The following is a 67462-nucleotide window of genomic DNA, read 5'->3' as shown; positions in this document are numbered from 1 at the left end:
CAGGGGTGGGGTTTAGGATGGGTGGGACCTGGGGGGGTGGGGGGGTGGTGTTTGAGTGTGGGGCGGGGCCTAGGCTCAGGACCCACTTAGCCAGAAAAGGCTCTGGGGGCGGGGCCTAGGCAGGTGATTTTCAAGCGTCGGGTGGGCGGGGCCTCTGCTTAGGACCTGCGGGGGAAGGGGAGAGGCAGCACATGGAAAGGAGGGCCTCTGGATTGTGGAGTTCCGGAGTTTGGAGGTAAGGGCCTGGTTGAGGGCATGTGGATGGGGTTTAGGCCCAGTGTGGTTGGAGGGGGTCTCAGAGGGAGTCTCCGAGTGTAGAGGTAGGGCCCTGGTGGGGCTGTAGGGGCGGGGCTTGGGCTCTGCATGGCAGCAGGGAGCCTCCGAGGGCAGAGGATTAGGCCTGGGAGCCCAACGGGCTCCCCAGGTCCCTAAGTGGACAGGGAAAGCACTTGTCCCATTCCCTTCCATTCCTCTGTGCCCCCCTCCCCGGGTCTCCCCCAGGGTCTCCCCTGTCCCCACTGGACCCCTAACCGTGGGTGGATCCCGCTGGGTTTAGGAACACTCTTCCCCTCCCCCAGCCACCCCTCAGGGGTGCCAGTCCTGTAGGTGTGGGCTTTACTTTTGCTCCCCCTTCCCTCCCTCTCCCTCAGGACCCATGAGGCTGGAGGGGGCCTTGGTGGACAGAGCATCAGGCCTGCGGTCTCAGCAGACTCCCAGGGGCCCAAGTGGGCAGGGGAAACCTGGTCACACTCCCTTTTGATCCTCTGCCCTCCCAATGGTCCCCCAATTTCCCCCTTTGGACGTGGGATCGCTTCCCCTCCCCCCCCCCCCCCCCTCGGGCACCTCAGTCCCATCCCCCCTCCACTTTTCCTCCCCCCTCACTCCCCCCCTTGCCCCACGTCCTACCCGGTCACTGGGAGTTCCTCCCATCCCCTTAGGTGTCCATGGTCCCCCACCGGTGCCTGGTAGGTGTCCTAGTTGTGCAGAGACCCAAATTCTGCATCCTCCTAGTCCGCCATCTTGACTCTGCCCCCGTGTCATATTTTTGATTCCACATGTAAGTGATATCATGTGACATTTGTCTTTCTCTTTCTAACTTACTTCACTTGGTATGAAAATCTCTAGTTTCACCCATGTTGCTGCAAATGGCATTATTTCATTCTTTTTTTATGACTGAGTAGTATTCCATTGTATATACATACCACATCTTCTTTATCCATTCATCTGTCCATGGACATTTAGGTTGCTTCCATGTCTTGGCTAGTAACAAATCATTCTTGAAGCACACCTGACTACTCTGCTGGCTTGTCTGGGGCCTCTCAGAGAGTTACATTTTTTAGCAAACAAGAAATTCTTTAATTTCTTTCTTCTCTGCTTTCTGGAATATTTTGCCAATCACCTGGTTTCTGTCCAGGGGACTAAGACCTCCTGTAGATTTACAGTTGTTTGTTGTTTTATTTTGTCTTATAATGGACATATGCTATGTGTAGTCTTTTGTATGTCTGAAAACGATATGGAATGCAGTAGTAAGGGAGGGAAAGAAAACAAACAAAAAGAAGCATCCTTTTGGAGTTCTTTAATCAGTCTCACCCCTTCGAGTGGCATCCTCAAAGGCAGCATGACTATTATTGTTCAATGACATAAATTTACAGTCCTGCAAGATGAAAAAGACCTACAGACCTGCTATACAACACAGTGACTGCGGTTAATGATGTGGTATCGTGCACGCAAATGTTTGTTAAGCAGGTAATGTCACTCTAAGTGTTCTTACCACAGAAACCAAAAACAAAACTAAAGGTACTCAAAGAAAATTTTGGAGGTGACGGATGTGCTTATGACATCGATTGTGGTGACGGTATCATAGGTGTTTGAATATGTCCAAACTCATTAAGTTTTACGCATTAAATATGTGCAGTTTTTGTACATCAATTATGCCTCAATAAAGCTGTTAAAAAACCAGTTAATTTCACCTGAAAAAGTAAAAAGAAAGGAAACAGTGACCTTGGACAGTCTCTGCCACACCCAATTTCCTAACATAATCACAGCCTGGTCTCAACATCAGTTGTCTAATTCTTTATTTTTTAATTTTTTGAATTTTATTTTATTTACTTTTATATACAGCAGGTTCTTATTAGTTATCCATTTTACACATATTAGTGTATATATGTCAATCCCAATCTCCCAATTCATCACCCCCCCCCCCAGTTGTCTAATTCTGAAGGGCAAATTAGTCCATGATGCTGAGTAATCTGGATGAAACTTCAATTTGAATCGTGACATGATTTGTTCAGTTGCGAATAAACACACCATTACAAGCATCTTATTTTCCTGCCATTTGCTCATGCTCCTACCTGTCCAGTTTCTCCTCTTGTGGCCTCCCCATCCCTGAATTTCTCAAACACCCCAGGGGCTTTCTTAACCCATTGCTGGGATCTGTTCTGCCTCCACAAGCCAAAGGGGCAGGGAGCTGGGGTCTCACTCACTTGTCCCCCAAAAGCAGTAGCTTCTTGTGCTTGTAAGGTGTGGTCATTGAAGCCTGGGCTGTGCAGTTTTAGGGGCAAACTGCTAGCCACTGCTGCTGGGGTGGTGCAGGTCCTCATCCACGCCTCAGTGGTGCTCCACATGTGGCCTGGACCCTCCTCCTTTCTGTATATGTTGCTATGGTAACTGGGTCACCACAAAGCATGCAGGGGAGTCTGTGGTACTGAATGGAGGTCACCAGGCTAGACTTCAAAAGATTTTATTTCAGAGGTCTTGATAACCTCTTCCTACCATGGCACTTTGATCATGGTCATCATAGCCCAACTTGACAGCTTTTTCTAACTTCCAAATTTGGAGGCTGTGACGGGAAAGTGGGGGAAGGCATAGAGGGATTACTGTCTCACTTCCTGAAAACCCTGGGATACTTTTTGAAAGCTGGTCCAGTGACTAGCTTTGCACCCCAGAATAACTGAGGGAGAGGTTTTCCTCCCCCCTTAGACATAAAAGAGTTTTGACATTCTGCTTGCCAAAACTGAGGATAAAGCTGATGATTAATTTTGTTCAAACAAGAAGAAGCAACGCCTCTCCTTTCCTGGCCTTTTTAGCTCTGTCCCCGCCTTACCAGAGAGCCTTTCCCGTCTATGTCCTCCCAAGACTGTAAGCTCAGTGAGGTCAGTACCATGTCTGTCCTGTTCATGGTTGCTTTCCCCAGTGCCTGGCCAGCAGTGACTACCAGATATGAAGGGCCAGGTGTTTGCCAGGTGAAGTGTTTGCCAGGTGAAGAAACCCACACTCCTCTTCTCATCATTGCTCAGAAGTAAGAGTGGATCTGAGGCTCTCTTCACATCTCTGAGGATGGTATCCCTTTAGATCCAGCGCCTCCCATCCTTTAAAGCAATGTCACCCTCTTTTTCCCTCTCTTTGCTTACCTGGGAGTTTATTTCCCTCCTGGAGAAGGATTTTTCAGAGAAGGTGCCTCTATAAGGGTAGGGCACTCATATTTATTGTCTCTACCCAGAGCCAGGCTCTGGGCTAACTTGGAGGGTAAACCCAGCTCGGTGGGTTGCCATTCTGCCCCTTCTGGTCACCCTGCCCCATTTTATGCTCTACGTGTGCCCCTCCCCACTTCTTTTTTTTTTTTTTTTTTTTTTGCTGTACACGGGCCTCTCACTGTTGTGGCCTCTCCCATTGCGGAGCACAGGCTCTGGACGCACAGGCTCAGCGGCCATGGCTTACAGGCCCAGCCGCTCCACGGCATGTGGGATCTTCCCGGACCGGGGCACGAACCTGTGTCCCCTGCATTGGCAGGCGGACTCTCGACCACTGCACCACCAGGGAAGCCCATCCCCACTTCTTGATGTGACTAACAGAGTCATTTCGGTTGCCATGAGTACTTTTTGGGTAATTTAAAATTTTGGTATCATTTCAATTTGATGTAATTTAGTTTGATAAGTCCAAACTTACAGAAAAATTGCAAGTACAGTGCAGGCAATTCCCATATACTCTTTACTCAGATTTACCAGTTTAATTCATTGTTTTTTGCATTATGAAAATTTAGTTATCTTGATATACTTTTTCGGGGTGTTTACATGATCACATCCAGTGTATTCCTCCTGAAGCTCTGTCTATCTTCTACTTTAGAGCATGTGTTTATTTCTTGTTGAGGTTAGAAGAGTTAGAATGAATTCACATTTTTGCTAGTTAAAATTTTTTCTAATGTGCTAGGTTCCCCACCATTGTCAAGGTATTTTGACCAACTTTATAGAGGAAGTTGTGAAAGTAAATCTCTATCAATTTGGCCCAAAATTTACTTGAAAAGCTTGTTTCCTGTTGTGTAGTATGCTGTTACTTTTTGTGCATAATGACTTCAGAGGCAGTAGTATTTTTCTTAATTAATAAACTTTATTTTTCAGGGGCAGTTTTAGGTTTATAGAAAAATTGAGCAGAAAGTCCAGCGAGTTCTCAAATACTCCCTTAGCCCTCACTCCCCCAGCTCCCTTGTTACTGACATCTTGTATTGGTGTGGTATGTTTGCTACAATCGATGAGCGAACATTAATGCATTATTGTTAACCAAAATCCATAGTTCATGTTACTGTTCACTCTTTGCATTGTACATTCTATGGGTTTTGACAAATGTAAAATGACATGCATCTACCATTGCAGTATCATCTGTATCAAACTATCAACAAAAGAGTTTCCCATACTCTTCATCCTTCTTGGCTGCCATGAGCATCAGCTTCCTACACAGTCTTGGCCTCGAGGAGTTCCTATTGATGGGGAGGTAGGACCAGCCCAAGGAATAGCCAGGAGGCCACTAGTCTCTGGAATACCCTTGGGAGCACCAAGGCCAGCAGCAGGAGGGAACATCACTTGGGCTTGGCCTTTCCTGTTGGGCCCAATCCTACCTTTTCAGTGAGGTCAGGTGGGAGGAAGGAGGAAGGTAAGACAAGTGATATTATTCCCTGTGCCAGGAACTGTGTCAGGAGCCTTCTGTGTGAACTCCCTTGACTTCTGGAAGTCCTTTCTGGATGGGCACAGGTGTAGGGACTGGTGCTTAGAGGGAAAGCTGGAGTGTAGGCTCCTCCACCAGTGGACGCTCTTCAAGACACAGAAGAGGCAGATCTCTTTGTTCTGCTAGGAGACCCCCAGTATTCAGTGGCCAGGCCCCGGAGGGCTGGCTCTGGGCTCATGTTCATGCTGGCTGGGCTAAATGATCCACACATCCATGCTGGGTGGGTAAGGGCAAAAGTAAAACCAACTTAAAGATAGCACTTTACTGTTTTCAAGCCTTTTCTCATATAGTCTGTCAGCTGAGCCTCATAACAAATCTGGGAACTAAAGGAGTCCGGTGAGGTGACCACACAAATGAAGAAACAGGCTCATAGAGGTCAAAGCCTTGCCCAAGGGCACAGGCTGGTCCCTGGCACCCTTCCCACTGTGGCCTGCCAGGCAGCCCTGGTTCTCCCAAGTCCCCCTGCCAGTGTGGAATCCAGGTCGCTAGTCTTGGCCTGACTAGTGCCCCCCAACCCCCCACCCCCATTACGTGTGGTGAACTCTTCCTACGATTCAGGAAGGTGTCTGAACCCATTAGATTGCAAACTCCGGGAGAGCAGCCACGGAATTTGTGCTGCTCTGTCCCCGAGTCTCACACAGTGAGTTGGAGGGTGTGGGGGAGCGTGGAAGAAAGAATTTTTAAAAAGGCTAATCAAGAATTGATGGCATTAGGACACAAACTGGAAGAAAAAGGTCAGGGTCTGATATAAGATTGTGTCATTTACCAAAAATTAGGTTTTCTACAAAAAGTATGAGCATGTAGTATTACTATTATTTTAAAAATAAATTTATTTATTTATTTTATTTATGGCTGTATTGGGTCTTCTTTGCTGCGCGTGGGCTTTCTCTAGTTGCGGCCAGCGGGGGCTACTCTTCGTTGTGATGCGCGGGCTTCTTCTCATTGTGGTGGCTTCTCTTGTTGCGGAGCATGGGCCCTAGGCACACGGGCTTCAGTAGTTGTAGCACATGGACTCAACAGTTGTGGCTTGTGGGCTCTAGAGCGCAGGCTCAGTTGTTGTGGCGCACGGGCTTTGTTGCTCCACGGCATGTGAGATCTTCCCGGACCAGGGCTCGAACTCGTGTCCCCTGCATTGGCAGGTGGATTCTTAACCACTGCGCCACCAGGGAAGCCCCAAGCATGTATTATTTTTGATAACAAAAAACTATTCTCATTTTAGGGAAAAATTACAAAATGGCAAAGGTTTTGAAAGTAGACAATTTTGGATTTGGCACTTAGAAAAGTTCCTTAACCTTAACTCATTTTCTTCATCTGCAAAATGGGGAAACCGTTAGCGCTGTTGGAGTGAAGGCTGTTTGGAGAATTAGGTGAGGGTTTGTGTAAGGCAGTGTCTGGCATGATGTGAGTGCCCAATACATGGTCACTTTTAAAAACACTTAGGGAATTCCCTGGTGGTCCAGTGGTTAGGACTAGGTGCTTTCACTGTTGTGGACTGGGTTCAGTCCCTGGTCAGGAAACTAAGATCCCGGAAGCTGCACTGTGCGGCCAACAAACAAACACTTAGACTTTAGTTCAGAACATTTTTAGATTTATGGAAAAATTGAGAAAATAATATAGAGAGTTCCAGTATTCCTGCACACAGTCTCCCCTATTATTAACATCTTACATAGTGTGGTACATTTGTTACAATTAATCAGCTGCTCTTGACACGTTATTATCAACTAAGTTCCATACTTTATATTCAGATTTCTTTAGTTTTAAACCAATGTCCTTTTTCCTTTCCCAGATTACATGTCTACTTTGGTTGTTTTTATTATCACTATCACTTTTGTTGCATAGACACTCAGCAAATGCCTCTCCCCAGCCCTTCCCTTTCCGGGTAGGAGCCATGCCTGCAGTGAAACTTGTTCTCTTGCAATCTGAGCTGCCCATGTTGCAGTCAGTGCCGCATGTTTGAAGCTTCTCTTGAGCAACAGAGAAACATGCCCCATGGTGAATGAGAGAAGTTTCTTCACTCGAGGTCAAAGGTGACACCTGCCTTATAAAAACCTCCCTGGCTCAGGGCTCCTCACCAGTGCTGCTGCCTCCACACTTCTGTGCATTGAGGGGTAAGTGTCCTTTCCTTGGCTGGGCCTTCAGGGGGCCACTTGGCAGGCTGTTGGAAGCTACAACCCCCTGCCTGCTGGAGCCGCTCTGGGCTGACTGCATTTTGGGCCCAAGGATGCCAGCTTTTGCTGTGCTAGGAAGACCCAGTCTCAGGACTTGGGGATGGCCAAGGTGGGTGGGGTGGCTGGCATCTGTAAGGGCCCTTAAGTACCAACACTTGGGGGAAAGGGAACAGCCTGGCCAACCACAGCACCCTTCCCAGGTGAGCTTGAGTGATTAACACCCTCTGGACTATAGTCCCCAGGAGACGGGGGGACATGGAACACCGCAACAGTTAAGGCTGATTCTTTTAGACTTTAGGCGGTATTCTATGTCCTTCTCTCCCCATCCTATCTGCAAATGAGAACATTCACCGTGGATCAAACACAGAGCAGAGAGAACGCAGAGCAGACCCAGGGGTAGTCATCCCTTGTCTAAACCTTTGATACGGCAAGAGAGGAGAGAGTGGAAGTGCTGTGGGGTGGGGGAGGAACTGCCCCTTGACAAGACCTCCCTTGTCTCTTTGAAGGTGAATGCGAAGTTAGGGAGATGACGAAGCTGGAAGACCACCTGGAGGGAATCATCAACATCTTCCACCAGTACTCCATTCGGCTGGGGCATTATGACACCCTCAACAAGAGTGAGCTGAAGAAGCTGATCACAAAGGAACTTCCAAATGCCCTCAAGGTACGTGATGCTCCTCTCTTGGAAAAGTTGCCCGACCCCCTGCACTGAGGGCAGTGGCAAGGCCTGAAGGATGATGGTGGGACAAGGGGTGGGTTCTTCCCAGTTTGAGCTTCCAAGGATGTCTCCCCCCACCCCCCACCAGCTGTGGGACAAGGGCTTTGCCTCCCTCTCTGAATAACTCCCACCATCACCTTAGGCTCTGCTCCTTCCTGTCTCTGTAGAGTGGAGAGAGGCAGGGCAGGGTGGGATTGGATTGCTGAGCTACACAGCATCTTCCAGGTTAAGACTTGATTCTAGGATGGCCCAAGATAGCTGCTTCTCTCTGTCTTCTGTTTTCTCACATTGGATTCTCCCACATAGTTTTGGCTAATCAGTTGGTGTTCCCGGGCCTCCCTAAGCTGAGTTCTGAGGGATTTGAGGCCTGGATAAAGGGGAGCTCACTGTCCCTGCTTCCCCTTCTCCAAGAACACCAAAGACCAACCTTCCATTGACAAAGTATTCCAAGAGCTGGATGCTGATAAAGATGGACAGGTCACCTTTGAGGAATTCATAGTCCTGGTGTCCAGGGTGCTGAAGACTGCCCATGATGCTATCCACAAAGAGTAGAAGCTCTGATGGGCCCTTCCCAGCAATGTCCCCAAGAAGACTTTCCCTTCTCCTCACCGAAGTTTGCCTTGCCTGAAGGAAGCGAGAGTTAATAAAAGTACCTTTGAACAGTTCATAACAGTGTCTGTGTACTTTTTTTCTTTCACAAAACTTGATCCCTCCTCACCCCTGCTGTTCCAACAGTCCCCATTTAGACCTCTGAGAACCCCTGCTCTGTTCATTTGTTCACCAATAATTTATTAAATGTCCCCTATTTGTTCATTTATTTAACAAATATTTACTGAGCATCTATAATAGCCAGAGACCAAAGACGTGAAGTCCCTGTCCTCTTGGGGCTTGCGTTCTACTGGGGAGGGGATAGAAAATGAACCAACAGACAAACCACTAGGTATTAGCATAAAGATATATCATATGATACACTGGTAGGTAATGATATGTGATATGAAGAAAGCTAAAGCAAGGAAATAAGGGGCAGAGGGAAGGACAGGGATACTGTAAATATGATAATTGAGGGATGTGTTTGAGCAGAAATCTAAAAGAAAGGAAGGAGAGCAGCTTGCGGTTGTCTGTGGGTCAAGAGTTCCTGCAGAGAGAGGCTGAGGACCTGAGACGGGCATGTGTCTAACCTGCTCAAAGACCAGCACAGTGGCGGATGCAGATCTGAGGTGGGGCTGGTGGGAGACCAGAGCCTTCAGGAAACAGGGAGCAGGGAGCAGGGGCTTACAGCCTGTGGGGAGGGCCTTGGACTTTGTGCCAAGTGTGCTAAGGAGCCACAGGGGGTTTTGAGCAAGAGAGTGAGATGATTGATTTCACTTATGTTTCCTGTATGGGCCATGAAACTTGGGGCTGAACTTTGAAAGGGTGTGAGAAGAAGAGTGACAGGACGAGGGGGAGAGCATGAGCTCTGTCCAGCACAGGATAAGGGGAGGGAAGACTTCTTGGGCCAGACTCCCTCCCCATGCTGGTCTAGTCCAGGTTCTTTGTGAAATGTTCCCCTAGCACTAAGCTGCTCTCCTTCTGTGCTCTTCTCTCCTGCTGTGATTCTGTATCCACTAATGTGCTTATTTGTTCTATGTCCATCTCCTCAATGGATGGGTGTGTGTGTGCGAGTAGGCACTGGGTCTCTAGCAGCAGCACTGTGCCTGGCATGCAGTAGGTGTTTCAGAAATATCTCTTACAAGGATGAATGTATGGAAATCAATAGGCTATTGATTTGATTCCCTGTAAATGGTCCAGAGGGAAACAGGAGGGAGCATGGTCTCTGAAGACAGGAATAATCTCCCTAGGGGGCAAGTGTTGGGTCACTATTCCCTGGTGAAAAGTGCATTCAGTCTGAATGGGCAGAAGTCACTGGGGACCTCCCTGCCCACCAACCCCTGTCTGGTGCTGAATCGGGTCTGGGATAGATGGGGTGTCCCTTTAGTCCAGAGGTCAAGAGGTCAATTTTGTCAAGATGTCAGAATACCTGTATGTTATGGGCTGAATGTTTGTGTGCCCTCCCAAATTCACTTGTTGAAGCCCTAACCCCCAGTGTGATGGTAATTGGAGATGGGGCCTTTGGGAGGTAATTAGATTAGGTCATGAGGGTGGGACCCTCGTGATGGGATTAGTGCCTTCATAAGAAGAAGAATAGAGAGAGATTTCTCTCTCTCTCCATGAGCACACAGCAAGTCTACAAGCCAGGAAGAGAGCCCTCCCCAGGCCCCCAACCATCGTTGGCAGCCTGATCCCAGGTGTCCAGCCTCTAGAACTGGGAGAATAAATGTCTGTTGTTTAAGCTATCCAGCCTATGGCATTCGTTCTCGCAGCCTAAGCAGGCTAGGACACCACAGTCGCAGCAGCCAGGGCACAGCCTTGGCCTCTGGCAGACGCACCAGCGGCTGCTCCCCTGCCCCCTCCTCAGCAGGAGGGACAGGCCAGGAGGGCAGAGTGTATGACGACATTTTTAAAAGGTGAGGTAAATTGCTGGAGCCCAGGTATGACTGATATGAGGAAAAGTGAGAAGAGAAGCTTTATATTGGGGCAGAGGTGGGTTTGTATTTTGGTTTATTTGGTGCAAACCTGGGGAGAGATGGTGCACAGGAAGCTGGGATTCAGGACTGAGGCCAAAAAGTGACGAGTCCTGGCCCCAGGGCTGGAGGTCTGCTGGGCTGCCCAGCAGAGGAAACTACTATGTCATGAGATGTGGATCTGAGGCAAAGCTGAGGCAGGTGGGAAGTGTGGAAAGTATGCGAGGAAGCAGGAGCCTGTGGAGACCCTCTCCTGGGGATGGGGCAGGGGGAGAGGCTGAAGATGAGGGTGGAGTGGGATTGGTCAAAGATGAAGGAATTCAGGACCCAGAGAAGGCGGTCTTGGAATGGCCCAAGCCTGGAAGTCTTCCATCACTGAATGAGAAAGGGGGACCATTCAGGGAAAGCCCTCACTCGCTGAGTGACCTTGGGAAAAACAGTTTGCCTCTCTGGATCTCTGTCCTCATTTTTGAAGAATTCAAAGGAATTCGGTGAATTCATTTGAAGAGTTTAGACTAGGTGAACACTCAGGTGTCATCCAATTTTAATGTTCTGAGATACTTGGATGGGATGGAGAACTTTGAGTAGGATCTAGAAGGATGAGAATGAAGTTATATTTGGGCACTGAAAGGGTAGTGGCCCAAGTATGAAGATTAAAGTTATATTTCTGGATTCAGATCCTAGTTTTACCACTTACTAATTGTGAGACCTTGAGCAAGTTACTTAAAATATCTAAGCCTCAGTTGCCCCATCAATAAAATGGGAATAAAAGCAGCACCTTTCCCAGAGTTGAGGTGAGGATTAGATAACCTAGCAACACGTGTAAAGCACTTAGCACAGCATCTGATGCTGAGTAAGCACTCACTAGGTATTAGCATTAATAGTAAGATACTAATTTATATAGGAGGTTTTAGTTACAGTTGGTCAGCTATCTTCTCTCTGCTGCAGCCACAACAGGTAAAGGTTATTTTAAACCAAAGCACAGATTTAGGTTACATTTTAGGGGTAACTTGGGTAAAGTTATACAAGTAACTAAGGGCAGTTAGGTGCTGTCTTTCTCTAAAGGCCTTTAAACGAAAGGCCAGAGCAACAAGCTGTGCCCTTGCTTAATGCATTCATGTGTATCTGTGGCCACTCTGATGTATATGGTAATGTTAGCATCTGGTAAAAACCAGCAACCAACCAACCAACCAACCAACCAACCAACAAACCATCAACCAACCAACCAACCAACCAGCCACCAAACAGCCATCCAGCCAACCATCCATCCATCCAGCCAGTCAACTAACCAACCAACCAGCCAGCCAGCCAGCCAGCCAGCCACCCACCCACCCACCCAACCAACCAATAAGAACAAAAGCGAGCACATTTGCTATTGTGAAAACAATCACAGCCATGATTTTGTTTCAAAATAGCCAACTGAACCACAAATTGAACTTCAATCATATTTAGAAAAATGTTAAGGGTCCCCAAACGTGGTCAAAATCCATCAGTCGGAGAGGCACCCAAGGCTGATGAAAAGAGCCTTCAACCTGGAATAAAATGTACTAGGTTAGCCTCCCGGCTCAACTGCTTCTTGGCTCTGTGAGTTTGGGCAAATGACCTTGCTTCTCTGAGCTGGTCTCTCATCTTTAAAGTGCGATGTTTGGACCAGGTGATCTCTGGTCCCTTCGTCAAAATGCAGAGCCTGGTCCCCGGACGATGGCAGGTATCACGAAACAAGCAAACAGATACGAGGACAGTTAGAACCACAGGACCACAGAGATTGGACATGTCCTCTCCAGCATCTCGCCACTGACCTCCTGTCCACCGCCGTAAGCCCTAGTCTCCAGCCATTCCAGAACGTTCTCCAGTTTCCCCATGGACTGTCAGACTTCTTGGATTTTGCACCTGCTGTCCTACTGTGCTCTCTGTCTGAAGTGCCCTATTTTCCCTTCATTCACGAACATTTAAAAAGTGTCTGGGGCTTCCCTGGTGGCGCAGTGGTTGAGAATCCGCCTGCCGATGCAGGGGACACGGGTTCGTGCCCCGGTCCGGGAAGGTCCCACATGCCGCGGAGCGGCTGGGCCCGTGAGCCACGGCCGCTGAGCCTGCGCGTCCGGAGGCTGTGCTCCGCAACGGGAGAGGCCACAACAGTGAGAGGCCCGCATACCGGAAAAAAAAAAAAGTGTCTGATACTCTGTTGTAGTTACCAAGCTACCGGGCCCTTCTTTGGCTCTGGAACTCCTGCTCACCCACCAAGGCCCAATCAAAATGGCACAACCTCCAGGGAGCTCTCCTGCTCACACCCCGTCCCATATTTCCACCTCTTATCCAGAGTGGTTTTCAACTTGGGGACTCTAGGACTTACCTTCCTGTCCTGCAGACAGGCTGCTTTGGGGATGATGAGTCTGACAGAGCCCTCTGGGCAAGAGTGTTAGTATGTGATAAGGGACCCCAAGAGCTCTCTCAGGTGCTCTGTGTGCACCCATGCCCTTTGGGAGGGTGTCGCAGGCCGGTAGGCTGTTGCATATTGTGAGTCAAGCCAACTTGCATATTGGGGCTTTGGAAGTCAGGAGAAGGATCTGGATTCAATGGGATGGTTACAGGGACCCCCTGGTGCAAGAATGGCTAGGACTCTTCATTTAACTTGGTCAATATAAAAGTCTTCAAAGTTAAGAGGAAGCAAAGCAGGCTGTGAAGGGCAAGGCCCTGACTTCCTATGCTTCTCTGATTTCTCTCATTACCTAACCCAGCCCCAGGCAAGCAGAACCCTCGCCCTTTCAGCATTAGCCTGAGGAATGTTTCCTTAATCCTCCCTCCTGCGCAGGCAGGCCTGCACTTGCCCAAGAAGACAGAAGAAAAGCACCTCCTCTGTGCTCCCGGGGCGTCTGGTCCTTATTACCGTTGCTTTTCTTTCGGCCACAACGTAATATTGAAAATAGCTATTTAGGTGTCTGTTGCCCCCATTAGGTTGAAGGCTCCTTGAGGGCAGGGGACCTAGCAGAGTGTTTGACACAAAGACTGGGCTCAATAAATCCCTGCAACAGCCTCTAACCTGGTCCCCAACCCCTCATCCACACAACAGCCAGCGTTATGGCCAAACATAATTCATGTGTCACTACCTGACGAAGACCCTCCAGACTTTCTCCAGTGCTTTTTGTCACCCAGGTCTCATTTCCATTGTCACCTCCCCAGGGAAGCCCTGTCTGGTTCCCCAGCCCAGCTAGTAGTTGTTCTAACACGTCTTCCTCTTGCAGTGGAGCTCATACCCACCTGGAATGATCTATTCTTTCTTCCGCCATTTGTTTCTTGCCTGAGTCTCCCTAAGCATAAACTCCAGCCGAACAGGGACCTGCTGTGTTTTACGGGCTTGTGACAGTGTCCTGCCTACCGGGGTCCTTTAATGAATGAATAACTGATGAATGTTGGTTTAGTAGAATTGAGTTACTGTTTGCTAACTGAAGGGACCAACAGCTAAAAAGTGAGATGCTTGTGATGGAGGGTGGGGGGAACTGGCAGCAAATATGCCCCCTCACAGAAAGCTTTGGAGACCTTGCTGTGGAGAGGACATGCTCCCGCTTCTCTTTTCCAGGCTCAATGCTCTCAAGCCCTTCAACTGTTTCCCTTTGTGATTTTCTCCTTTCATTGTTAATGGGCATCTTGAAAGCTGAGCATCTTTTGTTTTGGAGGCATCATCCCTGGTGAGATGTGACCCTGAGTTACATCTCAAAGGCATTCCCCTCCCTGGCAGCACCCAAGCACCTTGGGACTGCACCTCAGCCCTGAGACCAGGAGGGCAGAAAGCAGCAAGTGAGGGAGAGACTCAGAGAGAATGCAGGAAGGGAAGATAGAGAAAGAGAGGGACAAACCAAGAGGGAGAGGGAGAAGAGAGGAGGGGGATGGACGGAAGTGAGCTGGGTTGCCCCGTGCCCCAAGCCGGAATCCTGCCACCTTGATGCACCCGTCTGGGGATCATCCTCCTCTTCACCCCTTGCCTCAGGTCTTGGCAACAGTCCCCCTCTCACCGTACAATCTCACCATACATGTGACAATTCTGGGTACATGGGCAAAAGTGGGAGAGTTCGCAGAGAAAAGGGAAACCCTGGGACGCTCACAGGAGGCCAGCCGTCCCCTGGTGTCCACTTTCCCTGTCTTGTGTGTGCAGTGGGGACCTCTGAGGACAGGGGTTGGGGGTCCAGTTTGGCCAGGAGGATGACCTGAGTCTTGGGGTAGAGGAATTGTTTCAGGCCTGAGTCCCAAGAGGCAACAGGACTTGAGCAACAAATTGTTTCAGTTCTGTTGTCCCTTTGGTAATTGGAGTGTCAAAATCTATGACACTGGGCTTTCTAAACCATGTTTTCAGTAATTCCTGGGAGGGGGCAGGGTGTTGAGGTTGGATTCTGGAGTGTACTTCACAGAAGGGCTTGTGTCAGGCTTGCGTAAGATTGCCTCAGCCGGCTGGTGAAAGCTGAGGCATTTCTTTCTGGCAAGGTCTTGGGAAACAGCACACAATTCTCTTCTTCCTCTAGGGGTTGTGGGGCATGCCTGCCTTGCTGACTTGGGGCCTGGGTAGTTTGAGACCCTGGCTGAAGGCATCATCTTCTCTGAGAAGTACCACCTCGGGCTCTCCTAGCCTCACCTGGACTATCGCAGCAGCCTCCTAACCTGTCTCATTTCCACCCCAAATCATCCCACACACCACAGACAGACTTTTCTAAAATACAAGTATGATTATATCATTTCCCTCCCCAAACCTCCACTGCTTCTGCCCTCCGTTCTCCGGATGAAATTGTAGCTCTGTGGCCTAGTGTCTGTCCCCCTCTCCTCTGCATCTCCCACCTCCCCCTTTTCCACCCCCAGGGGTCCTCATTGTTGCTCAAACCCCACATCTGACCACGTCCAGGCCTTTGCACACGTGCTCTCCTCCTCCTGAAGCATCTGCACGTTTTTCCCGGGATGCCTGTGGCCACCAGACTTAACTCATGCCCCGCAGGGAGACCGCCCAGCTGAAGGACAGCCCTCCTATCTCTAAGCCTCACAGAACTTTATCCCTTTCTGGCCTTTCATTTTTTTATATCGGAATCATTTGAGGAGCTGTCTTGTCTGCCCTGCAGTCCTGGGAGTTCCTTAATGACAGAATGAAGCCATATTTATCATGGGGGCCCCTCAGAGCATTATACAGAGCCCGACATACAGCAAGTCTGGTGTTAACGTCTGATGAGTGAATGAGAAGACAAATGAGTAGATGCTATAAGAATTCATCTCTGTGGCCAGTTCTGGAAGCATTTCATACCACCGAGGCCCCAGAACATGTTCTGAGCGTTGTTAAGCCTCTGGGCAGCATCCAGCAGCTGCCACTGTACTTCTTCACCATGCCCAGAAAGGTACACAGAAGTTCAGGTTCCACTGCCAAGGAGGGCAACTCCCTCTTATAGGAACTGAGGGACAGGCATCTGACAACAGGCTTTCTCTGTTCTTTAATCACTGTTATGCTGGGGAACCCCCAAAGCTTTTGTTCCTTGAAAGGACTCATTAATCCTAGAGGTAGTCAGCAATTTTCACTTGGAGTGGGAATCTTAACCTTCACCCTGACACTCTTATTCTTTACCTGAGGGAAGAATCCAGCTCTTCTCTACTCAATAAAACCAGTCTTTTTGGGGGTGAAGGGGACTAATGGGATGGAAGGGCTAAGTCACCTTGATCAGCTCTTTTTTAAGAAAATCCTACAGGGCTTTGTGAAAGTGGATTGCTGTAGACCTTCCCGTGGGGCCTAGAACAGCCTCCTCCTCTCAGACCAAGCTAGCAGAGAGATAGGCAAAAGGGGGAACACTTGGGATCAATGAAGCTCTGTCCCCTGCCATCCTGATGCCCAGTGGCTCCACCATCTCCTGGCCTCCAGATCGCCAGACCAAGGGCACAGCCTTCATGCCCAAAGCAGTCCCCACCTTACCCTCTCCTCATGCAAGCTCCAGCTTCACCCTCCAGCTCCACAGGGTCCTAGGACCACCCTACCTTCCCTTGCCCATTTGAAATGCTCACTGAGAGCTTTTTCCACGTTGGTACCTGGGGACATGGGACAAATCAGCCATTGTCCCTGCATCCAGGGCTACTGCCAGATTTGCAGATAAGGGGTTACAGTTCCCTATTGCAAGTGCAAAGGCAGACGTACCGGAGAGTTCTACGGGCCTGGAGGAGGAAGCCCCCATGGGCTTGAGGAAGGTGGGTGGTCAGGGGAATCTTCATGGAGGTGGTGACATAGGTTCTAGGCCTTCATGGGCCCTAAGGGACTCACTAGAGGTCTCAGGGTGGGGAGAGCATTCCTGGTACAACTGTGTAGAGGCTGTAGAAAGCCTGGATGTGATTTTGAAGAAGTGGATGGGTAGCTGCGTGCGTGGAGGAGGTTAGATTTATTCTGCATCCCCAGTGGTGTGGGAGGAAACCAGGGTTAATGCTTGGCAGGCGTGAGGAGACAGATTTTGGCTCCGTGTAATGAAGGACTTTCTAAGTGTCAGCACCAAAGGAGGATGCTCCCTTACCTGGAGGAGTTCAGGCAGAGCTGAGCCAACCGCATGGCAGGGATGCTGGGGAGAATCTCTCAAGCATGAGGGTGAGGCAGGTTGGGTTAAACAAATAATGTTCAAACTTTTTTCAAGACAAATCGCTTTATTCAAATGGAAGCTTCTAGTGTGCAGCAGATGAAGGCAGAATTGGTAAGACTGAATAAAGCTGAGGAGGGGGCTCCAGAGTCCCATCCCCTTGCTGCCCTTACCTTCCAGTTTGAGATGCCATGATGATATCCAGAGCCTTCTGGATTTTTTTTTTTTTTTTTGTCCGACGCGGGGCTCACCATTTTGTGGCCTCTCGTTTCGCGGAGCACAGGCTCCGGACGCGCAGGCTCAGCGGCCATGGCTCACGGGCCCAGCTGCTCCGCGGCCTGTGGGATCTTCCCGGACCGGGGCACGAACCCGTGTCCCCTGCATTGGCAGGCGGACTCTCAACCACTGTGCTACCAGGGAAGCCCTGGATTTTTTAAAATACATTTTTATTGGAGTATAATTGCTTCACAATACCATGTTAGTTTCTGTTGCACAATAAAGTGAATCAGCCATATGCATACACATGTCCCCATATTCCGTCCCTCTTGAGTCTCCCTCCCACCCTCCCTATCCTACCTCCTAGGTCAATGCAAAGCACCGAGCTGATCTCCCTGTGCTATGCTGCTGCCTCCCACCAGCCAAATATTTTACATTCGGTCGTGTATATACGTCGATGCTACTCACTTCGCCCCAGCTTCGCCCTCCCTCTCCATGTCCTCAAGTCCATTCTCTATGTCTACCTCTTTATTCCTGCCCTACAACTAGGTTCATCAGTAACATTTTTTTTTTTAGATTCCATATATATGTGTTAGCATAAAGTATTTGTTTTTCTCTTCCTATCTTACTGCACTATGTATGACAGACTCTAGGTCCATCCACCTCTCTACAAATAACTCAATTTCGTTTCTTTTTATGGCTGAGTAATATTCCATTGTATATATGTGCCACATCTTCTTTATCCATTCGTCTGTAGATGGACATTTAGGCTGCTTCCATGTCCTGGCTATTGTAAATAGTGCTGCGATGAACATTGTGGTGCATGTCTCTTTTTGAATTATGGTTTTCTCAAGGTATATGTCCAGTAGTGGGATTGCTGGGTCATATGGTAGTTCTATTTTTAGTTTTTAAAGGAACCTCCATACTGTTTTCCATAGTTAGAGCCTTCTGTTTTTTTTTTTTTTTCCCCAGTGATTGAGGCATTTTATTGAAGCTTTGGCGACTGGTTGTGGGGACATTTTGCTGGTTTTAATCCCACCTCCTCTCCCTCCTTTCTCTACACCTGCCCCCAAGAAGGGAGCCTGGAGCATGTGGGGAATTTTAGAACATCTATACAGTCAGTATTTGTTGAGAACCTACCGTGTATCAGCCACCTCTCTAGGTGCTCGGAATAAAGCAGAGAATAAGACAGATGCCATGGACTTGACCTCGTGGAGTTCACAGTCTAGTGAGGAAGCAGAGTCATAGACATATTTATGACACATTGTGTGGGCAGAGGGGTTGGGGGGAGCCTACCCTACCTGAGGTATCTAGTCCTGGCCAGGTCACTGGTAGAACCCAGGCCTCCCAACTGCCGGGCCAGCTCTCTTTCTCCTGCACCAAGCTGCACAGCAGGGACGTGAGGGTGGGTTAGCAGGGCTGTGAGGAGATGAGTCTCCCCACCTATGGGATCCCCCAGGGGCTGGGGGCTTCTGAACCCTTCTCCCCAAGCTCACAGCCTGGAGTGGTTCCTGGAAGCACCCTCATACCCTCAAGTGGGAGCCCGGAAATCCCTGTCGCCACAGCAAAGGCTCTTAGAACAGGGCCTACACGGTCCACAGCAGGCAGGCCAGGGCCCAGGCTACAGCCAAGTGGCCTGGGAGGAGCTGGAGTCTGACCGCCGCTCCTGGCTTCATGCTCAGCACTGGGGAAGGAGCTGTGAGATCTAGGCTGCAGGGAAGATGGATTCAAGGCTCTCTGCAATGTCTTCACCAATCACCACTGTATGACCTTGAACTGGTCCCTTCTCGACTCTATGCCTCACTTTCTTCACTTGTAACCTGGGGGATGGATGCTGTTCGTCTTTTCCCAGCACCCCCAATCCTAATCCTATCAGAGTTTTCTCTCTGCTGAAAGCACAGGGCAGAGCAGACGACCCTGATTTGGGCTCTGGAGTTTGGAAGGCCCACCCCAGCCCGGTAATGACCCAGTAGGGGGACTTTACGGCATTGCTCTAAGGCCTGGAGTCCCTTGGATGTCTCTGAAGTGAGTGGTCTGGAGGCTGCTGAGGTGAGGACCAGAGGCAGCAGCTGCAGGGAAGCTGGGAGCCAGGCCAGCCGCGAGTTTGCAAAGGAGCCAGGGTTTCTGCTGGCCTGAGGTCTCATCCCCCCACTGGGGCCTGGAGGAACCCTGGCCATCTCAGGGAGGTCAGCTTGCCCTCGAGGCTTAGGATAAGAGTCCTCAGGCCTAAGAGGCTCTCTGGACCCAGTGTCCAACCTCCGCCCCTCAGTGGTTAGGCTCTGTAGCTGCAGAGCCAGGGCTGGATCTTGTTTCTTCCAACGGGCAGGCAGGTACCCTTCTCACACTCCTGTCCACCCGGGGCCAGACCCCTGCTTCCCATCCGTATGCTTACCTACCCCCGTATCCATGGAGGACCCTAGGTCTGCTGAGAGACACCCAATGCCCCCGTGGATTCAGAACTCCATTTGTGGGTAACACACCCCATCTGTCCTGGACTTCAGTGTTCCTCCACAGACACGTTCTGTCTAGAGGACTAAGGTTCTGGTAGGAGAGAGATGGCCGTGTGGAGAGCACTAGGTGAAGAGGGGGTGGGGGCAGGATTGGGGGGTGGCTGGAAGGTTGAGGGGAAGGGAAACTCCCCTTTTGCTTTTCCTTTATGGTGACAAGGGCCACTTTGACTGTCTGGACAGAGAGGTCCTGAGCTGGGGAAGGGTGACGGGGACCTAAGCAGGGGGGCCTAGAGTCAGAGGTGAGGAGACGGTCAGGGAGGTGAATCCAAAGGGCCCAGAAGAGACCCACATTTTTGTTGCTTCTTGTTTTGTTCTTACTGAATGCAGACATTGAGGCCCAGTTAAGCCACAGGGCTGTCAAACCCCCAGACCTCCAGGAAGGTCAGGTTGGGAAGGGGGTGGGGAAAGAAGCACACAGAACACTGGCTTGGAGGAAGACTTTATATTTCACCCCCCATCTCCCTGCCCTGCAGCTAAGGCAGCCCCGTGGCCCTAGGTGGGCAGGGGCTGGTGGCCTGACCTGATTAGTGGCTGTGGCCGTGATTGCCATGGCTGTGGCCGTGATTGTCATGGCTGTGGCCGTGGCCTGAACCACCTGCCCCGAAGCCTGGCCCGTGCCTGTGGCCTACTCCTGGGGGCGCCGTCTTATGCATCTCCTCGTGGGAGGCTTCCGTCAGCTTGCCCACCAGCACGGAGAACTCGTGGAAGTTCAGCTCCTTGTCTACATCCGTGTCCAGGTCCTCCATGATCTCGTTAATGGCTTTGTCATCCTTTGTCTCCTTCTGCCGGTGGGAGACACAGGACAGTCAGGGCTGGGTGTGGTCAGGGCTAAGGACGGGGAGCACAGCAAGTGACCCGATGGCAAAGGCAGAGTGACACCAGGCTCCTGGGCCTCAGTTTGAGCATCTGCTGGACACTTTCTGATTCCTGGCCACCACAATTCTCTCCATTTTACAGGAGAGGAACTGAGGTCGAGTGACTTGCCTGAGGTTACACACATTCATACGTACAGAGATGTCTCCTCATTTGGTCCTTATAACAATGATAGGGAGACTTGGAATCTTCCTTGAGGAAGACTTGAGGAAACAGTTGTACAAACGGTAATTAGCTTGTGCAGATTGACAAGGCTTGGGAGCAGAAGGGTGGACACGCACATTCCGGTCTTGTCCCGTTCCCTCTACTCCTATCCATGTCACGCCCTCCTCTTCCCGCCTCCCCACTCCCTCTCCAGGTTACTACTTAGTGACACTCATTTCAGCCTGCATGGCGGGGAAGCACCCGAGGGAAACGAGATGGGGACAGAGAGCAGTGTGGTGTGATAAGTGTGCAAGGGGGCATGAGGGGAGGTGAAGGATCCAGGCCCCACTGGGTTCCAGCCCCGCCTCCCACTGGCTGGGGCACCCCCGCTGAGGCTCCTCCTGGGAGACTGCAGGTGCCCAGCTCCTCTCCCACGCCCTTCCCACTCTGCAACGCTTCAGCGTGATCTGCTTTTTTGCACCTTTGGCATCACCCTGGCAGATCCCTCGCTCCTGAGCAGCCCGTAGGAGGGGGCCCAGCTTCCCATCCTGGCCTATCTGCTCTGGATGTGGGGCGTGGTGGATGGGGTGGGATAGGGGTCTCACAAAGGAAAACATTGCCCACACAACCTCTTGGCTGTATCCTCTCTTGTCTACCCTGACCGAGCATCCTGCTTGCTGAGGTCTGCAATTTCAGGGAGCTGTCAGCAACCCCAGTACCTCCGACAGCTGTGATTCTCCACCTTTCCAAGGTGGGGAGGGGCTCCAGGCAGGGCTGGCCACCTATCCCGGAACATCTCGCTCCAGGAATGGAACTGAGTCTGGGACCTAGATGTCCCACCCTTCTTAGTCCAGTCTTCTGTGTCCCCAAAGTCACCAAATTTGTAAAGAAAACAAAAAGATCCTGTGGAACGAATCCTCCTTTTCTTAGAGCTGCTTAATCATTTTCAGATCAGGGAAATAAACTAACATGTTACTGAGTGCTTTATACATACTGGTGCTGGGCTGGGTCCTTTCCCACATGCTGTTCATTTGTTTCTTACCAGAGAGCCTTTGGATTAGAAAAGCCCTCTGGGGTCTTCTACTCCAAGTCCATCTGAGGCTTACAATCTCATTGGCTTCCTGCCAAGGGTAGTCTTCACTTGCTTCCCCCCACCAAAATTCAGGTCTCAGCTCAAAGGTCATCTCCTTAGAGGGGCCCTTCACGTCCATTTAACTAGTCTCCTCTCCCCGTACCCAGCCCACAGCACCCACAGTGCTCTCTCTGTTTTTCTTTCAGGTACTTATTGGCTGTGGATCTATCTGTGTTCTTGATTGGTCAACACGTCTGTTGCGTGTCTCTCCCGTCAGGACAGTGGGTCCCGGTGGGCCACTACACGCCCCGCCCAGGATGGGACCTGGCACACTGCACATGCTCAGTCTGTTGGTGCCACCTACCACGGACCACCTCTAGTGACAGTGTCCAAATCCTGTTCCAGACACGGAGCCCACTGCCTCTGGAGGCTAGGTTGAAGGGGCAAGAACTTTTTCCCTGACCATTGCAGACTGCACCCCTATTCTCCATCCTTAGCCCAGACTGTTCGGGTCATTTCTGACAGGGGTCCAGTCCTACCTTGAGAAAGTTTGGCAGCTCTTTTTTCACCAGCTGTTTGAATTCTTTCTTGTTCAGGGTGTCCGGGGGCTGCAGCCGTATAGAGTACTGGTGGAAGATATTGATGATTGTTTCTATGCTGCTTTCCAGCTGCGACAGTTGGTCAGCCATCTTCCTGCACTCTGTTTGAGCAAAGGAGAAGCAAGAGTTCTGGTGCTTAGAAGAAAAGATCATCAAGCTTCCTTGACACCTCCTACTGGCTGCACGCAGGAATGAAGGGAGGAGACAGGATAAAAAGAAAGCAGGGGCTGCAACAGAACTGGGAGATGACCCTATTCCACACATGGTAGGAATGGTTTATAGACTATCTAGGGAGTGCCGAAAAGGAGAGCCTTTGAGGACAGGAGGCTGCAGCAGAACATGACCTAAGAAAACGGGAAGGAGGCTTTAAAGTGAGCAGTCAATCAAGGAGGGCTTCCAGGAGGAGGTTTGAAATGAAGATGGGTGAGGGAAGTAAAGAGTCAGCAGGCAGGCTCCGGCCCCGGGGAAACTGGCAGCTCACTTACCCAAGCCCAGAAGTCACACAGAGGGGTTTGACAGAAAGATGGGGGCCCAGCATTTATAGGCCTCTGGCTGAGAAACTCAGCCTTCTTGCGGGAAGATTGCTTCACAGGTAAGCAGTGTGGTAACCCTGAGCTAGGCTGTGTCACTGCCAGGAACGGGGCTGGGCCGGGACAAGAAATGTTCACAAAGCCCTTTTTGCCTTTTTGTGAAATTCCAAGCCCTGACCTGGAGCTGGTTTGGGAGGAAGCTGGTTGGTTAGTCCACTTCCCCTCCACACCACAGCCCTGCCCTTCCTGAGCAAGCTAGCAAGCTGCCTCTCCTCTGGCACCCCTCTCTCCCCCTGTCCCCGCTGAGGTTGTGCCTTCCCACCTGCAATAGCCAGTGTCTGGTGGTGGGCTGAGGACCCCTGAGGTGGCCAACCCACTCTGTCTCCCCTTGTTGGGCAGTCCAACAAGGATGGCCCTGCCTGGCCCTGTGATGAGTGCTCTTAGGAGGGCGAGGGGCCTGCCCTCCATTGTTCGGGCTGATGGAGGAAGCACAGACAGCAGCCTGCATCCTTCCATCCCAGCAGGTGCCCAGGGCGCCTCTCCTGTGTGTGTCCACAGCGCCCTCTGCTGCCTCTACCAGGGCACATTTCACTCTGGACCAAGGATCTCAAGACACGAGCTTGCAGGAACTAGGGACCTGGAGTAAAGTGGTGAAGCGGTGTGGGCTGGAGAACACCAAGAGCACCATCAGTAGCGTGACTCGTGACAACCGACATGGGGCCTCAGGGTTGGGGACACTAGGGAGTGGTGAGGACTGTGGCAAATGAGAGCATTCCTAACTTGAAGGGGCAGCTGGTACTCAGCCTCAGGGGAAGGCGGGCACGTGGGAAAGTGGATCAGGTGTTAATGGACCTCCCGAAGGTCCAGGGAATCTGAAATTTTATGTGAAAACTCCTGCTTATAAGATTCGTCAACTATTTTTTTTCTTTTTACATCTTTATTGGAGTATAATTGATTTACAATGGTGTTAGTTTCTGCTTTATAACAAAGTGAATCAGTTATACATATACATATGTTCCCATATCTCTTCCCTCTTGCATCTCCCTCCCTCCCGCGCTCCCTATCCCACCCCTCTAGGTGGTCACAAAGCACCGAGCTGATCTCCCTGTGCTATGAGGCTGCTTCCCACTAGCTATCTATTTTACGTTTGCTAGTGTATATATGTCCATACCACTCTCTCACTTTGCTTACCCTTCCCCCTCCCCATACCCTCAAGTCCATTCCCTAGTAGGTCTGTGTCTTTATTCCCATCTTATCCCTAGATTCTTCATGACTTTTTTTTTTCTTAGATTCCATATGTATATGTTAGCACACGGTATTTGTCATTCTCTTTCTGACTTACTTCACTCTGTATGACAGACTCTAGGTCCATCCACCTCACTACAAATAACTGTATTTTGTTTCTTTTTATGGCTGAGTAATATTCCATTGTATATATGTGCCACATCTTGTTTATCCATTCATCCGATGATGGACACTTATTTTACTTCCATCTGCTGGCTATTGTAAATAGAGCTGCAATAAACATTTTGGTACATGACTCTTTTTGAATTATGGTTTTCTCAGGGTATATGCCCAGTAGTGGGATTGCTGGGTCATATGGTAGTTCTATTTGTAGTTTCTTAAGGAACCTCCATACTGTTCTCCACAGTGGTTGTACCAATTCACATTCCCACCAGCAATGCAAGGGTGTTCCCTTTTCTCCGCACCCTCCCCAGCATTTATTATTTCTAGATTTTTTGATGATAGCCATTCTGACTGGTGTGAGATGATATCTCATTGTAGTTTTGATATGCATTTCTCTAATGTTTAGTGATGTTGAGCAACCTTCATGTGTTTGTTGGCAATCTGTATATCCTCTTTGGAGAAATGTCTATTTAGGTCTTCTGCCCATTTTTGGATTGGGTTGTTTGTTTTTTTGTTATTGAGCTGCATGAGCTGCTTGTATGTTTTGGAGATTAATCCTTTGTCAGTTGCTTCATTTGCAAATATTTTCTCCCATTCTGAGGGTTGTCTTTTGGTCTTGTTTATGGTTTCCTTTGCTGTGCAAAAGCTTTGAAGTTTCATTAGGTCCCATTTGTTTAATTTTGTTTTTATTTCCATTTCTGTAGGAGGTGGGTCAAAAAGGATCTTGTTGTGATTTATGTTATAGAGTGTTCTGCCTATGTTTTCCTCTAAGAGTTTGATAGTTCCTGGACTTACATTTAGGTCTTTAATACATTTGAACTTAGTTTTGTGTATGGCGTTTGGGAGTGTTCTAATTTCATACTTTTACATGTACCTGTCCAGTTTTCCCAACACCACTTATTGAAGAGGCTGTCCTTTCTCCACTGTACGTTCCTGCCTCCTTTATCAAAGATAAGGTGACCATATGTGCGTGGGGTTATCTCTGGGCTTTCGATCCTGTTCCATTGATCTATCTTTCTGTTTTTGTGCCAGTACCATACTCTCTTGATTACTGTAGCTTTGTAGTATAGTCTGAAGTCAGGGAGCCTGATTCCTCCAGCTCCGTTTTTCATTCTCAAGATTGCTGTGACTATTCAGGGTCTTTTGTGTTTCCATACAAATTGTGAAATTTTGTGTTCTAGTTCTGTGAAAAATGCCAGTGGTGGTTTGATAGGGATTGCATTGAATCTGTAGATTGCTTTGCGTAGTAGAGTCATTTTCACAATGTTGATTCTTCCAATCCAAGAATATGGTATATCTCTCCATCTATTTGTATCATCTTTAATTTCTTTCATCAGTGTCTTATAATTTTCTGCATACAGGTCTTTTGTTTTCTTAGGTAGGTTTATTCCTAGATATTTTATTCTTTTAGATACAATGGTAAATGTGAGTGTTTTCTTGATTTCACTTTCAGATTTTTCATCATTAGTGTATAGGAATGCCAGAGATCTCTGTGCATTAATTTTGTATCCTGCTACTTTATCAACTTCATTGGTTAGCTCTAGTAGTTTTCTGGTAGCAACTTTAGGATTCTCTATGTATAGTATCATGTCATCTGCAAAGAGTGACAGCTTTACTTTTTCTTTTCTAATTTGGATTCCTTTTATTTCCTTTTCTTCTCTGATTGCTGTGGCTAAAGCTTCCAAAACTATGTTGAATAAGAGTGGTGAGAGTGGCCAACCTTGTCTTGTTCCTGATCTTAGTGGAAATGCTTTCAGTTTTTCACCATTGAGGATTATGTTGGCTGTGGGTTTGTCATATATGGCCTTTATTATGTTGAGGAAAGTTCCCTCTATGCCTACTTTCTGCAGAGTTTTTATCATAAATTGGTGTTGAATTTTGTCAAAAGCCTTCTCTGCATCTATTGAGATGATCATATGGTTTTTCTCCTTCAGTTTGTTCATATGGTTTATCACATTGATAGATTTGCATATATTGAAGAATCCTTGCATTCCTGGAATAAACCCCACTTGATCATGGTGTATGATCCTTTTAATGTGCCGATGGATTCTGTTTGCTAGTATTTTGTTGAGGATTTTTGCATCTATGTTCATCAGTGATATTGGCCTGTAGTTTTCTTTCTTTGTGACATCCTTGTCTGGTTTTGGTATCAAGGTGATGGTGGCCTCGTAGAAGGAATTTGGGAGTGTTCCTCCCTCTGCTATATTTTGTAAGAGTTTGAGAAGGATAGGTGTTAGCGCTTCTCTAAATGTTTGATAGAATTTGTCTGTGAAGCCGTCTGGTCCTGGGTTTTTGTTTGTTGGAAGATTTTTAATCACAGTTTCAATTTCAGTGTTTGTGATTGGTCTGTTCATATTTTCTATTTCTTCCTGATTCAGTCTTGGCAGGTTGTGCATTTGTAAGAATTTGTCCATTTCTTCCAGGTTGTCCATTTTATTGGCATAGAGTTGCTTGTAGTAATCTCTCATGATCCTTTGTATTTCTGCAGTGTCAGTTGTTACTTCTCCTTTTTCATTTCTAATTCTATTGATTTGAGTCTTCTCCCTTTTTTTATTGCTGAGTCTGGTTAATGGTTTATCAATTTTGTTTATCTTCTCAAAGAACCAGCTTTTAGTTTTATTCATCTTTGCTATCATTTCCTTCATTTCTTTTTCATTTAGTTCTGATCTGATCTTTATGATTTCTTTCCTTCTGATAACTTTGGGGAATTTTTGTTCTTCTTTCTCTAATTGCTTTAGGTGCAAGGTTAGGTTGTTTAATCGAGATGTTTCCTGTTTCTTAAAGTAGGAATGTATTGCTATAAACTTCATTCTTAGAACTGATTTTGCTGCATCCCATAGGTTTTGGGTCATTGTGTCTCCATTTTTATTTGTTTCTAGGTATTTTTTGATTTCCTCTTTGATTTCTTCAGTGATCACTTCTTTATTAAGTAGTGTATTGTTTAGCCTCCATGTGTTTGTATTTTTTACAGATCTTTTCCTGTAATTGATATCTAGTCTCATAGTGTTGTGGTTGGAAAAGATACTTGATACAATTTCAGTTTTCTTAAATTTACCAAGGCTTTGTTTGTGACCCAAGATATGACCTATCCTGGAGAGTGTTCCATGAGCACTTGAGAAAAATGTGTATTCTGTTGTTTTTGGATGGAGTGTCCTGTAAATATCAATTAAGTCCATATTGTTTAATGTATCATTTAAAGCTTGTGTTTCCTTATTTATTTTCATTATGGATGATCTGTCCATTGGTGAAAGTGGGGTGTTAAAATCCCCTAGTATGAATGTGTTACTGTCGATTTCCCCTTTTATGGCTGTTAGTATTTGCCTTATGTATTGAGGTGCTCCTACGTTGGGTGCATAAATATTTACAATTGTTATATCTTCTTGTTGGATCGATCCCTGATCATTATGTAGTGTCATTTTCTCTTGTAGTAGTCTTTATTTTAAAGTTTATTTTGTCTGATATGAGAATTGTTACTCCAGCTTTCTTTTTGTTTCCGTTTGCATGGAATATCTTTTTGCATCCCCTCACTTTCAGTCTGTATGTGTCCCAAGGTCTGAAGTGTGTCTCTTGTAGACAGCATATATATGGGTTTTGTTTTTGTATCCATTCAGCCAATCTGTGTCTTTTGGTGGGAGCATTTAATCCACTTATATGTAAGGTAATTATAGATATATATGTTCCTCTTCCCATTTTCTAAATTGTTTTGGGTTCGTTATTATAGGTCTTTTCCTTCTCTTGTGTTTCTTGTCTAGAGAAGTTCCTTTAGCATTTGTTGTAAAGCTGATTTGGTGGTGCTGAACTCTCTCAGCTTTTGCTTGTCTGTAAAGGTTTTCATTTCTCCATCAAATCTGAATGAGATCCTTGCTGGGTAGAGTAATATTGATTGTAGGTTTTTCTCCTTCATCACTTTAAATATTTCCTGCCAGTCCCTTCTGGCTTGCAGAGTTTCTGCTGAAAAACCAGCTGTTAACCTTATGGGGATTCCCTTGTGTGTTATTTGTTGATTTTCCCTTGCTGCTTTTAATATGTTTTCTTTGTATTTAATTTCTGACAGTTTGATTAGTATGAGTCTTGGTGTGTTTTTCCTTGGATTATCCTTACGGGACTCTCTGTGCTTCCTGGACTTGATTAACTATTTCCTTTCCCCTTTTAGGGAAGTTTTCATCTATAATCTCTTCAAATATTTTCTCAGTCTGTTTCCTTTTCTGTTCTTCTTCTGGGACCCTTATAATTCGAATGTTGGTGCGTTTAATGTTGTCCCAGAGGTCTCTGAGACTGTCCTCAGTTCTTTTCTTTCTTTTTTCTTTATTCTTCTCTGCAGTAGTTATTTCCACTATTTTATCTTCCAGGTCACTTATTCGTTCTTCTGCCTCAGTTATTCTGCTATTGATCCCTTCCAGAGTATTTTTAATTTCATTTATTGTGTTGTTCATCGTTGCTTGTTTCATCTTTAGTTCTTCTTGGTCCTTGTTAAATGTTTCTTGCATTTTGTCCATTCTATTTCCAAGATTTTGGATCATCTTTACTATCATTATTCTGAATTCTTTTTCAGGTAGACTGCCTATTTTCTCTTCATTTGTTAGGTCTGGTGGGTTTTTATCTTGCTCCTTCATCTGCGGTGTGTTTTTCTGTCTTCTCATTTTGCTTATCTTACTGTGTTTGGGGTCTCCTTTTTGCAGGCTGCAGGTTCGTAGTTCCCATTGTTTTTGGTGTCTGTCCCCAGTGGCTAAATTTGGTTCAGTGGGTTGTGTAGGCTTCCTGGTGGAGGGGACTAGTGCCTGTGTTCTGCTGTATGAGGCTGAATCTTGTCTTTCTGGTGGGCAGGTCCATGTCTGGTGGTGTTTTTTAGGGTTGTCTGTGGCCTCATTATGATTTTAGGCAGCCTCTCTGCTAATGGGTGGGGTTGTGTTCTTGTCTTGCTAGTTGTTTGGCATAGGGTGTCCAGCACTGTAGCTTGCTGGTCGTTGAGTGAAGTTGGGTGCTGGTGTTGAGATGGAGATCTCTGGGAAATTTTCGCCATTTGATATTTCGTGGAGCTGGGAGGTCTCTTGTGGACCCGTGTCCTGAAGTTGGCTCTCCCACCTCAGAGGCATAGCACTGACTCTTAGCTGCAACACCAAGAGCCTTTCATCCACACAGCTCAGAATAAAAGGGAGAAAAAGTAGAAAGAAAGAAAGAGGATAAAATAAAATAAAGATAAAATAAAATAAAGTTATTAAAAAATAATTATTAAGAAAAAAAATTTTTAAATGTAAAACAAACAAGTAAACAAAACGGACAGACAGAACCGTAGGAGAAATGGTGAAAGCAAAGCTATCCAGACAAAATCTCTCACAGAAGCATACACATACACACTCACAAAAGGAAAAGGGGAAAAAATAATAAATCTTGCTCTCAAAGTCTACCTCTTCAATTTGGGATGATTCCTTGTCTATTTAAGTATTCCACAGGTGCAGGGAACATCAAGTTGATTGTGGAGATTTAATCCGCTGCTCCTGAGGCTGCTGGGAGAAATTTCTCTTTCTCTTCTTTGTTTGCACAGCTTCAGGGGCTCAGCTTTGGATTTGTCCCCGCCTCTGCATGTAGGTCGCCGGAGGGCGTCTGTTCTTCGCTCAGACAGGACGAGGTTAAAGGAGCAGGTGATTCGGGGGCTCTGGCTCACTCAGGCCGGGGGGAGGGACGGGTACGGATGCGGTGAAGCCTGCGGCGTCAGAGGCCATCGTGACATTGCACCAGCCTGAGGCGCCGTGCGTTCTCCTGGGGAAGTTGTCCCTGGATCCCGGTACCCTGGCAGTGGCGGGCTGCACAGACTCCCGGGAGGGGAGGTGTGGATAGTGACCTGTGCCCGCACACAGGCTTCTTGGTGGTGGCAGCAGCGGCCTTAGCGTCTCATGTCTGTCTCTGGGGTCCGCACCTTTAGCCGCGGCTCATGCCTGTCTCTGGAGCTCCTTTAAGCAGCACTCTTAATCCCCTCTACTCGTGCACCAGGAAACAAAGAGGGAAGAAAAAGTCTCCTGCCTCTTTGGCAGGTACAGACTTTTCCCCGGACTCCCTCCCGGCTAGCCGTGGTGCACTAACCCCTCCAGGCTGTGTTCACGCCGCCAATCCCAGTCCTCTCCCTGGGATCAGACCTCTGAAGCCCGAGCCTCAGCTCCCAGCCCCCATCTGCCCCGGCAGGTGAGCAGACAAGCCTCTCGGGCTGGTGAGTGCTGGTCGGCACCGATCCTCTGTGCCGGAATCTCTCCGCTTTGCCCTCCGCACCCCAGTGGCTCCGCTCTCCTCCTTGGCTCTGAAGCTTCCCCCCTCCGCCACCCGCAGTCTCTGCCCGCAAAGGGGCTTCTAGTGTGTGGAAACCTTTCCTCCTTCACAGCCCCCTCCCACTGGTGCAGGTCCCGTCCCTATTCTTTTGTCTCTGTTTTTTCTTTTTTCTTTTGCCCTACTCAGGTACGTGGGGAGTTTCTTGCCTTTTGGGAGGTCTGAGGTCTTCTGCCAGCGTTCAGTGGGTGTTCTGTAGGAGTTGTTCCACGTGTAGATGTATTTCTGATGTATCTGTGGGGAGGAAGGTGATCTCCGCGTCTTACTCTTCCGCCATCTTTAACAATCTCCTTCGTGAACTAATTTTAAAGGAAAATGAGAACATTAACAATGAAGCATGGCGTGTGCTGAAGGCCATGACCTCTGCTCTGCCCGAAGTTCTGACTTTCAGGTCTTTCTCCTGCACTCTGCTGAGGATCCCCGAGCCAGGGATGTGGCCTGACTCACCTCCGTGGTCCCAGGACAGAGCAATATGTTGAACTAATAAATGCAGGAGTGCACGAATAAATGAAGAAACGAGTGAGCGTGAAAAACCCCACCGGTCTGTTTGTTGTCCTGTGACTTTCTGTGGAGATGTTGACTGTGACCATATAGTGCTGATTAGGATGAAAGTGAATGGGTGGGGGGAGAATAGGGTGAGTGGTTGGCAGGAGTGAGCAGCTGGACTGGGCTTTGAAATAGAAGGGAGTCCACACTTGGAGATCCTGTGTTGGCGGTGGGTTCCCTCATGTCAGAAGGTCATGGCAGGCTCCAAGGTCCCAGGCTAACCCAGGCCTGGGTTGAGACCAGGGCTGAACCGTGGAGGTCCCGACCCTGGCAGGCTATTCCTGGCTTGATCCATAGGTGCCCAGACCCCACCCAGCCCCCCTCACTGCCAACCAAGGCCAGAGGTTGGAAGGAGGGGTGGTGGGAAGTGGAGTCTTCTCCTTGGGGGAGACTCAGCCCTGGGCCTGGGTGGGTCAACAGGTGAGAACAGCAGGTGGAACCAGCGCAGCCCTTTGAGGGAGGTTTTCTGTGGATCCCCGGCCTCAGGGTGACTCTGCAGCTCCACTAAGGGCAACCCGTGCAGATTTGGGGGTGTTCCCTCAGAAGGGTCCGTTTAGGGTCTCAGGAGGCTACCCCACCCACTGGGAGGTGGGAGCCCCTGCAGGTCCCTGTGGAGGCACAATGTCCTATTGTACTTGTGCAAAGGGTCATGTGGAGTTTCCTCTGTGAAGATTCAAGGGCTCTGGAGACCAGAGCTGCAGACTGTGGAGCACGTCAGGGGATGAGTGGAGAGTGGGTGAGGGGCTGGAGAGTCTTGGTTTGTGGGGGGCTTCCTGGGTGGGTGACAGTTTGCTGCTGAGGTAGGGGTGGTGAGTGAATGGGCCCCCTGGCCACAGGGTGGGAGTAAGTTCTAGTGATGAGGACACAGTGTGTGTGGGCTCCTGGGATGTACTTTTCTACTTCTCTGCTCCCATCCTGCCCCTGCTGGTGAGGCCAGTGGAAAGGAGTGGGGTGGGGGGCTGTTGGTGAACGACCTCCATCCACAGCCTTCAAACTCCTGGAGCAGATCTGTCCCCACGGGCAGGACGTTCCCAGAGGTGACCCTCAGGTCCCACAGGCACAACCCCTGGCTTGGCTGGGTTTCCTGGGGACTGGGGATGAGGAAGGAGCTCAGGGAGCCTTGGGCAGCCATGCCCTTTCCCAGGGAGGAAGTACCGGGGCTTCTTCACAGGGCGGGTCCCCTGCTGTCAGCACCTGTCTGGTCTCACCGAGTCCCTCTCGATTCTGTGGTTGGTGGACAGAGCTCCTCAGAGCCTCAGAGCTCCGCCCTCCTCTTCTTCTCCCCATTTGGTTAGGGATCCGGGCCTTCCTCTTCTCTCTGGAAAGCCAGGGCCCAGTCTCCATTCCCGGGGAGGGAGTGCCCTCTAGTGCTAGAGAGAAAGAAGGCCGAGGAGGCAGCAGCTGGAGAAGGAGGGCAGGGCCAGAGGCCAAGCCTGAAAGGAAGGCACTGCCAGCCAATGAGGGGTGAGCCAGCTGCAGCCTGACCTGTGGGGCTGGGACAGCGAGGGACCCACAGGTATTTCTGAGTGTGTGTGTGAGTGTGTGTGTGTGTGTGTCTTCTTGAGAAGCCCTCACCTATTGGAGGGACTGGACTCTATCAGGTTAAACAGTTAACATAGTGGAGAAAGTTTCCCTGATCTCCACTCTTGAATTCTTCCTCCAAGTAAGAAAACTTTCTCTATCCCAAATTGTTCTAAATGGGTTTGGTTCTACCACACCTGGATGTTTCTTGCCAAGGCTCTGGGTCCTGGGGTTACCTCTACCCAATTTCTTCCCTTTCTGTCTAACCTGGAATCCCTATGTATTATGTCTCACTTGTCTCCTGTCCTAATATTTCATCTTCATTTTAAGTACAGAGGATGCATAGCAATGTGAGCCACGGTGGCCGAACTGTGGCTGCAGCCTGTCCTGCCAGCTCGGTGTATGCAGTTGGAGGTGGGGGTGGGAGACCCCATCAGCCCCTGCCCTAGTAAAATGAGGGGTTGGGCTCAAGCCTTGCAATTTCAGCTTATGATGTGACAAGCTTGGGACTGCACTCGCCTCGTTATCATTCATGGTTGGGGAAGCACCATGGCCAAGCGACCAGGGTATAAACCTCCTATTGACCAGAACTGATTGCTGGTTTCTAGGTAGCTTTGCAAGAGGCCAGCTTCTTTCCTGGGAGGCCAGCCGACAGGGCTTCCAACTTGGGCAAGTTAATCCTTGCCTCTCATTTGGCCAATGAGAGAGGCTCAACACTTTCCCACATGTTCATCAGGTGCCTGCCCTCCTCTGTGGCTGGCTGGTTTGTCATCAGGACACAGTTTTCTCGAATGACTGGATTCCTGGGTGCTAACGGCCAAGAGATTTCTTGTCCTGATCCAGGAAGCTCCTATATGCTCATCTTAAACTGGGGTTCTACACATTTTCCATCTGGGAACTATTGATTGTAATATAAAATCTCTGGAGGTCAGTGATCTGCCCCATTTTATCTCAAATCTCTCTCTATAGTTTCTCAGTAGGATAATTGGGAGAAAAGTTGATGTTTTGGTTGACATCTCACGGAATTGATAATTCATTTGGATTGAGCCCAAGTAAACTACTCATTTCTGCCTGACACAGCAGAAAATATTCCTGCAGCTGGAAGGGACCACAATAATCCCAGAGTTTAACCTCTTGGATCCTTGTTGAGAATCTCCACCATCAGAAACTCAAGCTGATTGTGGAGAAGTTCCAGGCAGAGTCTCTGGAGTCAGACAGATCTGCCCCTTCTAATTGGGTAACTTTGGGCAAGTGACTTAAACTCTCTGAAGTCCAGTTTCCTGATGATAAGTTCAGGTCTCATAGGTCATTGTGAAGATACTTAATGGAATAACTATGAAGTCCTCAGCAAATACTTGGAAAATAGGATGTGACAGTAAATGGTAGCTACTATTATTTATTACTATTCTCACTCAAGAAGAAGTTAGCTGAGCATCTGTCAGGGATCTTTGCAGGATGGAGGACCGAACTGGATGACTTAACACACGTCTGACTCAGATAGTGGGGGGAAGAAGCCCACCCCTCCCCCTATTGTAATTTGCTTCTCTGAGCCTCAGTGTTCTCACCTATAAAAATGGGGTTACAAATATGGGAATTTTATAAGGATTAAATATAAAATTGCAGCACTAGATGTGAAAACATCTACACATAGTTTATTCATAATAGCTACTCAGGGATTTCAGAAATTGTTATTATCTATGCTGGAAGGCCTTAGATGAGGCACCGGGCTCCTAGGAGGGACCAAGAGCTCTCAGGGTAATAGGAGGCTGGTGAGGGTGGTGGCTAGACAGAGGTGTTAGCACCCTCACCTTTACTGAGCACCTGCCGAGGGTCAACCCTGTGCTGGGGACCCTGAGAAGCCTCGCCAGGTGCTGGCCCCAGGAGGTGCACAGGTTTGGCGGGGAGGCAGACGGGGGCCATGTAATGGGGTGGGAGCCCTCTTTGAAGGGTGAGGACGGTCGGACTAACTGTCGGTGTCTCTCCCAGGGCTGTGGTCTATACTCTCCCTGTTGGTGACCTACTTCCACAGGAGGATGCTGCTGTGGCTTCTTCTCATCTCTGCTCTGGATCTCGGGGCCTGGGGTGAGTTTCTTTCACTGGGTCACAAGTGCTTTTGGCATCAGCCTCAGCCTGGTTTCATTTGGAAATCATCCTCTCCAGGGTCCTCACTCCTCCCCACTAGCTATGTTCCCCTTCAGAGCCTGGCTCAGGTGCCCCCACGCCCTGCTGAGATGGGCTCCCATCCTTAGCAGCCTCTCCAGCCTGCCCAGCACACCTTGGCTTCAGTGTCATGGTCAAGTACTTGTTCCTGATGATTTCACAGGACAGAATCTCAGAACCATGGTGGAGACCCTTAGCAACCTCATCCTAAAGACAGAGAAACAAGCCACATTGTGGCAGTGACTTGCCCAAGGTCATCCGGCAATTTTGGGGTGGCTGCAGAGTCTAGTGGCTATCGACACAGCTCTGGGGTCAGACAGCCTGGGTTGGAATGCAAGTCCACAGCTTAAAACCCATGTCGTCTTAGACAAATAACCTCTCTGAATCTCAGTTTCTCATCTGTATAGAGGAAGTAGTTGATTTGCTTTGCTTATCTCACAAAGTTGTTTTAAGCCACAAAGCTGATAGTGCCCTTGAAAATGCTTTGTACATTACAGAGCCAGCCTGTGAGAGGTGATGTGGGTGACATTGCTGGTTCTAGTGGCTATTGCCCCCGTGACCTCTGGTACCGAATAGGCAGAGGGGGATGCGGCATGTTTGTGATGATTAATCCTCCATTAATCCTATCTAAAAAAATCTAGTTTGTGAGGGCAGTCACAACGATCTGTAAATTTCTGTATTTCAAGAACCTTGTCTGGATCACTAGGTGCTTCATATATGAATACGTGTTAACGTGATGATGGCCATCTTGGTACATGACACTCTGATCTATTAATTTGTATACCAGTGAACTGGGAAAGGCAGAGCTGCTCAGATGAGGATGCAGGAGAGACTGCACTGAGTCTGAAATGGAGGGAGGCTTGGGGAGGATGGGGAGAGTGAAGGTCTCATTGGGGCAGATGCGAGAGGCAGAGGTGGAGTGAGGCCAGATGCATCCGTGGCTTTCCTCTTCTTTGTTTCCTAGAGGAAGTCAGGTGACTTGGGGAGGCCCAGAGGCTATTGGCTGGGGGGGGCAGGGGGGATGTGGAGCCTCTGCCTAAGAGCTGGTCCAGGTGTTCTCCGAGGACCAGCACCAAGTGCAGTGTTCCTTCCCAGGGGATTCCCCACAGTTGTCTTGGAATGAAACCCAAGCCAGAGGGCTGTCTGAGAAGCTTCTGGACCTGTTTGTTGGCATCTCACAGCTCATTCTCAAGGGTCGCAGTGGTGAGGCCGTTTGGGGGTGGCCTTGGGCTTCTTAGGGGGCCAGAAGTATTTCTCAGGATGTCACTATGGCTGGGCTGGGTGGGTGGGGTGGGGTGGAACCCCAACTATTCCCCTGGATTGTCCTGAGTCCTTAGGCAAAGCTGGGTTCTAGGAAAGAGACGAAACCCAGGGAGAAAAGACAAGGGTCCCAGTTCCCAGCTCTCAGGGTGGAAACACTGCATCCCTCAGAGAGCTCCTGGGAGCCCCCAAGTAAGGATAGTGAGGGAGAGCTGGGGAGGTCCTGGGTCCTCTGTGGGGCTCTCATGGCCCTGCCCACAGTGTATTTTCATCTGAAGGAGGGAGACCCGTACTCAGTGTTCATGGGGCTTCCTGTGGGCTTTGCTGGGGAGAGTGAGGAGAGTGGTTTGAGGAGAGTGGCAGAGCTTTCCTCAGAGAGTCATGTTCTGAGGGGACAGCCGATGAAAGGCAAGTCAGTCACCGGGGCAAATGCCAGTGGGCACCACGCATCCCGAGGCATCCATGCTGACGTGCTTCATGAGAAGTAGGCTCAGAACCCCGGGGTTGGGCGGGGGGTGCTGCTGGGACTGCTTTCTGCAGGCAGAGAAGAGGTGAGGATGGGCAAAGTCCTCCAGGGAAGTACAAGGAGGAAGTGTTTGGAGAACAAGGCCACTTGACTTCCCAGCCTGAGTGTGGAGTCTGCATGGGGATTCGTTTTACCCTAAACAGGATATGGAGATGGGAAGGGGTGGCTGTGGTGATGCAGGCCTCCTCCTGGGGCCTCTCCCATCACAGAGGACCCAGGGTGGCCTGGACAGCCTGCGGCGGACACGGGCAGGACCTTAGCATGCCAGCCTGTGGTTCCCCCCCAAACCCCCCACCAGGTGCATCCACCGTTGTCTCCCGCAAGGAGTGGGGGTTGAGATTCCTGACCCGCAGGGCCCAGCTGACCCGGCCTGTGGCCTGTGTCATCATGGACCAGCTTACGGAGGTAGAGTGCCAGGAGCAGAATGTGTGCAGCTGGAAGCTGCGGGGCCTGCAGTCCCGTTCAGTCTACAACACAGGCTGGTGCGATGTGGCCTACATGTAAGAGGCTGGTGGGGTCCCCGGAGCCCACATTAGAGTTATCCCTTTGGGGGGGCCTCCTGCTCCCCCTTCTCTGTTTTTCTTAATTTCCCATTCATGTTGCTTTTCTAATGAATTAAAAAATGCTAAGCAAACAAAATCCAAAATCCCCCAGGGGTCATGAGGAAGACAGCTCTGAGCCATGTATGTCGTTGTGGTCTTAGCCTCTGGGAGCTCCCGGAAAGAAGCAAGAGAGGCCTTGTAATAAGTACACTCGCCCCCTTGGAGCTCGAAGAATATTTCAGTTTACAAAGGTCTTTGCAAGTATTACTCAAGTAGGCTCTCCCAGTCACTCTGAGGCATGGGCAGGAGAAATATTACCACCCCTGTGTCACAGGTGAGGATGCTGTGGTCTGGAGAAGTTAGAGAATTTGCTCAAAGTCACTCAGTGAGGGAGCATGGACCCAGAACTATTCCCAGACTGCCTCCTAGTCCTGCCTTATTCCACTTCTGCACACAGACAGGGCTTTTACCCCGAGAGGTGCCAGGTACCCTGAAGGGCCACGTCATAGTGCGACTGGGATCCCATAGGAGATATCCCACTGGGGATGCAAGGAGGAGGGCCCCGTGTTAAAAGCAAATGTGTGAGGCAAAGAGATGCTTCCGTTGTGTATTGAGTACCCCATCTGAGGATTATCTGTGGAGTGGAGGCCCACAACCTCCTCTTTTCCCCTCAAGAATCAGAATATATATGTATTTGTAGAAGAAGACAGAGAGAGAGAGGGAATGGTGCTCTCCCCGCTGAATTCTAAAGACAAACATAAATGCTTTCTGAATTATCCACTTTGGAAAGGATAACCCACATTTTCTTCTTGATTTATTCTTAGCTGCAAATAAGTAAAAGCAGCTTGAGGCCCCTGTTTTAGCCACCAGAGCCCCTGAGGGCCAGGGTGGGGGGTCTTCCCGTCCACCCTCTGTGGATGCTGTGTTCACTACAGCTCAGCTGCTGTCCCTACCACTAGTGCCCCCCCCCCCCCCCCCCCCATTGTCACTGCTGTGTTGTCTACTTCAGCCACTGCATCTCGAAGTCAGGTTTTTGCAGTGACAGTGTAAGAGTCTCCAGTTTGTACCTTGCAGCTGCTGTAGCCATAGGGGCTATTTTCACATTGAACTGACCAAAGGCTGCAGGGACAGAGCAGCCTGTTGAAAGTACTCCAGCAAAGCCAGGGACATGGCGGACACCCTGAGGCCCCAATCTGGTCCTCAGACCAATGTCAGCACAGGGTGGGAGGTCAGCCCTACTCTATTCTGGGTCTCTCGTGACTTCAGGGAAGTGTTCTTTCTGTGCTCAGCTTGCTGTGGAAATTCATGACCTATTAAGAGCTGAATATGGCAAGAGTTGTGAAAACATCAGTTTTGAAGACTGTAACTGGAAAGTGGAGGATGAGAAATTTATAACGAGGAAGAAAGAAAGGAGGAGGTAAAACAACAACAACAAAATAGATACATTGGCTACAAAATATAAACTGAGAAAAGGAACATCCTAAACAAATTTCTGTGATAAAGAAGAGCTTAGGAATTCCTAAGGAGAAACTGAAGAAAAAGTTAACATAAAGGAATCCCTGAATTCAGGTTGATTGTTTTCAATGTTCAAGTGCTTGGTCCTATAATTTAAAAACATGACGAATGCATTCTCATGCCCTTGAAAAATGTCGAACTAATGTTCTCAGGTTCTTGAGAGTCACACATGTGAATTCCACTTTGAACCAAATGAGTATTTTAAAATGAGGTTCTGGGAAACACATGTAAACTAAGTCAAAACAAAATTTAAAATATATTCTCACATCTCTTGGAAGTCTAAAATGCGTTATCACCCTCCCTCCCACCGTCATGTCATTGAAGCATAGTATTTTTGAGCCTCTAGAACCCTTTTCCCTTCTGAGGATGGGTGTGAAGTTTCCTGTTACAGGAATTTGCCATTAAATCATGTTTCCTTGCCTGGCAGCTTCCTGGTTGGGGACAATGGCAGGGTGTACAAAGGTGTCGGCTGGAACATCCAAGGCATGCACGCCCAGGGCTACAACAGCGTGTCCTTGGGTCTCGCTTTCTTTGGCAATAAGCTAGGTAATGGTCATCCCCTCTGTCCCTCTGCCAGGGAGTTGTCTACACTCTCTTCCTCTGCTCCGTTGTCTCAACACTCTTGTCTTTTCAGCCTCCATCATATTGTCCTCTTTGATGATGGCCCCTCTCTTGAAGTTCTTTTCTCCTTCGGATTCTATGACATGCATTTTTTGGTTCTCGTTCTCCTCTCTGGTCTGCACTCCTGTGAGACTGCTGAAGCCACCACTGACACTGCTTGAGTTCACAGTTATTGCCATCACTTCTGGAGTCTGAAGTTGACCCTGAGGCTGGGGCTTCAGAGGCAGGAAAACATGGCTTCTCTCTTCCTCCAGCATCTCCCATTGGTAGAACCCAAGCAGTGGCCAGCAAGCAAGTCTGGGAAATGTAGTTTGCAGGTTTCCAGCCCCCTGCAGAACAAAGGAGAGCACAGAGCAGGAATGGAATTAAGAGCCAATAGATAAATAACCGGCACTTGCCAACCCTTATCTGCCAACTGGGGCTTGTAATAGCATTTATCTCAGAGGTTTTCTGTGAGGATTACATGAGTTAATGGATGTAAAGAGCACTTGGCCACGTGTCTGATTGTAGAGGCTACTAGGTAAATACTGTCACCCTTTTCACCATGCTGGGGCATTCCTGACTTGGTCAAGTGGGCCTCCCTCTGCAAGTAGCTTTCACTGTCTCCCAGTGATTCCACCTAGAGATGGAGAGGATAAAGTTTAGTTTGGCACTTGCAAGAGGTCACCAACTTAGTTTCTAAGAGCTGTGTGCAAGTACTTCCTTGCTTTTCAACTCCTCTGTCCTGGCTACTGGGCCAGTTTCTGCTCTTCCCACCCATGAGTTATTCAGGCTCAGGTGGTCATCTTGTCTTCCCTCCAGGTCTAGACCATGTTGGAGCTTCTTGCTGACAGTTCTGTGCTCCATGTCATCCTCTTTCAGGCAGCAGGCCCAGCCCTGCTGCCTTATCAGCCGCAGAGGATCTGATCTTCTATGCCATAAAGAAGGGTCACATGTCACTCAGGTATATTCAGCCACTTCTCTTGAAAGAAGAGAGCTGCTTGGTCCCTCAACAGCCACTGATGCCCAGGAAAGGTAAAGCTCCTCAGTCCTGCCTCACCCTCCTCCCAGTTACCACCCAACTACAGCAGGGAATGCTTTTTCTTACTGGTGTTCATTGGTTTCTTGGACCAAGAACATCTCATGCTGAGATCCGGAAAATTCTGAGAGGGCACCTTGCTGGCCTCCTCTCCTTTCCACTAGAACCATATGGCCATGGAACCATACTTGACATAAATATATATGTACACACATTTTCACTCAATTAGCAAATATTTATGGAATACCAGCCACTCTTCCAGGTACTGAGGATGCAGCAGTGAACAAAACAGAGAAAACTGCACATTTCAGTGGAGAAAGATAGAAAATGAAGACGTCAAAAAGTCAAATATGTATGATGTCAAATGGCATGAGGACTATGGAGAAGAATAGAGCATGAAAATGGGGTGGGGTAAACATATATACATATTTGTGTATATTACATGAATACACATAGACATACACAATCTCTGTCACACACACATGTACACACATACACAGACACATTTCTAAATGCAAAAACAGGCCAAATTTCAATATGACCACAGCACTGAGAAAAACATGAATTCACAGATTACACTGACATGAGTATGAATATTCCAAGAAGTGGGGTAATGAAAATTATGCACTATTTTGGAATGAACAAGCAGCAACCTAAAACCAGTACAATTATAAGCACTTTCAGAAGTTTAACACTCTCTGCTAGAGTGGACCTTTTCTTGGACTCAAGGATACTTTTTTTTTTTTTTGCGGTACACGGGCCTCTCACTGTTGTGGCCTCTCCCGTTGCGGAGCACAGGCTCCGGACGCGCAGGCTCAGTGGCCATGGCTCACGGGCCCAGCTGCTCCGCGGCATGTGGGATCCTCCCGGACCGGGGCACGAACCCGTATCCCCTGCGTCGGCAGGCGGACTATCAACCACTGTGCCACCAGGGAAGCCCTCAAGGATACTTTTTATTAAGCTTTCTTAGTTGTAAATCTCTAAATGAAGTTTCTCTTGCTTTCAGACAGGTGCTATCTTCAATAATGATAACTCTGACATTTGTAGAGTTCTTTAGAGATTTCAAATTATTTCCGTATGTGTGTGATAAATTCAGAGAGTCAGCTGATTTCTGCATACTGGCCCTGTTACATAAGTACACACACCTGCATTTAGTTGCAATGCATATTCGAGCATGTAGGTATACTTTATTTTTTGAATAAAATGGCGATGCTTCTGTATGATCAACAGTCCTTTCTCTTCTGTTCACATGCTGGTTTCCATAGTTGTTAACAGAACCTGCCGAATTTGCCTCTGCCCCTTGCTCCAGCCACCTGGCCCAGACAATTGCTATCAGGACCTTCCCAGAATCTCACAGAATCCCACATGTTAGGATGTGCCAGTGGGTGTCAGAGGTTAGGGAAATTGAGGAGTAACCAGCCTGCAGTTGTGAGATTGTCCACATGTGGGCCCAGGTGAATTCCCATCGCCTTGGTTTTTCCCCTCACCACAGCTTGCCCCAATATCATCACAAGGTCAGCTTGGAAAGCCAGGCAGACACACTGCCCTACAATGAACCTTCCGGCCAAATATGTCATCATCATCCACACCATTGGGGCGACCTGCAACATATCCATGGACTGCCGGATCTGTGTCTGAGATATACAGTCCTATCACATGGACACACAGAACTTCTGTGACATCGGATATCAGTAAGTGGGATTGGTGGAAACTTGACCCTCCTTTTCTTCAGGGCTGTAGGAAGGAAGGCTCGGGGAGGGAGCCAATATTTACTGAGCTCTTCCTTTGTGCCAGGTGCTTTACATAAGATATCATATTTTTATTTGTGCAAGTTTCTGGACTGAGCATCCTTCATTTTTAATTTTTTTATTTTTGGCCACGCCACATGGCATATGGGATCTTAGTTCCCTGACCAGGGATTGAACCCACATCTCCTGTAGTGGAAACGTGGAATCTTAACCACTGGACTGCCAGGGAAATCCCTGGACTGAGCATCCTTCAGAGCATAGCAGGGTTGGTTATCTCCTGTGGGTGTGTTCTCCACGAGTGGTTGGGAAGACTCTGAAAAGAAGACTTAAAACAACAGTGATAAAGCAAGAGTGTGAGACCATTGTGGGAGGCCATTGAAGGACTATGCCTTTTTAATGCAATCCCTTCCAACCAGCCAGAGACACAGACCCTGTTTACCACTACTCCCATCTGGCCCAACCCCAAACTTGCTGTCTCTGATGTTAAAATCCTGCAATACCTCTGGTATTGTTAACTCCATTTATAGACACAGGAATCTTTACTTTCTGGACCTCTTTTGCCTCCTCTCTACAGTAGGGACAACAATACTTTATCTATTTAAATATATAGAGTGAAATAAAAAACATGTTCTCTTTTGGTTCCTTTTTTAAAAAATTTAATTTAATTTATTTTTTATACAGCAGGTTCTTATTAGTTATTCATTTTATACATATTAGTGTATATATGTCAATCCCAATCTCCCAATTCATCACACCACCATCACCACCCCCCACCACTTTCCCCCCTTGGAGTCCATACGTTTGTCCTCTACATCGGTGTCTCACTACCTGCCTTTCAAACCGGTTCATCTGTACCATTTTTCTAGGTTCCACATATATGTGTTAATATACGATATTTCTTTTTCTCTTTCTGACTTACTTCACTCTGTATGACAGACTCTAGATCCATCCACTTCTCTGCAAATGACCCAATTTTGTTCCTTTTTATGGCTGAGTAATATTCCATTATATGTGTGTACCACAACTTATTTATCCATTCATCTGTTGATGAGCACTTAGGTTGCTTCCATGACCTGGCTATTGTAAATAGTACTGCAATGAACATTGGGGTGCATGTGTCTTTTTGATTTATGGTTTTCTCAGGGTATATGCCCAGTAGTGGGATTGCTGGGTCATATGATAATTCTATTTTTAGTTTTTTAAGGAACCTCCATACTGTTTTCCATAATGGCTGTATCAATTTACATTCCCACCAACAGTGCAAGAGGGTTCCCTTTTCTCCACACCCTCTCCAGCATTTGTTGTTTGTAGATTTTCTGATCATGCCCATTCTAACTGGTGTGAGGTGATACCTTATTGTAGTTTTGATTTGCATTTCTCTAATAATTAGTGATGTTGAGCAGGTTTTCATGTGCTTCTTGGCCATCTGTATGTCTTCTTTGGAGAAATGTCTATTTAGGTCTGTTGCCCATTTTTGGATTGGGTTTGTTTTCTTAATATTGAGCTACATGAGCTGGTTATATATTTTGGAGATTAATCCTTTGTCCGTTGATTCGTTTGCAAATATTTTCTCCCATTCTGAGGGTTGTCTTTTTGTCTTGTTTGTAGTTTCCTTTGCTTTGCAAAAGCTTTTAAGTTTCATTAGGTCCCATTTGTTTATTTTTGTTTTTATTTCCATTTCTTTAGGAGATGGATCAAAGAAGATCTTGCTGTGATTTATGTCAAAGAGTGTTCTTCATAGGTTTTCCTCTAAGAGTTTTATAGTGTCCGGTCTTACATTTAGGTCTCCAACCCATTTTGAGTTTATTTTTGTGTATGGTGTTAGGGAGTGCTCTAATTTCATTCTTTTACATGTAGCTGTCCAGTTTTCCCAGCACCACTTATTGAAGAGAATGTCTTTTCTCCATTGTATATCCTTGCCTCCTTTGTCATAGATTAGTTGAACGTAGGTGCATGGATTTAAGTCTGGGCTTTCTATCCTGTTCCGTTGATCTATATTTCTGTTTTTTGTGCCAGTACCATACTGTTTTGATTACTGTATCTTTGTAGTATAGTCTGAAGTCAGGGAGTCTGATTCCTCCAGCTCCATTTTTTCCCCTCAAGACTACTTTGGCTATTCGGAGTCTATTTTGTCTCCATACAAATTTTAAGAGTTTTTGTTCTGGTTCTGTAAAAAATGCCATTTGTAATTTGATAGGGATTGCACTGAATCTGTAGATCACTTTGGGTAGTATAGTCATTTTCACAATATTGATTCTTCCAATCCAAGAACATGGTATATCTCTCCATCTGTTTGTATCATCTTTAATTTCTTTCATCAGTGTCATATAGTTTTCTGCATACAGGTCTTTTGTCTCCTTAGGTAGGTTTATTCCTAGGTATTTTATTCTTTTTGTTGCAGTGGTAAATGGAAGTGCTTCCATAATTTCTCTTTCAGATTTTGCATCATTAGTGTATAGGAATGCAAGAGCTTTCTGGGCATTAATTTTGTATCCTGAAACTTTACCAAATTCATTGATTCGCTCTAGTAGTTTTCTGGTGGCATCTTTAGGATTCTCTATGTATAGTATCATGTCATCTGCAAACAGTGACAGCTTTACTTCTTTTCTGATTTGGATTCCTTTTATTTCTATTTCTTCTCTGATTGCTGTAGCTAAAACTTCCAAAACAATGTTGAATAAGAGTGGTGAGAGTGGGCAACCTTGTCTTGTTCCTGATCTTAGTGGAAACGGTTTCAGTTTTTCACCATTGAAGACGATGTTGGCTATGGGTTTGTCATATATGGCCTTTATTATTTTGAGATAAGTTCCCTCTATGCCTACTTTCTGCAGGGTTTTTATCCTAAATGGGTGTTGAATTTTGTCAAAAGCTTTTTCTGCATCTATTGAGATGATCATATGGTTTTTATTCTTCATGTTTGTTAATATGGTGTATCACATTGATTGATTTGTGTACATTGAAGAATCCTTGTATTCCTGGGATAAACCCCATTTAATCATGGTGTATGACCCTTTTAATGTGCTGTTGGATTCTGTTTGCTAGTATTTTGTTGAGGATTTTTGCATCAATATTCATCAGTGATATTGACCTGTAGTTTTATTTCTTTGTGACATCTTCGTCTGGTTTTGGTATCAGGGTTATGGTGGCCTCATAGAATGAGTTTGGGAGTGTTCCTACCTCTGCAAAGTTTTGGAAGAGTTTGAGAAGGATGGGTGTTAGCTCTTCTCTAAATGTTTGATAGTGTTTGCCTGTGAAGCCATCTGTTCCTGGACTTTTGTTTGCTGGAAGATTTTTAATCACAGTTTTCAATTTCATTACTTGTGATTGGTCTGTTCATATTTTCTATTTCTTCCTTGTTCAGTCTTGGAAGGTTATACCTTTCTGAGAACTTGTCCATTTCTTCCAGCTTGTCCATTTTATTGGCATAGAGTTGCTTGTAGTCTCTTAGGATGCTTCGTATTTCTGCAGTGTCCATTGTGACTTCTCCTTTTTCATTTCTAATTTTATTGATTTGAGTCCTCTCCCTCTTTTTCTTGATGAGTCTGGCTAATGGTTTATCAATTTTGTTTATCTTCTCAAAGAAGCAGCTTTTGGTTTTATTGATCTTTGCTATTGTTTTCTTTGTTTCTATTTCATTTATTTCTGCAATGATCTTTATGATTTCTTTCCTTCTGCTTACTTTGGGTTTTGTTTGTTCTTCTTTCTCTAGTTCTTTTAGGGGTGAGGTTAGATTGTTTATTTGAGATTTTCTTGTTTTTTGAGGTAGCCTTGTTTGCTATAAACTTCTCTCTTAGAACTGCTTTTGCTGCATCCCATAGGTTTTGGATTGTCATGTTTCGTTGTCATTTGTCTCTAGGTATTTTCTGATTTCCTCTGTGATTTCTTCAGTGATCTCTTGGTTATTTAGTAATGTGTTGTTTAATCTGCAGGTGTTTGTGTGTTTTACGTTTTATTCTGCTGTAATTGATTTCTAATCTCATAGCGTTGTGGTCAGAAAAGATGCTTGATATGATTTCAATTTTCTTAAATTTACTGAGAGGCTTGATTTGTGACCCAAGATGTGATCTATCCTGGAGAATGTTCTGTGTGCACTTGAGGAGAAAGTGTAATCTGCTGTTTTTGGATGGAATGACCTATAAATATCGATTAAATCTATCTGGTCTATTGTGTCATTTAAAGCTTGCATTTCCTTTTTAATTTTCTGTTTGGATGATCTGTCCATTGGTGTAAGTGAGGTGTTGAAGTCTCCCACTATTACTGTGTTACTGACAATTTCCTCTTTTATGGCTGTTAGCAGTTGCCTTATATATTGAGGTGCTCCTATGTTGGCTGCATATATATTTATAATTGTGATATCTTCTTCTTGGATTGATCCCTTGATCATTATGTAGTGTCCTTCCTTGTCTCTTGTAACATTCTTTATTTTAAAGTCTATTTTATCTGATATGAGTATTGCTACTCCAGCTTTCTTTTGATTTCCATTTGCACGGGATATGTTTTTCCATCCCCTCACTTTCAGTCTGTATGTGTCCTTAGGTCTGAAGTGGGTCTCTTGTAGACAGCATATATATGTGTCTTGTCTTTGTATCCATTCAGTGAGCCTGTGTCTTTTGGTTGGAGCATTTAATCCATTCATGTTTAAGGTAATTATCAATATGTATGTTCCTATTACCATTTTCTTAATTGTTATGGGTTTGTTTTTGTACGTCCTTTTCTCCTCTTGTGTTTCCCACTTAGAGAAGTTCCTTTAGCATTTGTTGTAGAGCTGGTTTGGTGGTGCTGAATTCTCTTAGCTTTTGCTTGTCTGTAAAGCTTTTGATTTCTCCATCGAATCTGAATGAGATCTTTGCCAGGTAGAGTAATCTTAGTTGTAGATTCTTCCCTTTGATCACTTTAAATATGTCATGCCATTCCCTTCTGGCTTGTAGATTTTCTGCTGAGAAATCAATTGTTAACATTATTGGAGTTCCCTTGTATGGTACTTGTTGTTTTTTCCTTGTTGCTTTCAATAATTTTTCTTTGTCTTTAATTTTTGTCAGTTTGATTACCATGTATCTCGGCATGTTTCTCCTTGGGTTTATCCTGTCTGGGATTCTCTGCACTGCCTGGACTTGGGTGGCTATTTTCTTTCCCATGTTAGGGAAGTTTTCGACTATAATCTCTTCAAATATTTTCTTGGGTCCTTTCTCTCTCTCTTCTCCTTCTGGGACCCCTATAATGCTAATGTTGTTGCATTTAATGTTGTCCCAGAGGTCTCTTAGGCTGTCTTTATTTCTTTTCATTCTTTTTTCTTCATTCTGTTCCATGGCAGTGAATTCCACCATTCTGTCTTCCAGGTCACTTATCCGTTCTTCTGCCTCAGTTATTCTGCTATTGATTTCTTCTAGTGTATTTTTCATTTCAGTTATTGTATTGTTCATCTCTGTTTTTTCTTTAATTCTTCTAGGTGTTTGTTAAACATTTCTTACATCTTCTCAATCTTTGCCTCCATTCTTTGTCTGAGGTCCTGGATCATCTTCACTATCATTATTCTTAATTCTTTTTCTGGAAGATTTCCTATCTCCACTTCATTTAGTTGTTTTTCTGGGGTTTTATCTTGTTTCTTCATCTGGTACAATGTCCTCTGCCTTTTCATTTTGTCTATCTTTCTGTGAATGTGGTTTTCCTTCCAAGGGCTGCAGGATTGTAGCTCTTCTTGCTTCCGTTGTCTGCCCCCTGGTGGATCTTAACTCTGTTCTTAATTATCTTCCCTCTCTTAGTGCTTTTATGTGCACATGATGCGGTCCACACTGTGACTGTGCATCTTCTGGTACCATGGCCCCTTAGCCCTTCAAGTTAGCTTTGGTATGCTGGCCTGTTACTGAAGCTGGCACGTGGAGATAGCATTGTATTTATATAGTAAGCCAAATAGAACTTGTATAAGGACTTTTCTGATGGATGCACGGCTTGTGGAGGGTGGATGGAGCTTCACGATCCATAGACTTCTGGTGTTTGAGGATGTTAAAGGTGTGTTACTGCTTAAAACCACACGGAATCTTAGTTTAGATTCTAGTTCCTATGAAGCCAGGGATGCTTGTTTAACCCTTTTGGTTTTCTATTCTGTCAAGTTTAAGTAATAATGAAATTTTCTGTATTGGTATTTAAAGGAAAAAGAGAGGGAGAACTTACAATGTTACACATAAATTGAAATATAAAATACCCACATATTTTCATGCTGAGTAAGCTAAAGGCAACTAATATTGCCCCTCCTTAGGGAGGTCTTCATCTGTAGATGGGTGGGAATGAGATGAGGGAGAGTCACCAGGGAACTGACATGAGGTGGTCATGGGCTGTGGACCTCAGGGCTTAACTCTGTCTGAAATGTCCTCCTCCGCCTCCTCCATTTCTTTGCCTTGTCAAGTTCTATTCATCCTTCAGTTCCCAGTCTAAATGTTATGTGTTCAGAGATGAACCCACCCCCACCCCTCCTCCCCCACAGCTATACACTCATTCATAAACTTGCCCCTTTCCAGCACTTCACGATTTGGAACTGTATCTTTAATTCTGCTGTTATTTTATACCTGTCTTCCTCACTAGACCTCCCCAGTGTACCCCCAGCTCCTGGGATGATGTCGGTACACTAGCACATAATAGTAGCCTAATAAATATTTGTGGAATGAATGAATGTCCTCAGTATCTCTTCTGCAACTGTGGGGTTGAATCAGGTGACCTGGGCATTTTCCACATCTGAGATGCCTTGGGGTCTGAGGGTCCCAGTAAGGGCTCTGAGTCCTGTGGCTCTTGGGGTGGAGGGTGGGTGAAGGAACAGCAGCAGAAGGGAGCTGGAGTCCCACCCTGGTTGGGCCAGTAGATGGTGCAGGTGAGCTGGCTCCCTGGCCAGGGCTGGGGGCTGGGGAGTCACAGGTGGGTGTGGGGTTGGAGCACCTTTGCCAGAGCTGAATACCTGGACCTGCTGGGTGAGGAGGCGGGGTGCCTAGCTGGTGTAGGTGCAGGAAGGAAGGGAGAATGCCTGGAGATGCAAACATGCTGGGGCACTGGCTGCAGGGGTGTGTTGGGTGTTGGAGTCCTGGTACTTCTGGCAATAAAACCACTCTTGGCACATCAGCATGTAGAGTGGCAAGGCAGCCTCTCCTGAGACTTGGAGATCTGAGAGGAGCCCCGCCCCGCCTCCCAGAGGGGTTTCCAGTGCTGCCTTGGGACAAGTCTCCTACTTGCTCTTGGTCAGCTCCTGCTCCCACTGTTCTCACAAATATTCTCACATTTCACTTCCTTCCTCAAGCTTCCATCCCAACCCTCTTACTCTCAGCAGAGAAAATTGGGGCCCATCCATCAAGACCTCTCTCAACATCCTGTGACCTTGCAAATGTTCCTGCAACCATATTCCCACATGCAGTTCTTCATATTTTTTCTTTCTTCACATCAGCCTCAGAAGGTGATGAGTCCCCTCTTCTGTTAAGGTCCAGCTCTTTGCTTCTTCCTTTAATTTCCTTCTGTTCATGGTCTTTTGGGATCTCTCTTTTAACTCATCACCTTTACCTCTCAAATTAATATTTATGGCCAAAACACCTTTCCTTAACACTAGGTTAAAATTCTAACTCTGGTCGTATCTCCACTTGGCTATCTAGTAGCATTGACAACTTTGATGTGTAAATCTGAGCTCCTGGTCGTTCCTCTGAAACTGCTCACACTGCTGTCTTCCCCAGCTCAGCAAGTGGATGCCATGCTTCTAGTTGCCCAGGCCCCAAATCCCTGGGGCCATCACTGACTCCTTTTTTTCTCTCATTCCCCTCACCCGGCTGGCTCTCCCTTCAAAATATATTCAGAATTCAGCTGCTTCTCAGCACCTCCCTGGCTAACATGCTGGTTCCATGCATCATCATCTATCACTTGAAATGCTACGATGGCCTCCTAATTGGACTCCCTGATTCTGCCGTCTCCCAGGCCTGGAGGAGGACAGGCTCCTATTCTCAACACAGGAGCTAGAGAGAAACTGTTAAGATCCAACCAAGTCAGATCATGTCTTTCTTCTACTCAGAACCCTCTGATGGTTTCTCTCCCATGTCACTCAGAGTAAGAGCCAAAGTCCTTACTCTGGCCTGAAAGGTCCTACTCAATCTTGCTCCTCGTTTTGCCTCTGACCGTATCTCCTACTATTTCTCCCCTCTCTCGCTGTGCTCCAGCCTCGCTAGCCTCCCCCTGCACCTCCAGCACACTCTACCTCCAGTGAGCTTGTTTCATACATTTGTAATACAGTTAGATGAAAGAAAATACATCCTGTGTTCTATCTTGGAACTGTGCCTACCTCCTAAATGATTTAAAAAATGTTTGCATGCATTTAGGATCATTCTTTGTGCTGTATGGTTCAATGGGTTTTGCCAAGTGCACAGTCAAGTTTCATAATTGCAATGTCATGCAGAGTAGTTTCACTTCCCTAAAAATCCTTTGTAGTTCACCTACTCAACACCCCCCCACCCCCGCCAAAGAAGCCCTGAACCCCTGGCAACCATTGATCTTTTTACTGTCTGTATAGTTTTGTCTTTTTCAGAATGTCATATAATTGGAAGCATACAGTATATAGCCCTTTCAGACTGCCTTCTTTCCCTTATTAATATACATTTAAAGTCAGCCATGTCTTCTCCTGGCTTGATAGCTTGTTTCTTTTTAATTGCTGAATAATATTCCATTGTACGGACGTACCACAGATTGTTTAACTGTTCACCTATTGAAGGACATCTTGGTTGCTTCCAGTTTTTGCTGATTATGAACAAAGCTGCTGTAAATACTTCCATGCAAATTTTTGTGTGAATATGTTTTCAAGTCAATTTGGATAGATCCCTAGATAAAATGGTAAGACTATGTTTAACTCTGTAAGAAACTGCCAAACAATCTTCCAAAAGAACTATATCATTTTGTGTTCCCAATGCGTTCAGCAATGAGTGAAAATTCCTGTTGCTCCACATCCTCACTAGCTTAGTTTTTTGGATTCTAGACATTCCAATAGGTGTGTAGTGGTATCTCACTCTAATTTTAGCTTGCCATTCCCTAATGACAAATGATAGCATCTTTTCATATGCTTATTTGTCATCTGTATCTCTTTTTTTGTGCAAAGTCTGTTTAGGTATTTTGTCCATTTTAAAATTGGATTGTTTGTCTTCTTGTTGAGTTTTAAGAGTTCTTTACATATTTTGGATACAAGTCCTTTATTAGATATATGTTTTGCAAATGTTTTCTCCCAGTCTGTGGCTTGTCTTTTCATTCTCTTATCATTGTCATTCACAGAGTAGAAATTTTTAATTTTAATGAAGTCCAATTTATCAATTTTTCTTTCATGAATTGTACTTTTGATGTTGTGTCTAAATAAATTGCCAAACTCAAGGTCACATAGATTTTTCTCCTATATTTTCTTCTAGAAGGTTTACAGTTTTCCATTTTCCATTTAGGTCTAGGATTCATTTAGAGTTATTTTTGTGAAAGGTGTGAAGTCTGTGTCTAGGTTCTGTTTTTTTCTTTTCTTGCATATAGACTATCTAATGGTTCCAGCACAATTTCTTTCTTTCTTTTTCTTTTTTTGCACTCAATTTTTCATCATTTATTTTGTTGGAAATAATTTTGTGAACTAGTCAACAATAAAATCAGGAAAAGCAAATAAACAAAAACAACAGTTTAGTGCTTAAATTCACAAGGTTCTGGAATCAGATGGTTTGACTTTCCTGGCTTGCCTGCTTACTATCTTTCTGATATTAGGTAAGTTACATAATGCCTCTGTTCCTCAGTTCACTTATCTGGTAGTGTTAGTAATAACTCTGTTGGGAGGAATGAAGAAGTTAATATGCATAAAGCTCTATGAGCAACACTTGGAAACTGATGTCAGTATGTATAAATTATTATTAAGATTCAGCATTATCAATTTTTAAAAAAGTCTCAGATCTTGGATTTGAATTAGTGTTAAGAATCATCACCATTGTTAGGCTTAGGAGGTTATGAAATAATAAGATGTTAAGCAGGTTAAACAGGAGTTGGTCATTATATTGTCACCTCTTAATCACTTATTCTCTGACCTCACTGTTTTATAAATCAACCATGCTCTCCTAATTATCAAAACCTGGATAAATCTTACTCAACCTTGCTTCAGCATTTGGCCAGCACAATTTCTTAAAAAGACTATCTCTTGTTCATTGAATTGTCTTTATTCCTTTGTTAAAGATAAGTTGGGGCTTCCCTGGTGGTGCAGTGGTTGGGAGTCCGCCTGCCGAGGCAGGGGACACGGGTTTGTGCCCTGGTCCGGGAAGATCCCACATGCTGCGGAGCAGCTGGGCCCGTGAGCCATGGCCGCTGAGCCTGCGCGCCCGGAGCCTGTGCTCCGCAACGGGAGAGGCCACAGCGGTGAGAGGCCCGCGTAACGCAAAAAAAAAAATAATAATAATAAAAAAAAATAAAGATAAGTTGACTATATCTGTGTGGGTCTATTTCTGGGCTCTCTATTTTGTTCTATTGATCTATGTACCTATTCTTTTGCCAATACCACACAGTCTTGATTGCTGTAGTTTTATAACAAGTCTTGAAATTAGGTAGTGTAAGTCTTCCAGCTTCAGTCATCTCCTTCACTATTGTGTTGGCTATTCTGGGTGTGTTTCCTTTCTGTATAAACTTTAGAACCAGTTTGGCAATATATCCAAAATATCTTGCCGAAATTTGTTTGGGATTGCATTAAATCTATAGATCAAATTGGAAAGAATGGCTATCTTAACAATACTGAGTCTTCTAATCTATGAACACAGAATATCTTTCCATTTATTAAGATCATTTTTTTGATTTATTTCATCAGAGTTGGATAGTTTTCTGCATATTCATCCTATACCTATGTAGTTAGATTTATACCTAAATATTTTATTGGTTTTGCTGCTATTGTAAATTGTATATTTCAAATTCCAACTGTTCATTTCTGGTGTAGAGGAAAGCAATTGACTTTTGTATATTAACCTTGTATCCTTTTATATGTTAACCTTGTATCCTTTTGTATATTAACCTTATAACCTTGTATCCTGTGACTTTTCTACACTTCTTAGTTCCAGAAGGGTTTTTTTGTTTGTTTGTTTGTTTTTTGTTTTGTTTTTGTCAATTCTTCGGGATTTTCTACATAGACAATCCTGCCATTTGAGAACACAGACCATTTTATTTCTGTGGACTTTGAAACACATGTTGACGGCATTCTACACCAGCTGCTCAATGTGGCACCAGGGGAGAATTTTTTTTTTTTTCATTTGCAGGGGTCTGTCCTGAGTACAGAAATCAAAGCTCTTATGCAAGGGGAAGTATAAAAGGTGGCATTTCTGAGAGATCAACTCTAGAATGGTGTAATTTCAATGTTTTCATTGAAATTTTATCTTGGGGGTAACAGAGAACATCAAAGGGCTGACAGGTAACATCAAAGGGCTGACAGGCCACATGTGTTTTTTTGTTCTCTTGATTACACCAAGCTTTCCTTGGCAGAGAAAACCCAAATAGATAGGAGCCACACTGAGGGAACATGCTTGTCCTGGGTTTCCTCTTGCCGTTGGCTACCTCTTATCACCCTCCTCCACAGGTTCCTTTCCTCCAGCTCCTTGGAATATTGACATTCCCCAAAGCTCCGTCCCTGACCCTCTTGTCTTTTTCCTCTGCTGCTCCACAGATTATCTCATCCACTGTCATAGTTTTAACCTCTTATCTATTGAGAATGCTTAATTCTGTGGGTCCAGCCAAGATCCTTTTCTGAGCTCCAGATGCACACGTGTAATGGCTGTGTGATGGCCATCCCAGGGCTCCCATGTCCAGCAGCAAGTGTAACTTCTTTCCCCAAAAGTATTTCCCAAGCTGGAAAACTCCATGTCACTCTTTCCCCCTCTGCTTCATCCACACCAAGTGTGGGAGGCAGTATTGTCACTGGCTCAATGCTTATACTTGGGACAGAGCTGGGGCCAAATCTAAGCCTCTGTTTACAGATCTGAAAAATAGAATACACAAACGCATAACTTCTGAGGCTCTTGTGAGGACTGAATGAGATAATGCAGATGAAGTGCCTAATGTCATCCAAGAGCATAATAGTCCTCAATAACTATGAACTATTATTTACAAGCAGTTAGCTGCAAGTCTTATGGTTTTGAGCTCAGAAATGTCTCCTGACTCTAATCTCTTCCTTCCTTTCCTATGCCAAGGCCTGAGTTAATGTCCTCATTTCTCATCCAAGCACTTCATGAGTCACATTATTGGCTATTCATTTCTCATACTGCTGATGGTGTAATCTTTCTTAAAAACAAAAGGAAAGCAAACGAACAAAAAACATGTCTGACCTGTTAGGCCTTGCTGGTTCCTTTTATCCGTAGGATAAAATCGAAACATGTTTTGGCACACCAGACCCTTCACTCTGCACATTCAGCTCTCCTAGTCTGCATCCACTCCCTTCTTTGTTTCCTTGGTTCTCTCCTGACTCAGCCAACACACCTGTTCCCTGAACTTACCAGACCCACTCCCAGGTCAGTGAGAGTGTGAATGTGCTGTTCTGTCTCCTTGGGGGTTCATCCCCTCGCTCCTCTTAAAATAATGCCTCTTAAAAACGCAGCACAAACATCACATCTTCTGTTCATCCCTCCTCAGTCATCCAAGACAGAGATTCCCTGTCCTTCATCCAAGATTTGAGACCCTGGGGCCTCTTGATTTTCATGTTGTGTTGGATTTTGGCTTATTTCTCTATATCACCTGTGAGGTTGTGAGCTTTTGAGGACAGAATACAGTGTCATATTTTGTGATGTACCCTCAACTCCTAAGGGATCAATAAACGTTTGTGGCATGATTAATGAACTAATGATATTGTTGGTCTACATGGTTGTCTCCCCACTGGAACTTGAACTCCGAAAGGGCTAAGACCTGTATGCCGTTCATTTTTGTGTCTTTAGCACCTAGCTGGGTTCCTGAATGTCACAGTTGCTTAATAGCTTGTGTGAGTGAACGGGAAAGTGAGAGCTGAATGTCCTCATGGATAAGGGCACGGGGATGCCCTCAGATTAAAATTGCTCAGCTGATACTTAGAGGGTGGGGGCTCAGGCTGAGTTGGCCCCCAGCAAGGGACCTGGGAGTTTCTCTTGGGGGTTCCCTGGAATAGAATTGCCTTCCTCCATGGGAAATGACTTCCTGGTTTCTCCCTCCATTCCCTATTCCTGCACCTACACGTTCCTCCTCTACGTAATGGGTTTTTCCTTGAATTTAAGATGATGACCACAGTTAAAATAAACAACAAAACAATAGAAATAAAAATAAACCTAGTGCTTTTGGATAGATTAACTAATCTCTCTAAGCCTCAGTTTCTTCATCTGTGCCTGTAAGATGGTTGCTGTGGGCCACCACGTGAAGACCGTGAGGAAAAAAAAAAAAAAAAAAAAAAAAAAAAGATGGTTGCTGTGGGAAATTTGTTCTGTTTTCTACAGTGATGGAGTGACAACCTTTTTAGTAAAAGGAAATTGCTGGTCTCAGCTAACACATTTTTATTTCTCTTAATATTTTGGTGTTTTCTTAAAAGATCAAGTGGCCTCAGAAAGGGGACAACCAAGGGCTTCCCTGGTGGCGCAGTGGTTGAGAGTCCGCCTGCCGATGCAGGGGACACAGGTTTGTGCCCCGGTCCGGGAAGATCCCACATGCCGCGGAGTGGCTAGGCCCGTGAGCCATGGACGCTGAGCCTGCGTGTCCGGAGCCTGTGCTCCGCAACGGGAGAGGCCACAACAGTGAGAGGCCCACGTACCAAAAAAAAAAAAAAAAAAAAAGAAAAAAAAAGAAAGGGGACAACCAAGTGGCTCTCAGTAAGTGCCAACGAGAAGCCCAAGGTGTCTCAGCTAGAAAGGGCACAGGGTAGGGTCTGCAAACTCAAGCATGTCTGACTTCAAAGCCAGTGCACTTTCCTCTAGCTTAACGTCCTCTAGTCTTAGGGACACTCTACCCCTTTTTTTTCTGTGGAAACTATGACACCCAGTGATCCTTTGTCAGAGAATGCTAATAACCCACGAGGCTACCTGTACAGCCCCGAGACTGAATGAGGCAAACGCTTGCTAGAGTGGAAAGGAACCCTCAAACCTTGGGGTTGGAGAGGCTCCAAATGACGGAGATAATGTGCAGTGCCAGCTGTTCACCAGCAGGGGGCCGGCGAGTCTGCCCGTGTTCTTGTGTGGCATGCAGGAACACTGGAACGTTGTCAGGAACTCTTAGGTTGGTTGAGATCATAAGGCAGCCACCACGATATCCTTCCATCTAGACAGATATTTAGAGCTGTAAGCTCCACAGTGGCCATGTGAGGTGGACTTTATTGCCCTCATTTTACAGAGGCTCAGATAGTTTGAGTGGTCTCTCCAAGGTCACACAGCCTTGCAAACCCTTGGTCCCCAAATCCAGTTATTTTACTGCACATCTTGAGCTCTTTCTGGCACATCACACTGGCTCTTTGGTAGATCTGACAATTTTATAAATAAATAAATAAATAAATAAATAAATTTCCACATACTTAATTCTATCTCCTATTTACCTGCCCAGTCCACCAAATAACTGGCCACATTTGAAATTCCCAGTGACAAGGAACTCACTACCTCCAAATGCTTTCTTCAGGAGCAGAGGGAACAGCTTTGAAGGGAACTCTCTGGTGTTGCTTCTCCTGGGTATAGCTGCAGAATTTAGGGAAGGCTTTTATTTATTCATTTATCAACTATATGCTAGTTATCTACTAAGTAGTCACAAAGTCCATGTCTTAGTCAGTTTGGGCTGCCATAACAAAATACCATCGACTGGGTGGCTTAGCCAACAGATGTTTATTTTCTCACAGTTTTGGAGGCTTGAAGTCTGAGATCAGGGTACCACCATGGTCAGGTTCTGGGGATAGCTCTCTTCCTGGTTTTCAGACAGCTGCCTTCGTGCTGTGTCCTCACTTGGTAGGGAGAGAGAGCACGTCTCCTCTTATAAGGGCACTAATCCCATCATGAAGGCTCCATCCCCATGACCTCATCTAAACCTAATTATCTCCCAAAGGCCCCATCTCCAAATACGATTACTTTGGGAGTTAGGGCTTCAACATATGAATTTGAGGAGCGGGACTCAATTAAGCCCATAGCTGTTCAGATGCCCATTAGTATAAAGTTATATCCTGTAACACTATGATTTATAAGAAATACATATTTGTTCATCACTGATCCTTACACAGAGATCCTAAAACCCTTGGAATTTCTTGTGATGAGAGCTATAAAAATGTTTTTTTGTTATATTAATGAGGGGGGTTAACACCCCTTTGGGAAAATTACCTAAGGATGGGGGTTGGTTGCCAGTGGAGCCAACCATGTGATCGGAGGGTTAAAACTTTCAGTACCACCCCCATCTCTAGGGAGGGGAGAGGGGCTGGAAATTGCGTTCAATCACCAATGGTCAATGTTTAATCAATCAAGCCTGTGTAGCGAAGCCTCCATTACACATACGATAGTTCTAAAAACCGAACTACCATATGATCCAGCAATCCCATTCCTGGGTATATATCTGGAGAAAGTCATAATTTGAAAAGATACATGCACCCCAGTGTTCATTGCAGCACTGTTTATAATAGCCAAGACATGGAAGTAACCTGAATGTCCATTGACAGAGGAATGGATAAAGAAGATGTGGTACGTATACACATGGAATATTACTCAGCTATAAAAAAGAATGAATAATGCCATTTGCAGCAACATGGATGAACCTAGGGATTATCATACTAAGTGAAGTAAGTCATACAGATATCATATGATATCACTCATACATGGAATCTAATTAAAAATGATACAAATGAACTTATTTACAAAACAGAAACAGACTCACAGATTTCAAAAACAAATTTATAGTTATCAAAGGGGAAAGTGGGGGAGGGATCAATGAGAAGTTTGGGATTAACATATACACACTACTATATATAAAATAGATAACCTACAAGGACCTATTGTATAGCACAGGGTACTGTACTCAATATTCTGTAATAACCTACATGGGTAAAGAATCTGAAAAAGAATGAATATATGTATATGTATAACTGAATCATTTTGCTGTACACCTGAAACTAACACAACATTGTAAATCAACTATATTCCAATAAAAAAAAAAGGAAAAAACCCTAAAAGGACTGGGTTTGGGGAGCTTCTGGGTTGGTGAACATGTGGGGATTCGGGAGAGTGGCACACTGTAGAGAGCATGGGAGCTCTGCACCCTTTCCTCATACCTTGCCCTGTGCATCTCTTCCATCTGGCTGTTCTGAGTTACATCTTTTTATAAGAAACCTGTAATCTAGCAAGTAAAATGTTCCTCTGATTTCTGTGAGCCACTCTAGGAAATTAATTCAATCCAACAGGAAGTCGTTGGAACCTCCAATCTACAGCACAGGTGACAACCTGGACTTGTGATTGGCATCTGAAGTGGTGGTGGTGGGGCAGTCTTATAGCACTGAACACTTAACCTGTGGAATCTGACACTATTTCCAGGTAGATAGTGTCAGAGTTGAGTTGAATTGTTAGGACATCCAGCTGGTGTCAGAGAATTGCTTGGTGATTTTGGAAAACTCACACATCAGAATTGGTGTCAGATATTAACTCTCCTCTGTTCTTTGTATGAATTTTAACTTTTCCCCCATACGTGTTTGGACATTTTCCTCTATGCTGTTTGTTGTAAATTGAATTAGTCAAGATAGGCTTTGCTAGCTATCACAGCCCTCCAAATTGCAGTGTCCTAATACAACAAAGATTGACTTGTCACTCATGGCAAGTCTGATACGGGTCAGTGTAGACTCTCCTCTGTCCTGTCAGTCAGGGTTATTCTAAGTGATAACCCAATATTAATATGTGGCAGGTGAATAAAACAAACATATCAGTGGTCAAACAATGCAACCTGGTAAGTGCTACCATGGAGGTATATGGGGCTCTAAGATAACACAGATGAGAGGTTGGGGGATTGAGAAAGTCATCCTAGGAGAAAAGGAAGTAACTAGGTGAAGGATGAGAAGGGCCCATAGGAAATCATCAAAGAAAAACATCAAGTTTCATGGAATGGGCAGCATTTGACATGATCAGAGAAAAGGGTGTGAGAGGGAATAATGGGAGATGGGGCAAGCAGGTAGAAGATGTGGATGGCCTTCCATGAGAAGCTGAAGAGTTGGGATTAAAGAAAGGGATAGTTCACAATGGAAGTCAAAACACACCTTTAAATTCTCTTGATAAATTAATATTTTATGAGCACCAACAATGGGCTGGGCACTTGTACCTACATTATTTCATTTCAATTTCACATTTTCCTGTACATAAGAGTGATTATCTGCATTTTGTGATTGAAAAAGGAGCCTTAGGGAAACTAAGTGCAATTCTCTCACACCACATCCAAAATGATTTTTGCTGTGTCTCACCACCTGGCCACAAAGAACACAAAACACTAGATCAACCAACATCCCTGCTCTGTGATGGTCAAATCTTAGAACAAGTCACTGTCAGAGTTGGAGGCACTCAGATAAAATCTAACTCAGTGTTTTTCAAAGAACGCACTTTGGACCATCTGCATGTGAGAATTAATAAAGAGAAACTTCAGTTAAAATAAAGTTATGAGACCAGAAGGGGGAGCTCCTATGCTCTACAACAACAGCAGAGCCCAACTGGAAAAAGAAAGACTTCCTCTTCTTGCCTGGGAAGAGCTCAGCCAATGAGAGACTGTCATAGATCAGCCAATGAAAAGCCACTATACTTTGAACTCTCAATTCCTCCAATGGATTCTTTTTTGCTATAGCCCTCCTAACTTCATTTTCCCCTCTATAAAAGCATTCTCCTCTTCTTGCTGTGTGGGGACATGCATGTGGTGTGCAGACTCCAAACTGCAATTCTTTGCTGATCCTGAATAAACGAATTTTTGCTGGAGAAATAACTGGCTTGCTATTTGTTTTAGGTCAACATGCATCAGCAATACTTTGGGTAATCATAAAATGCAAATTCCTAGGTTCCACTCCAGACTCTTTGAGAGGTGAAGCTTGAAAATCTGCATTTATTATGATCACTTCAGGCACATTTTATGTGCACACAAAGATTTAGAGGTGCTTATCTAGTTCATCTCTTTTGTAAAATTAAGAAATTTAGGTTCAGAGATGACTCTGAACAAGTTGTATGAGGACACACAGCTTTTGCTTGAATTTGCATTGGGATTTGGATTTCAAATCATCCAACTCAGTGCTTTAGGTCCAAATTCAGCTTTGAGGAGTGACCTTACATAAATGAGTTTTACTACTCTGGACCTCAGTTTCCTCATTTATAAAATGACAATAGTTTCCACTTTACCTACATCACAGGAGTGAAGAGTCAAATAGGATGTAGCTGTGAAAGTGTTGTGTAAATTTTGTCATTGTTATTACACTGTTATGTGTATGAAATCAGAGCTCTGGATACAGGGAAAGAGACGAAGGGAAGAGTAGCTAAAAAAGTAAAAGCATTCATAATAGATAGACCCAGAAAAGAAAATGACCTGAAAGGTTAACCTTTAGCTGTGTGAATGTGTGTGTATGATTCACTTTTAACCATAGTCAGTTAAGTTAGATTTTCCTTTCAGCAGAGAGTGGGGGCAAAATAGATGGAGTCAGAGGTCATTTCTTCAGAAGAGATGTGTGGGGTAGAATTAGCATGTTTTACTAGTGTTCCAGGTATAGATTTTTCTAGATGATAAAAATTCTTACACTGTATTAAAAGAAGTCCTCATATGTCAATGCATTTTGTAAAACTAGGTTATTCTTTTTTTTTTTTTTTGTGGTATGCAGGCCTCTCACTGTTGTGGTCTCTCCTGTTGCAGAGAATAGGCTCCAGACGCGCAGGCTCAGTGGCCATGGCTCACGGGCCTAGCCACTCTGCGGCATGTGGGATCTTCCCGGACTGGGGTACGAACCTGTGTCCCCTGCATCGGCAGGTGGACTCTCAACCACTGTGCCATCAGGGAAGCCTAAAGCTAGGTTATTCTTGACACCAAAACTACAGATGGGCAGTAGTAATTTTATTCAAATGAATAAAATTAGAAAAATTGCAAGCCGATCTCTATGTATTCAGATGCAAAATCCTAAAGAAAATTATTAGTAACCCAAATCTAGAAATGCACAAAATGATATGCAATAACTTGACTTTCACTCCAGGAATGCAAATTCCTGTCCATGAATATCGAGAACTCTTATGATTCAACTAGAGAAAGACAGTCAGCCTAGTAGAAAAATGGGCAAAATATATGAAAAGACATTCTGTAATAGAGAAAATATGACTGGCCAATAAATATATGAAAAAGCTTGGTCTTCTTAGTGATCATGCTGATAATTGAGCTAACTATGTAATTTGAGACGTCTAAAAACGAACAGAAGAATAAACCTGAAGTTCAAGTTAAAACCATAAGATATGCATAAATTAGTAAAAATTAAAGTGTCTGACAATATCAAGTACTGGTTAGGATGTGGAGGAACAGGAACTCTTATGTAGTTCTAGTGGAGATATAAATTGTAACAACCACTTTGAAGAACAAGTGGCATTGGTAAGAGTAAAGTTGAAGATATACATAGTCTAAAACCTGGTAATTCTGCTAATTCTACAGAAACTCTTACATATGTAACAAATAAATATGTATTAGAATATTACAGTAGCATTGTAAAACTTGAAAATAATTCAATATCATCAACAGTACAATGAATAAATGTACTGTGTGATAGTCACATGTAGAATACTATACAGCAGTGAAAATTAATTTTATGCTTCAAAATTGATGAACCTCAAAAACTTAACGTTGAGGAGATTGGTTCAAGATGCAGAGTAGAAGGACGTGCTCTCACTCCCTCTTGCGAGAACACTGGAATCACAACTAACTGCTGAACAATCATCGACAGAAAGACACTGGAACTCACCAAAAAAGATATCCCACATCCAAAGACAAAGGAGAAGCCAAAATGAGATGGTAAGAGGGGCACAATCACAATAAAAATCAAATCCCATAACTACTGGGTTGGTGACTCACAAACTGGAGAACACTTAAACCACAGAAGTCCACCCACTGGAGTGAAGGTTCTGAGCCCCACATCAGGCTTCCGAACCTGGGGGTCCGGCAATTGGAGGAGGAATTCCTAGAGAATCAGACTTTGAAGGCAAGCAGGATTTGATTGCAGGACTTCGACAGGACTGGGAGAAACAGAGACTCCACTCTTGGAGGACACACACAAAGTAGTGTGCGCATCGGGACCCAGGGGAAGGAGCAGTGACCCCATAGGAGACTGAACCAGACTTACCTACTAGTGTTGGAGGGTCTCCCGCAGAGGTGGGGGGTGTCTCTGCCTCACCGTGAGGACAGGGACACTGGCAGCAGAAGTTCTGGGAAGTACTCCTTGGTGTGAGCCCTCCCAGCGTCCTCCATTAGCCCCAACAAAGAGTCCAGGTAGGCCCCAGTGTTGGGTCGCCTCAGGCCAAACAATCAACAGGGAGGGAACCCAGCCCCACGGAACAGCAGTCAAGTAGATTAAAGTTTTACTGAGCTCTGCCCACCAGAGCAACAGCCAGCTCTACCCATCACCAGTTCCTTCGATCAGGAAACTTGTACAAGCCTTTTAGATAATAGCCTCATCCACCAAAAGTGCACAGAGCAGAAGCAAGAAAACTACAATCCTGCAGCTTGTGAAACAAAAACCACATTCACAGGAGGATAGACAAAATGAAAAGGCAGAGGACATTGTACCAGATGAAGGAACAAGATAAAACCCCAGAAAAACAACTAAATGAAGTGGAGATAGGCAATCTTCCAGAAAAAGAATTCAGAATGATGATAGTGAAGATGATCCAGGACCTTGGAAAAAGAATGGAGGCAAAGATTGAGAAGTTGCAAGAAATGTATAACAAAGACCTAGAAGAATTATGGAAGAAACAAACAGAGATGAACAATAAAATAACTGAAGTGAAAAATACACTAGAAGGAATTAATAGCAGAATAACTGAGGCAGAAGAACGGATAAGTGACCTGGAAGACAGAATGGTGGAATTCACTGCTGCAGAACAGAATAAAGAAAAAAGAATGAAAAGAAATGAAGACAGCCAAAGAGACCTCTGGGACAGCATTAAATACAACAACATTCGCATTATAGGGGTCCCAGAAGGAGAAGAGAGAGAGAAAGGACTCGAGAAAATATTTGAAGAGATTATAGTCAAAAATTTCTGGAACATGGGAAAGGAAATAGCCACCCAAGTCCAGAAAGCACAGAGAGTCTCATACAGCATAAACCAAAGGAGAACACGACGAGGCATATAGTAATCAAACTGTGAAAAATTAAAGACAAAGAAAAATTATTGAAAGCAGCAAGGGAAAAATGACAAATAACATACAAGGGAACTCCCATAAGGTTAACAGCTGATTTCTCAGCAGAAAATCTACAAGCCAGAAGGGAGTGGTATGATATACTTAAAGTGATGAAAGGGAAGATCTTAAAACCAAGATTACTCTACCCGGCAAGGATCTCATTCAGATTCGATGGAGAAATCAAAAGCTTTACAGACAAGCAAAAGCTAAGAGAATTCAGCACCACCAAACCAGCTCTACAACAAATGCTAAAGGAACTTCTCTAAGTGGGAAACACAAGAGAAGAAAAGGACCTACAGACACAAACCCAAAACAATTAAGAAAATGGTTATAGGAATATACATATTGATAATTACCTTAAATGTGAATGGATTAAATGCTCTAACCAAAGGACACAGGCTTGATGAATGGATACAAAAACAAGTCACATACATATGCTATGTAAAAGAGACCCACTTCAGACCTAGGGACACATGCAGACTGAAAGTGAGGGGATGGAAAAAGATATCCCATGCAAATGGAAATCAAAAGAAAGCTGGAGTAGCAATTCTCATATCAAATAAAATAGAGTTTAAAATAAAGAATGTTACAAGAGACAAGGAAGGACACTACATAACAATCAAGGGATCATCCAAGAAGAAGATATAACAATTATAAATATATATGCACCCAACATAGGAGCACCAAAATACATAAGGCAACTGCTAACAGCTATGAAAGAGGAAATTGACAGTAACACAATAATAGTGGGGGACTTTAACACCTCACTTACACCGATGGACAGATTGTCCAAACAGGAAATTAATAGGGAAACACAAGCTTTAAGCGACACAATAGAACAGATAGATTTAATTGATATTTATAGGACATTCCATCCAAAAACAGCAGATTACACTTTCTTCTCAAGTGTGCATGGAACATTCTCCAGAATAGATCACGTCTTGGGTCACAAATCAAGACTCAGTAAATTTAAGAAAACTGAAATCATATCAAGCGTCTTTTCTGACCATAACACTCTGAGATTAGAAATGAATTACAGGGAAAAAAACGTAAAAAACACAAACACATGGAGGCTAAACAATACATTATTAAATAACAAAGAGATCACTGAAGAAATCAAAGAGGAAATCAAAAAATATCTGGAGACAAATGACAATGAAAACATGACGATCCAAAACCTATGGGATGCAGCAAAAGCCGTTCTAAGAGGAAAGTTTATAGCTATACAATCCTACCTCAAGGAACAAGAAACAGCTCAAATAAACAATCTAAACTTACACCTAAAGGAACTACAGAAAGAAGAACAAACAAAACCCAAAGTTAGCAGTAGGGGAGAAATCCTAAAGATCAGAGCAGAAATAAATGAAATAGAAACAAAGAAAACAATAGCAAAGATCAATAAAGCTAAAAGCTGGTTCTTTGAGAAGATAAACAAAATTGATAAATCTTTAGCCAGACTCATCAAGGAAAACAGGGAGAGGACTCGAATGAAATTAGAATGAAAAAGGAGAAGTTACAATGGACACCACAGAAATACAAAGCATCATAACAGACTAGTACAAGTAACTCTATGCCAATAAAATGGACAAGCTGGAAGAAATGGACAAGTTCTCAGAAAGGTATAACCTTCCAAGACAGATCCAGGAAGAAATAGAAAATATTAACAGGCAAGTCACAAGTAATGAAGTTGAAACTGTGATTACAAATCTTCCAACAAACAAAAGTCCAGGACTTTTGTTCACAGGTGAATTCACCGGTGAATTCTATCAAACATTTAGAGAAGAGCTAACACCCATCCTTCTCAAACACTTCCAAAAAATTGCAGAGGAAGGAACACTCCCAAAGTCATTCTATGAGGCCACTATCACCCTGACACCAAAACCAGACAATGATACTACAAAAAAAGAAAATTACAGACCAATAACACTGATGAATATGGATGCAAAAATCCTCAACAAAATGCTAGCAAACAGAATCCAACAACACATTAATAGGATCATACGCCATGATCAAGTGGGATTTCTCCCAGGGATGCAAGAATTCTTCAATATACACAAATCAATCAGCGTGATACACTATATTAACAAATTGAAGAATAAAAACCATATGATCATATCAATAGATGCAGAAAAATCTTCTGACAAAATTCAACACCGATTTGTGATAAAAACTCTCCAGAAAGTGGGCATAGAGGGAACCTACCTCAGCATAATAAAGGCCATATAACACAAACTCATAGCAAATATCATTCTCAATGGTGAAAAACTGAAAGCATTTCCTCTACAATCAGGGACAAGACAAGTTTGTCCACTCTTACCACTATTATTCAATATAGTTTTGGAAGTCCTAGTTATGGCAATCAGAGAAGAAAAAGAAATAAAAGGAATACAAATTGGAGAAGAAGAAGTAAAACTGTCACTGTTTGCAGATGACATGACATTATATATAGAGAATCCTAAAGGTGCCACCAGAAAACTACTAGAGCTGATCAATGAATTTGGTAAAGTTGCAGGATACAAAATTAATGCACAGAAATCTCCGGCATTCCTGTACACTAATGATGAAAAATTTGAAAGAGAAATTCAGGAAACACTCCCATTTACCATTGCAACAAAAAGAATAAAATACCTAGGAATAAACATACCTATGTAGACAAAAGACCTGTATGCAGAAAACTATAAGACACTGATGAAAGAAATTAAAGATGACACAAACAGATGGAGAAATATACCATGTTCTTGGATTGGAAGAATCAACATTGTGAAAATGACTACACCACCCAAAGCAATCTACAGATTCAATGCAATCCCTATCAAACTACCAATGGCATTTTTCACAGAACTAGAAAAAAAGTTGCACAATTTGTATGGAGACACAAAAGACCCCGAATAGCCAAAGCAATATTGAGAAAGAAAAACGGAGCTGAAGGAATCAGGTGCCATGACTTCAGACTATACTACAAAGCTACAGTAATCAAGACAGTATGGTACTGGCACAAAAACAGAAATATAGATCAATGGAACAGGATAGAAAGCCCAGAGATAAACCCAGGCACCTATGGTCAACTAATCTATGACAAAGGAGGCAAGGATATACAATGGAGAAAAGACAGTCTCTTCAATAAGTGGTGCTGGGAAAACTGGACAGCTACATGTAAAAGAATGAAATTAGAACACTCCCTAACACCATACACAAAAATAAACTCAAAATGGATTAGCAACCTAAATGTAAGACTGGACACTATAAAACTCTCTGAGGAAAACATAGCAAGAACACCTTTTGACATAAATCACAGTAAGATCCTCTTTAATCCACCTCCTATAGTACAGGAAATAAAAATTAAAAATGGACCTAATAGAAATTAAAAGCTTTTGCAAAGTACAATCAAGATGAAAAGACATTCCTCAGAATGGGAGAAAATATTTTCAAACTAATCAAAGGATTAATCTCCAAAATATATAAACAGCTCATGCAGCTCAGTATTAAAAAAACAAACAACCCAGTCCAAAAATGGGCAGAAGACCTAAATAGACATTTCTCCAAAGAAGACATACAGATCACCAGGAAGCACATGAAAACCTGCTCAACATCATTAATTATTAGAGAAATGCAAATCAAAACTACAATGAGGTATCACCTCACACCAGTTAGAATGGGCATCATCAGAAAATCTACAAACAGCAAATGCTGGAGAGGATGTGGAGCAAAGGGAACTCTCATGCACTGTTGGTGGGAATGTAAATTGACACAGCCACTATGGAGAACAGTATGGAGGTTCCTTAAAAAACTAAAAATTAGAATTACCATATGACCCAGCAATTCCACTACTGAGCATATACCCAGAGAAAACCATAATTCAAAAAGACACATACACCCCAATGTTTATTGCAGCACTATTTACAATAAATAGCCAGGTCATGGAAGCAACCTACATGGCCATCGACAGATGA

The 67462-nt window shown here is 45.3% G+C and overlaps 3 protein-coding genes across 3 annotated transcripts; 2 read left to right on the top strand and 1 right to left on the bottom strand.

Annotated features, from left to right (window-relative positions):
• Positions 1 to 6896: 6896 nt before the first annotated feature.
• S100A12 (S100 calcium binding protein A12) lies at positions 6897 to 8546 on the top strand. The gene is made up of 3 exons (XM_027095140.1): positions 6897 to 7103; positions 7670 to 7827; positions 8293 to 8546. Exons 1-3 carry the CDS (start codon positions 6992 to 6994, stop codon positions 8431 to 8433), a joined length of 411 nt encoding a protein of 136 aa, XP_026950941.1. The 5' UTR covers positions 6897 to 6991; the 3' UTR covers positions 8434 to 8546.
• An 11627-nt stretch (positions 8547 to 20173) lies between these two features.
• Positions 20174 to 23044, bottom strand: LOC113614028 (protein S100-A9-like). Its single transcript, XM_027095277.1, has 3 exons — positions 22920 to 23044; positions 22375 to 22535; positions 20174 to 20528 (listed from the first exon to the last, which is right to left on the bottom strand). Exons 2-3 carry the CDS (start codon positions 22522 to 22524, stop codon positions 20271 to 20273), a joined length of 408 nt encoding a protein of 135 aa, XP_026951078.1. The 5' UTR covers positions 22525 to 22535; positions 22920 to 23044; the 3' UTR covers positions 20174 to 20270.
• Positions 23045 to 34786: 11742 nt separating this feature from the next.
• Positions 34787 to 42090, top strand: LOC113613958 (peptidoglycan recognition protein 3-like). The gene is given in 6 exon segments (XM_027095149.1): positions 34787 to 34835; positions 36009 to 36116; positions 36998 to 37199; positions 39184 to 39302; positions 40239 to 40391; positions 41888 to 42090. Coding segments are annotated over 6 exon segments (834 nt in total).
• Positions 42091 to 67462: the final 25372 nt, after the last annotated feature.

The sequence above is a fragment of the Aethalodelphis obliquidens genome, unplaced genomic scaffold (assembly GCF_003676395.1).
Source record: "Aethalodelphis obliquidens isolate GAN/ISIS:26980383/991018 unplaced genomic scaffold, ASM367639v1 scaffold90, whole genome shotgun sequence".
In the NCBI taxonomy this organism is placed as follows: Eukaryota; Metazoa; Chordata; class Mammalia; order Artiodactyla; family Delphinidae; genus Aethalodelphis; species Aethalodelphis obliquidens.
The sequence above is the reverse complement of the archived record's forward strand: the minus strand, read 5'-3'. Positions and strand labels throughout refer to the sequence as shown.

Bases quoted from the DNA above. Each gene is read 5' to 3' on its own strand.
- S100A12 (XM_027095140.1), top strand. From the start codon at position 6,992: ATGAGAGAAGTTTCTTCACTCGAGGTCAAAGGTGACACCTGCCTTATA. The intron at 7,104-7,669 runs GTAAGTGTCCTT...GTCTCTTTGAAG, and splicing joins ACACTTCTGTGCATTGAGGG to GTGAATGCGAAGTTAGGGAG. The intron at 7,828-8,292 runs GTACGTGATGCT...CCCTTCTCCAAG, and splicing joins AACTTCCAAATGCCCTCAAG to AACACCAAAGACCAACCTTC.
- LOC113614028 (XM_027095277.1), bottom strand. From the start codon at position 22,524: ATGGCTGACCAACTGTCGCAGCTGGAAAGCAGCATAGAAACAATCATC. The intron at 20,529-22,374 runs GTAGGACTGGAC...TCCCACCGGCAG, and splicing joins AGCTGCCAAACTTTCTCAAG to AAGGAGACAAAGGATGACAA.